Consider the following 72,089-nt stretch of genomic DNA (forward strand, 5'->3'; position numbering starts at 1 on the left):
ACCAAATCACGACCCTCATCAGTTGATTGAGAATTTATCTCTAGGGAAACTGAATTACTCCAGAGGAAAAAGAGTTATAAAACTAGTTATTGTAGGTCTATCACTATTTAACATTCTACTGAAAATATAAAAAAAGAAATTCTGTTTTTGTCTCTATCTTCCCCAATACAGTGTAAGTATTTTGAAGCTCTTACATGTGTTTGAAACAGGGTATATACCACTTAGTAGATATGCAACAACTTTTTGTTGGCATTTGAAATAATGCTCCTTCACATACAATTTCAAAGGCTCTGCTTCAATTATGAAAATAAAACAAAGATAAAACAAACCAAACATTTTGTGTGTGAATCTTCTGGTTGTGCTCTCCAGGCTGAATGTAAGCACAGGGAGGTGGGCAAGCAAATGGAATGCAGGGCTGAGGTTCTGCCAAGAAGAGCAGTAGAAGTTTAAGGCACATGAGTTTAGAATCTTGGAAAGAGTGTAATTGAAGTAATAGACATGGCATCTTAGTTGAATAGATAAGACAGTGAAGTTGGGGGAGGAAGGGCTGATAGGAAATACGTGTGGTTGGAGTGACTGAAATGAAGGGTGGAAGGAATATGAGTTTAGGGCCAGAGAGAAGGATGTTTGAGCATAAGAGTTCTAAAGTGGAGCAGTTTTGGGTGAGCATGGACCACAATGTGGCCATGGAAGGATAGGCTGAGGTCTCAGGTTGAATGTAAGTCCCACAATAATCAGCCTACACTTTTGGGTCAGAGAGACAGAACCTTCTTGTCCTGCCCAGAGACATAATAAAAAGACAGGGCAGCCTGGTATATGTATACTGACTCAGCAATGTTGAGTTACAGTGTAACTCAACAATGTAATCACGTTACAGTTAGGTAATTAGAGTGGGCCTTAATTCAATATGACTGATACTCTTAGAAAAAGGGGAAATTTGGACACAGAGACACATAGAGGGAAGACAATGTGAAGATACAGGGTAAAAGCCATGTGAATATGAAGATGGCCATCTACAAGCCAAGGAGAGTGGTCTGGAACAGATCCTTTCTTCACAGCCCTCAGCAGGAACCAACCCTGCCAATGTCTTGAATTCCAACTTCTAGCCTCTCTAACTGTAAGACAATGAATTTTGTTGTTTAAGCCAAAAAACAAAGCAAAACAAAAAAATCAAGCCAAATAATCTACTCTGGATGATTGACAACCTAGAAGATAACAGTCACGACTAAAATTATCCTTTTTTAATTGAGATTAGAAGCAAGATTAACTAACAGAGCAAGAGAATGGACTCAGATTAATCCCTTAAAGATAGATAATTAATCAGTCTGGCACACTGAAACCTCTTTGATGAGTCAATATAGGAAGTGGATTCCAGCAGTAAATATATTTTTATTTATATTTAGCATTCCAAGCTCACAGAGTTCAAGCAGACTCTTGAGACTGGGCTCCAAGTTTGCCTGGTTTTTATTTGGGGAAGTTAACATTTATTTACTGTTTTTGTTTTTATTTTTATTTTCTGGCCAAGCATTATTTTTAATATTCTTATATGCACTAAATCATGTCATCTTCAAAACAATCCTATGAGCTGTATATTATAATCACCATAATTTTTTTTTATATATATATTTTTTTTGGGGGGTGAGGAAGATTGGCCCTGAGCTAACATCTGCTGCCAATCTTCCTCTACTTTGTATATGGGACACCACGACAGCATGGCTTAATGAGGGGTGTGTAGGTCCACGGCCAGGATCCAAACCCGCGAATGCTGGGATGCTAAAGCAGAGTGTATGAACTTAATCACTATGCCACTAGGCCAGCCCCAGCCTTAATTTTTAGATTAAGAAACTAAAGCTCAGAAAAATTAAGCAAATTCCTCAAGTTCCGAGACAGTAAATAGAAGAGCCAGGGTTCAAATGCAGGCAGCTTGGGTCCAGAGTGTGCACGCATAATCACTATGCTTTGCTGTGATTGCTAGAAAAATATAATTCAAGAAAAAAGTTTTTGATATTGATATTCATTTTTCTATGATGACACTCTAATCAAGTAGAGTTTTGAAATTTATAATGTCTTACATTACATTATTTGATGGCTAACAGAAGAACAAAGCTGCAAATTTCTATCTAAACATGAAGAATTTATAGTTCGGCTGTTTTTACCCTCTGTTTAAGATTTTAAACCATTTCATAAATGTATGGAAGAAAACAATAAAATAGTGACTATGGATAGGCTCAGATATTATGATCAATTTAAGTTGTACTCATATCTTTCTTATCATTTAGCATTTCTTACCATCTATCCTTTCAACATGCCTAATATAGGCATAGAGTGCAAGTTGTTTCTCTCCATAAAAAATTTATCTGTTGACTGTGCAAGTGAATTTTCTTTAAACTATTATGTACTCAATAGATAGTGAAAAGTCAATCTATTTTCTCTTTTGCTCTGATAACATGAAAATTGCTTCAAATGGAAATGTGCCAAATGTACTGTTCAAATCTAGGATAATGCACTAATTGAATTTTGAAATATTTCATTGTTTCATGTTACATTATTATATAGGAATCCTGGTTCTGCTACAATTCATATGGTGTGCCCTTGGCCAGTTTAATTTCTTTGTTCTTATATTCTTATCTAAACAATGAAGATGGTAATTATCACCTCATATTTTTGAAAGGATTAACTGTAAGAATGTCAGTAAAGAGTAATGCCCAGTGGATCATTAATTGTGAATACGTTTTTATTTCTTACATATAGCGGTCTAACTATATCTTAATGCAATACAATTATTCCCATTTTTCCAGCTTTATTGAGGAACAATTGACAAATATAATTGTACAAATATCATTTAAAGTATACAGTGTGAACGTTTGATATAAGTAAACGTTCTGGTATGGTCAAGATGGAAAGATCAAGATAACACACCACATTGTTAACTCTTTTCTTTTTTTCTGTGGTGAGAATCATATTTACTCTCAGCCACTTTCAAGTATATGATACCATATTACTAACTATATTCACCATGCTGTACATTAAATCCTCAGAACTTACTCTTCTCATAACTGAAAGTTTGTACCCTTTGACCTACATCTGCCCATTTCCTCCTCCTCCCAACCCCTGGCAACTACTATTCTATTCTCTGTTTGTATGAAATGGGCATTTTCTAAAAAAATAGATTTTGCATATAAGTGATACCATACAGTATTTCTTTTCTCTGTCTGGCTTCTTTCACTTAGAATAATGCCTTCCAGGTTCATGTATGTTGTCACAAATAGGAGGAGTTCCTTCTTTTTTATGACTGAATAATATTCCATTTTCTTTATACATTTGTCCACTGAAGAACATTTAGGTTGTTTCCATATCTTGGCTACTGTAAATAATGCTGCAATGAATATGAGGGTGCAGATATCTCTACAAGATATACAATCATTTCTTTTTGGATGAGTATCATCATATATTGAGCCAGCTTGGAACTTCCTGTATAAGAATAGGCAACAGAACATAGTGTATTCATTCATCTCTCTGCAGGATTCACAACTAGAGTTACAAACTAATCTTTCTTGAACTCAGGATTGGGGCATGTAACCAGCGGGAAAAGCTTTTGCTAACAATATTTCTGTTCAATCTCAGTTGTTGATGGGAAATTGAGACAAAGACTCAGGTACTAACAATGTTCAAGAGATCACATCTGTTATCAAGTCTTCATTTCTTTCCTTTTGAAACTACCTTTCAGGCTGCTCATAGTGAGGACAACTATGGGGAAAAGATGTAGGAAGAGTTGGGAATATTTCTGTGATGAATAAAGTGGGGGGAAAAGCTCTATTAGTAGGCTTGTAAAGTTCCATTACTGGAAATGCAAAACCAATGGGCATCATTTTAATAAAGTTCTCAGAATTGTAAAGTAAGTAGATGGAAAACCATTGACTCCTTTTTATTGTTCTGTAATAAAATTTATTTCCATAGGCAATCTTCATGTAATTTTACATTATGTTGATAGTATACAAACAAAATAAATAGTTATACAGCCAAAAAAGGTAAATAAATACTAGATTTATCAATTGATTAAAATAGGATGGAAGGGGCTGGCCCAGTGGCATAGTGATTAAGTTTGCATGCTCCTCTTTGGGGGCCCTGGGTTCGCCAGTTCAGATCCTGGGTGCAGGATCTGAACTACGCACCACTCATCAAGCCATGCTGAGGCAGCACCCCACATAGAGCAACTAGACGGATGTACAACTATGACATACAACTATCTACTGGGGCTTTGGGGAGAAAAAAGGAATAAAAGAGGAAGACTGGCAACAGATGTTAGCTCAGGTCCAATCTTCCTCAAAAAAAAAAAAAATAGGATAGAAATTTTCACATTTAAGCTTATTGAAAGAGACTTCTTTTAGGTTTGATCACATGGCATTACAGAGTAAATTGACAATCAGAACAAAACAAAACAAAATAAAAAATGCTGAAAACTAGCTACTCCAAATACCAAAAATAAAAAGAATAAACTGAAAAGTAGTTCTTTTGAGATGTGTGACTATTCTATTTAAGACTTAGAAATTTAGACATTGAAATTGATGAATTAAGATACAGTGATACAATGTGACATTAATAAAATGTGTGGCCATTCTCCCTGGTAGTAGATTATAAAACTGAACCTACATAGGAAGATTTATGTATTAAGATCACTAAAGTATATCCTATAAATTCAATAAGGTTGGGAGTTTGATTAGAATGGTAAAGTTTCATAGAGAAAATTTTATTTTTAAATTGCTATATTTCGAGTGAAAGTTAAATTGTGATTAATTTGAGTTTGTGTTTTTAAATACATTACAATTTTGTAATACATGGATTCAAAAAAGTATCAGTACCTACAGAGTATATGCAATAAGTAAGCTTGATGTTTTTGTATTTTAAAGAGAAAAGTTGAACAGTAGTTTTTTCCAGTTGATCTGTTGATTCAGAGCAACTATTTTTATCTGTTGTGTTCTGTTTCCTCTATTTTTTTGTATTTAGCTAAAGTCTTATCAACTTTTGAAAGTTAACGTCTGACTTTAAAGTTAAATTTGGAGGTAAGGAACCATAAAGTGTGAATAAGATAAGAAAGGTAGGGATACCTAAAGTCTGAGGAAAGGTATTTTAGAAAAGAAAAGTGCAGCAGGATACAAAAGTAAAAACAGAAATGAATAGAATATTTGGCTAGTCTAATGACTTCTGTGAATTCCCAGTCCTGGAACCTGCTATATTTGTGGCCTTTCTTATTTATATTCATGGTTTGAAAAGCAACATGTGTGTCTTCTATATTTTGTAGTTATGCAGAAAGATAAGGTGATATATTCTGATTTGAAATTTCTAAATCTTCTACTAATCAGCATAGACAAAAATGCAGAGCCTTCTAAAGACATGTTGAAATGTATGCTACATTCATTAATTTTACTTTTCAAATTTCTTAGTTATAAATCACACAAGTCTCATTTTGGAATCTATTCCCAATCATCTAATTCCTCTTAGCTAGTAGTACTCCAAGTTTAGATGTCTTCAGTCAGGATTCTGTAAATTATTACTAGAGATACCTCTCTGTCATGTATATGTAAGTAAAGTTTAAATAAGCAAGGTATTATTATAACTTTGTCATTATGATTCTTAAGATATCTCTAATACTCTGTCTAGAATTAGATTCACAGTATCTAATGAAAATGAACGAAGAAATGAATTTCAGCTTTTCATTGTTATTCTGCTGAATATAGGTGGGAAAATGTTGCTACATTCTTTACACTTTTGTGCATAGGATGTGGAATCAGATCTTTCTTAAAAAATCTAGGCTCTAGGTACAACCTGTTTGTCCATGGACAATATTTTTAACTCCTTTAAGCCTCAGGTGCATTAATCATAAAATACAGATAATGCCTACATTATAGGTTGTTTATGAACACTAAAACCTGCATAGTGTTTGACACGTTGTAAAAGGTACTTGCTAGAGTGTGATGCTGCTGCCGCAGTTGATGGTGATGATTGTGATTGATTTTGCTAATCATGATAGTAACGATGATAATAAAAAATATGGAAAGACAATTCACATTGGATCATCTAATATAAAACAAGAAAAAATATCTATATACATTAACAGTAGACACTCTGGAGGGAGGGTGCCTGATTTCAAATACTAGTTTTAACACTTATTGAATGTGTGATTTTGGATGAGATACTTAATGTCTCTACATCTAATATCCTTACCAGTACAATGGGGATAACTGTACATTTTCACTGAGGACTTATAAGTTAATATTTGTAAACTTTTTAATAGAAAAGCGTCTGGCACACAATAACTGATTTGTAAGTGATAAATAGAAAGATCTACAAAATGTACAGCAAGGAGCTGGAAAAATAATTGCATTATTAGATAGATTTTGACTTGTATTTTCTTTCTTTTTTTTTTTCTTTTGTGAGGAAGATCAGCCCTGAGCTAACATCCATACTAATCCTCCTCTTTTTTTTGCTGAGGAAGACTGGCTCTGCGCTAACATCTATTGCCAATCCTCCTCCTTTTTTCCCACAAAGCCCCAATAGATAATTGTATGTCATAGTTGCGCATCCTTCTATTTGCTGTATGTGGGACGCGGCCTCAGCATGGCAGGAGAAGTGGTGCATCGGTGCAGTACCCAGGATCCGAATCCAGGCCACCAGCAGTGGAGCTGCACACTTAACCACTAAGGCACAGGGCTGGCCCCTGCATTTCATTTTATTTTTAGCTTCTTACTATTTACCTGTGGCTACTACTATGATCCTTTGCTTTTTCAGGGAACGTCATTGTTTTTTATATTAAACTGTGAATATTTTCTAACAATGTCTTATCTAGGACATGATAGACTTTACTTGGGGTTCTTGCTTAGAAAATTACTTTTTTAAATGAAAAAACAAAACATATTCATTTTAGACATATTAGAAAATAAAGCTAGGCAAAATTTTGAAATGATAGAAAAGGAAAAATTCATCCCTAATCTCAACATCTAGAGATACATACATGTAACATTCTCATCAGTTTTTTTTATGGATACACTCCCATTCTGCCCAACAGGAAACCTGGCCCAAGATTCCAGGCAGCCCCGGAGCACATCCTATGGTCCCTCATAAGATGATGGAAATGCAGCAAGCCTGTCCCAAGCCAAGCAGCAGCCCTATCCACTGCTAAGCATAGCTTACAGTCCTACTTGGCCAGAGAACTTGAGCAGCAGAGAGCCCATCCTACATCCCTGTTTGGGATGTACTAAGAATGAATTGTGAAGAAATAGAAAATCTGCACAGACCAATGGTAAGGAGATTAAATTAGAAATCAAAAATTTCCCAACAAAGAAAAGCCCAGTGCCAGAGGACTTCAGTGGAGAATTCTACCAAACATTTGAAGGAGAAATAATGCCAATCTTTTTCAAACTCATCCAAAAAAATTGAAGAAGAAGGAACACTCCCAAACTCATTCTACGAAGCCATCATTACCATGATGCCACAGCCAGAAAAGGACACTTCAAGAAAAAAAGAACTGCATGCCAGTATCCTTGGTGAGTATAGGTGCAAAAATTCTCAACAAAATATTAGCAAACCAAATTCAACAGCAAATTAAAAGGATCATACACCGTGATGAAGTGAGATTTATCCCTGGGATGCAAGAGTATTTCAACATGAAGAAATCAATAAATGTGATCAAACACACAAAAAAATGAAGGATAAAAAATACATGATCATCTGACTAGATGCAGAAAAAGCATTTGACAAATTCAATACCCTTTAATGATAAACACTCTCAACAAATTAGATATAGAAGGAATGTACCTCAACATAATGAAAACCATATATGACAAACCCTCAGCTTCATCATGTGGAAGGTGAAAGAGTGAAAGCTTTTCCTCTAAGATCAGGAATAAGACAAGAGTGTCCACTTTCACTGCTCTTATTCAACATAGTACTGGAAGGCTTAGCCAGAGCAATTAGGCAAGAAAAAGAAATAAAGGCATCAAAATTAAAAAAGGATGAAGTAAAATCATCTCTGTTTGTAAATGACAATCTTATAATAGAAAAATACTAAAAATTCTAACAAAAAACTGTTAGAATTAATAAATAAATTCAGTCAAGTTGCAGGATACAAAATCAACATACAAATAGTTATATTTCTACTTACTAACAAATAAATGGGAAGCTATCCCATGTTCAAGATTGAAATAATTAACATCGTTAAAATGTCCATATTACCCAAAGCCTCCAGATGTTCAATACAATCCCTATCAAATTTCCAATTGCATTTTTCACAGAAATAGAAATAACTACTCTAAAATTTTCATGGCATCACAAAAGACCCCAAATATTCTAAGCTATCTTAAGAAAGAAGAATAACACCAGTGGCATCACATTTCTTCATTTCAAACTATACTACAAAACAGTAGTAATTAAAACAGTATGGTACTGGCCTAAATCAGAAACATAGAATGGAACAGAATCAAGAGTTCGGAAATAAACTCATGCATATATGGTTAATTAATATTTGGTGAGGGAATCAAGAAAATTCAATGGATAAAGGATAGTTTCTTTAATTAATGGTGCTGGGAAAACTGGATAATCACACACAAAAAACTATATGACATTCTGGAAAAGGCAAAACTATGGAGAAAGTAAAAAGATCAGTGGTTGTCAGGAGTTGAGGTGGGGTGGGGAGGAGGGATGGATAGGTGAAGCACAAAGGATTTTTAGGGCAATGAAACTATTCTGTATGATGCTGTAATAGTGAATACATTTCATTATATGTTTGTCAAAACCCGTAGAATGTACAACACCAAGAGCGAACTGTAAGACTTTTGTTTTCAGGTTCAACATGTAAGGATGTTGATACTTAGACAAAACGACAATAAAAAGCTGAACAGACTGAAAAATTTACAACTCTTCTTGGATCTATAAGAGAGGGGGAGGACACAAGGCAATCCACTGCAGCAAGAATAGAGAGACAGGTGAATAGGAAATAGACAGGTCATCACAGCTTACTGGAGGAGAGACTCTAGGGTGGAAACCTTTGTAGGAACAGTGCTGGGATAAAAAAATAAAAAATCCTTTAACTATAATAGATGAATTGCTGGAGGCTTAGTTTGGACAACTCTGAGAATTAAAAACTTCAGGGGTACACAGTCATAAGGGAGGCTCCATAATATTGTGAGATTTACCCCCAGGAGCTTGACCAGATTCCCAGTTAATGTTGCAGAAAAATTCCTTCCTGCTTCTGGCAAGGGAGTGGGTGGTGGGGGAAGAACCGTTTTGAAATATGCCAGAGCAGTCTGTTCATGTTAACAGGGTCTTCCTTGAAGGAAAACTAGTTAACCAGAGCCTAACCTGCTGGGGTATTGGGCTGGGGTGAAGACCCACTGTTTGGATCCCGCCTAATGGTGGGGGGGAGAAAAACTGATATATTCTTGTGAAATTCACAGTCCAGAGGCATAGGCTTACTGAATTACTGGGACTTAATCATAGGACTATGGAAATCTTACCTTCGCTTCACAACTAACCACCACATTACTAAGGCCTATTTATAGCAGTTTCTTTTACCACATACCTCATGTCTGGCTAATAAAAAAAATTTATTAGGCATACCTAAAGACAAAAACACAATTTGAAGAAGCAAAGTAAGCATTAGAACCAGACATAGTAGAGATGTTGGAATTAGCAGACAGGAAATTTAAAACAACTATGATTACATGCCAAGTGCTCTAACAGATACAGTAGACCGCATACAAGAACAGATGGACAATGTAAGCAGAGAGATGGAAATCCTAATAATAAACCAAAAAGAAACACTAGAGATAAAAACACTGTAACAGATATGAAGAATGCCTTTGATAGGCTTATAAGTAGACTGAACATGGTTGAGAAAAGAATCTTTGAGCTAGGGGATATATCAATAATATCCTTGAAAACTGAAAAGCAAAGAGAACAAATACTGAAAAAAAGAGAACAGAACATCCAAGGACTGTGGGACAACTACAAAAGCTGTAACATACACTAAATAGAAACATACACTAAATAGGAAGAAAAAGAGAAAGAAACAGAAGAAATATTTGAAATAATAATGACTGAGAATTTCCCCAAACTAATGCCACACCTCAAATGACAGATCTGGGCAGCTCAGAGAACACCAAGCAAGATAAGTGCCCAAAACACTAGACCTAAACATATCACCTTCAAACTACATAAAATTAAAGATAAAAAGTAAACCATAGTGTAAACTATGGACTTTGGGTGATTAAGATGTGTCAATATAGGTTAGTCAATTGTAACAAATATACTGCTCTGGTGGGGAATGTTGATGAGGGAGTCCATGCATATCTGGAGGCAGTGTACATATGGGAAATCTCTGCATCTTCTTTTCAATTTTGCTGTGAACCTAAAACTGCTCTAAAATATAGAGTCTTAATAACAAAAATAAAATAAATTTAAAAAATGAAGAAATCTATGGAATTTATGGTACACCATCAAAAGGGCAAATGTATGTATTATGCGTAACCCAGGAGGAGAAGAGAGAGAGAAAGGGGCAGAAACTTATTTAAAGAAATAATATCCAAAAAGTTCCCTAATTTGAGGAGATATTTGGGCCTCCAGGTTCATAAAGCTTATAGATCCACATACAGATTCAACCCAAAGAGGACTTCACCAAGACATATTATAATAAAATAGTCAAAAATCAAATAAAAAAAGAGAATTTTTTTAAAGCAGAAAGAGAATTAAAAACACTCATCTCATATAAGGGAATCCCCATAAGTCTATCAGCGGATATCTCGGCAGAGACCTTGCAGGCCAAGAGAGAATGAAATGATATATTCAAAGTGTTGAAAGAAAAACAACAGCCAATCAAGAATACTTCCTTTGCAAAACAGTCCTTCAGAAACGAAGGGGACATAAAGAACTTATGAGATAAAAAAGGAATACACCAAGAAAGGAACTAAGCAACTACAACACAGCCAGAAAACAATTAACAAAATGGCAATAATAAGTCCTTACCAATCAATAATTATTTTCAATGTAAATGGATTAAATTTTATAAACAAAAAACATAGAGTCACTGATTGAATAAAAAACAAGACCCAACTATATGCTGCCTACAAGAGACTCACTTCAGCTTTAAGAACACACGTAGTTTGAAAGTGAAAGGATGGAAAAGATATTCCATGCAAATGGAAACCAAAAGTAAGCAGAGATACTATAGTTATACCAGACACAATAGACTTTAAGTAAAAACCTGTAACAAAGAAACAAGGAAGGTCATTATACAGCAGTAAAAGAATCCATTCATTAAGAAAATATAATAATTGTATATATATAAACACCCAACATTGGAGTGCCTAACTCTGTTAAACAAATGTTAACAGATCTGAAGGGATAAATGGATCCCAATGCAATAATAGTATGGGACTTCAATACTTCACTTTTAACAATGGGTAGATCATCTAGACAGAAAATCATTAAGCAAATATTGGTCTTGAACTACACTTTAGGCCAAATGGACCTAACAGACATATATGCAGAACATTCCATCCCAACAACAGCAGAAGACATGTTCTTCTCAAATTCACACACAACATTCTCCAGGAGAGATCATATGTTAGGTCACAAAACAAGTCTGAACAATTTTAAGTAGATTGAAATCAAACAAGTATCTTTTCTGACCACAATAGTATGAAACTAGAAATCAATGACAGGAAGAAAGATGAAAAATTCACAAATATGTGGAAATTAAACAACACACTCCTGAACCACTCATGGTTTAAAGAAGAAATCAAAAGGGAAAAGAAAATATCTTGAAACAAATGATAATGGAAGTACAATCTACCAAAACCTATGGAATGCAGCAAAACTAATTCTAAGAGGGAAGTTTATTGTGATAAATGCCTACATGCAGAAAAAATTAAAGATTTCAAATAAATAACCTAACTTTACACCTCAAGAAATTAGAAAAAGACCAGAATAAGTTCAAAGTTAGCAGAATAAATGAAATAACAAAATGAGACCAGAAAAAAAATAGAGACTAGAAAATCAATAGAAAAGGTCAATGAAATTAAAAGTTGGTTTTCTGAAAATATAAACAAAATTGACAAACTTTTAGCTAGACTAAATAAGAAAAAAGAAGAGCATTAAATAAAGAAAATCAGAAATGAAAGAGGAAATGTTACCAATGACACCACAGAAATTTAAAAAAACATAGCAGACTACTATGAACAATTATATGCCAACAAATTGCATAACTTGGAAGAAGTGGAGACATTCCTTGAAATATACAACCTACCAAGAATGAATCTTGAAGAAACGGACAACCTGAACAGAAAAGTAATGAGTGAGGGGATTGAATCAGTAATAAAAAAAAATCTAACAAAGAAAAGCTCAGGACCAGATGGTTTCACTGGTGAATTCTACTAAAAATTTAAAGACGAATTAATACCAATCCTTCTCAAAGTCTTCCAAAAAATTGTAGATGAAGGATATTTCCAAATTCATTTTATGAGACTAACATTACCTTGACACCAAAGCCAGACACGGGCACTACAAGAGGAGAAAATTACAGACCAATTTCCCTAATATAAAGAGATGCAAAAATTCTCAAAAAAAACTAACAACAACTAGCAAACTGAATTCAACAGCTCATTAAAAGGATCATACTTTGTGATCAAGTGAGATTTATTCTTGGGATGCCAGGATGGTTCAGTATGGATGAGGTAGTGTTTGTCTGGTTTTTCTACTGTATAGTTATTCATTTTTTCCCCTTTCCATACTGTACTCTTTGAAAGAAAATTACTATGTGCAGTCCACACATAAGGAGTGGGGAGTTATGCCTAACCTCATTGAGGTGGCAGTAACTAGTAGTTTATTTGGAATTCTTCTGCACAGGAGATATGTCTTATATCTATTGTTTATTTATTCAGTTGTTTTCATTCTATTATAGACTTGTGGATATTTATTTTATAGTTTGGGTTATAATACAGCACAACTTTATTTTATTGCTCAAATTGTTCCAACTTTGGCTATTCAGAACTCTTTTACTTGGCTCTCATATCCCTTTGACATATCTCTATCATTTTAAACACTTTCCTATTTTCTGGTATTAGAAAATGCTCCAGGCTTATCTTGTATATTTCCTGCCCCTGTCTTAGAATCTGCCTTTTCCCCAAGGAGCCCTGGTTTCTTTTGTTGGAGAATGAAATTAAAATCAAGATCTAATCACTAGGTGTAGTTTTTATTTTTGCCAAAAAAAGTAAAAATAATTTTGAGCGATGACAAAGTTGGAAAATATGTTACTTTAAGACTTAATAAAAAGCCTTGGTAATCAAGACATTGTGATTTGATGAAAGAAGGTAGATACTCAGATTGATGAAACAGGATAGAGAGTATAGAAATAGAATAGATTCATACATAAACGATCAATTGACTTTTTAGAAAATGCCCTGCTATTTCAACAGAAGAATAGTGTTTTCAAAAAGTGATGCTGGTATAACTATACATCCATATGCAAAAAAAAAAATAAATAAATAAAAGAAAGAAAGAAACCTTGATTGATACCTTGCATCATATAAAAAAATTAGCTTGTAATTATACATGGGGTATAGACTTCAATGGAAACAAAATTTATAGAAGAAAACATGGAGAAAGAAATTTCAAACTTAGGTTAAGTAAAGATTTCTTAGGACATAAAAATATAAATCATGAGTGACAAAATTGATTAGTTGTACTTCTTTAAATTAAAAAAATTTTGTTCTTTAAAGACACTGTTAAGAGAATGAAAGATAAAAAGGAAAGACAAGAAGGCTAATATTTACAAAACATGTTTGGTAAAGTGCTGGTATCCAGAACATAGGAATAACTCTCATAGCTTGACAACAATAAAACAAGCAATCCAATAAAAATGGGGAAATGATTTGAATAAACACTTTACCATAGAAGATATACAACTGACAAAAAGCATCATTTATTCATTAAGGAAATATAAATTAAACCAAAATTAAATTATACTACATGCTTATTAAAATGGTTTTACAAACTGACAATATTAAATGTCGGGAAGGATGCAAGCAATAGGAATTTTCATTTACCTTTGGTGGGAATGCAAAACGGTACAGCCACTTTCCAAAACAGTTTAGAAGTTTATTTACTGACAAGTAAACTAAGACTCAGAAGTTTGGACTTGTGAATACATTACTATCAGGTGTGGTGTGAGTCTCAAATTCAGGCCTGATTGGAGAGACTATTCCCTTTCCAGTATAATAGACTGGCTTTCTCCTAAAGTTAAAGAATCAAACAAATGCATAAACAATTCATACAGGTTAATGATTTTAATTACTATCGACATTCATTCCTAGCCAAAGTGTTCATGACAGTGACTGGAGTTTGCAGGATTATTTACTAAATCTATGTGAGTTGCAGAAATAGGGTATACAGACTTCTCCTTCCTAATTTGCCTCAGAAGCACTGATACTCTCTTACTCCACCACTCTGTGTTCATAACTGGTATGACTTGACAGTAGTCAGGTGAAAGGGGCAAAAGTGGAGGATCCGATGTACCTCATCCTGATGCATCCCATATTCCAGCCTCATCTCAATCAGAGGCTAGAATACCGGCACAGCCCATAAAAAAGCAAAGATACTCTGAAATAAGAGAGAAAGACACAAAACTTTCAAGGGTCTGGGTTATTATAAGAAAAAATTATTTTAGTTTGTTGTTGTTATTGTTATTGTCATTGTCATTATTAGGTAGTCAGACAAGCATTTTCTTCTCACAAATGTAGTACATGAATCTGGGACAGTCAGAAGCAGCCATTCTCGTTGCTGTTATACTTCCACAGTTTCCATTCTTTGACTCCTTCCAATCACTTAACATAAAATAAAAGCATAGAAATGATGTAAAATACACACTTACTAATACAGACATAATAAGAGGTATTGGTCCAAAGTCAAGGTGGTATAGTTTTTCTTTACTTATAGAAACTATCCCTTGGTGCCCTAGGCTTTCCTAAAGAGTACCTTATCAGAAGTATAGGCATGAGGTCAAAAAGTGTCCCTGTCTCCACGTACTCATTTTCTGAACTTAAGTCCTTCGAAGGGTGTGTGTATGTGTGAGTGTGTGTATGTGTGTGTGTACATATATATGCCTAATATATGTATGTGTGCAATTTTTTGCTGTATGCTTTTAGGACTGTAAACCAGAATCTCTGATTATGGAACTTATTAGTTAGTATCTATTCTAGAGACTTACATTTTGAGCAAAGGTGGTGAGTTATCTCCCCATGTCCAAGAACTGCTTGTTCCTTTACGGGACAATCCAATCCAAGAGAAATAGGGTAGCTGACTTTGAATGAAATTCTGTAGTAAAAGGAATATATTCTGTGAGTAAAAATCTTTCTATGTTTTTGAAATGAAGTAATAATCTTAAGATTATTTTTATTATTGTGAATAACAAAAAGTATAAAGATTAACTTCATCCTGACTCTATTCTAATTATAAAATAAGGAATCATAGCTATTGATATTTTATTAAATGTGGAGGTGTAAATGAGATAAAATAACACTCTCTTATCAGCTACTTAGACTTAGGACTGAAATCTCTTAATTTCCTTTCAAAACTTATGTCTGCACCTCAAAGATGAGTTCTGAGCAAAGGCTGATTTCTACTTTGGGGTCTAGGTCTGATAGCTATGAGATTTCTACCAATGTTGCTTTATATTTTTGTTCCACAAGTACCACTTATTTCTTGTGAAATGGGCATCCTGAAAAGATAGTCTTTCTCCCATTAGATGAAGTGTTTACATAGCTAGCTGGATAATTGCAAGTATTTATGCAAGTATAAAAGTTATTGATCTAGCACTTTAGTTTTACAAAGCTTATGCGCATGTTATCTCACTTGATCTTCCTAAATGCACTGGCAAGAAAATGTAGCCGCTTTTATTACCCACTCCCCACCTTTTGCAAATGAGGAAACTGATGCTCTAGTTGATTGAGTCACACAAATAATGTGTGACAAAGGAGTTTAATTGAGGCTTTCTGACTGTAACTTCTATTTTTGGCTGTTCTCCTTTTTATTTTCAACTCTAGTTTTTATTTTCTTTTTGCTTCTGATTCCTTTGAGAAAACAATGAAAGCTTAGACCTCCTCACCCAGAAAAAGCAAATGCACATATATATCTAGACATAAAATTTGGCAGTCAATTTCAGGGTTTTCGCAGATGGCATTATTTCTCAATGAAGATATCCTTTGAGAAAGATTAGAACTTCTAGACTCTGAAACTCATTTTTAGACCTTTTGTATATCCATGGACTCTAAGTTAAAATCTCTCATGTCAAAGGATACATTGTGGATAAATCAATAAGAGTATTATCGAATATATGGCTTTTTACAATGTTCTTCTGAAATTCTCTAAGTCTATAAAGAGGATGAAAGTACACAAACTAAGTTAAGGTACACATACACCCATGAAAAGCCAAAGGTTCCATGAGCTAACACCCCTCACCTCTTTTCTAATATTTTTGTAATAATTCTGGATGGTATGACTATACTTACATAAAATGCATTCCTGAAAATCCTGTCAACATCCATGTAAATCCTATAGTTCTTATCTAAGAAGACCATAAGAGACTTTCTCACTAAAATGTGATGATTAATTTATGTTGAATAGATCAGATTTCACATTCAAAGTCCTACCTGGCTACTTTTCAATATATTAGATTATATTTCCATATAAACTCTTTAGTTTGTTTTGTAAGCAAAGTAGGATACTTTTCTTTATTTATGTCATCAATAACAACTGTAACTCTCCAGCGGAGTAAAAACATGCTTAATTCAGGGCCGGCCCCGTGGCTTAGTGGTTAGGTACGCACGCTCCGCTGCTGGCGGCCCGGGTTCGGATCCTGGGCACACACCGACGCACCGCTTCTCTGGCCATGCTGGGGCTGCGTCCCACATACAGCAACTAGAAGGATGTGCAACTATGACATACAACTATCTACTGGGGCTTGGGGGAAAAATAAATAAATAAATAAAAATTTAAAAAAAATGCTTAATTCAGACTTTACAAATGTTTTCTTGCTGGATTCAAATTTTGTTTTCTTTTCTTGATGGTTTTCAAGTTCATATTTTTTATAGCCATTTCTGAGGGTTCTAGGTATTTTTGCTGCAAACATCTTTGCCAGAGACATGTGTAAGCATTTCCTCTGCAAACATTTTTGCCACATAAGTAATTGGTAGTAAGGCAATTTTGCCGTAAAAGATAAAATAACTGGTTGACAGTTTGGTTTCATTTATCCATTGACACAGTATACTCCCATTTTTATGTTATATAAATCTTAGCTCCACATTTCCCCCAGAACTTTGGAACATCTATCAATGGACATGTAACAATGTGCCAAGAACAAACAACAGTGTAGAAGGCTTTTCACAACCACAGTACAAAGCTCACTTACAAATATTCATCCTAGTGTGTGAAAACTAAGACCTCTCTTAATGAAGGAAAGAATTTTAGTAAAAAAGAAAAAGTGCAGTGGATGCTGAACCAGGAGATAAATCAACAAGCAAAAAAAAAAAAACGTATAATATTATGAATGAAAGACTTCAAAGACAAGTGCTTAGGTACAACCCATAAAATAAAATCAGTTATTTACTCAGTATTGTCATGAATCTACACACAGTTTAAATGTATTCAAATATTTTATATTTTGCAATAAAGTCTTTTTAGTTTTGTTATTCATTTTCCATATTTCATTATGTCCTTTTTAATGTCCCACCTTTATTTTTTGTTATTTTCTCTTTTACAGCAAAATTGCCTTACAGCTGATTAGTTACGTGATGAAAATGTTTAAGGTGAAAATGATGGCAGCAAAGACATCTACAGGAAAGATGCTTACGGTGACAACACCAGGCACTATTTCTGAGTTGTTGAAAGCCAAGTATATGGATAATTGAACTAGTACAGAGAACTGAGTGATTCCTAGTGTCTATCTTGGTGAGGATGTTAAAAGATTACCCTTAACCTGGAAGGTTAGGATATGTTCATTCTTTTGCAGGAATAATGGTAAATTATTTCTGTATTCCAAAACAAGACATAATGATAAGGTTTATGAAATATGTAGTTTGGTTTTCATTGGCAATATTTAATTTGGTTTTAATTGAGTTACAATTTAGTGTGAATTAGAATTAATTGATCTACAATTTTAAATTCATCCAGCATTATTCCTTGTACCTCATGCTTAGTGGTCATGCTGTATTGTCTTGATTTTCTTAGAGGATTAATGACTTTATTTAGAGATGCTGAAGCTAAATTTCTATGAAATTATCAATATGAGATATACAATTTTCTTGACAAAACATGATATATTTTAAGGATAAATTTTTCTAATTACATCATGTTTGAATTTACATGTGTTATACTGTGGAAATCCTAATTGCGGATGAATTTCATAAATTAGTGAAATTCTTATATCACGTCTATTTGTATCTGAATGACATAAGTACTGTCTGGATCTGAGTCAACATACAGTTGTAAACCGTACTAAGACATTCAAGCATTGTTAAGCATTAAGAATTAGCCAACAACTAGACAAATATGGTGTGAGATGGAAAACAGAAAATATACATCACCAGTTCTTCTTCATCTTCTATCTTAATTAGTGTGGAGTCCATTTTCTTGCAGCTTTTCTTACTCTCTTCAAAGTTCTTCAAATCACGTGAAAAATAATAACATTTCTTTCCACAACATGACCATTTAGTTTTACATGTGCTGCTCTCACTTCCTTGAAAACAAAAGAAATTCCCCAGAGACCATTCAGTGTGTATCCTGAGAGCAACGCCCTGGGGCTGAGAAATTGAGAATCCTTCCCAGTCCTTCTAAAAGCATTTTATTTTACAGGATTGATGGGCTTATTTCTGCTCCTTGGAAAGAGCCTAGCTCTGGGAAGTCACATTAATTTTACTCCTCCAAGTCTATTCACAATATTATTAAAATTTCCTAGGAAAAAATTTCTAAAAAGATTGATATTCCCTTGCAATCTCTACTGGGAGGACTTCACAATGGGAAGCACATTCTTTGTTCTTAGGCTAAGATCTATAGGTATAAAGCAGATCTTAACTTAGGACCTGATCTCTAAACCCATATTAAATGATATAATAATCATTAGAGAATATGATAAGGAAATTCTAGATATTTTGTAGGAAAAGTATTATTTTTGAGATCCAATAATGTAAAGGAATATAATATCGTTCGCACAGAAAAATCTAACCTCTGGGAATAACTGATTTTTTTTTCAATTAAATAAGAATGAAAGTTGTACCCCACACTTAGTTTAGTCAGTAAGAAAATCCAATTTGAACAGGATATCTGGAGGTTGAGAAAAACAGAGAAGAGAATTATTGGTGTCAGTTTTGAATCCATGTCTGCATACCTGTGTTGAATGGTTCCTTGAATGCCATATTTTTAAATGTGGAAATGTCTTCTTGCATTATGTCTTCCAACTGAAGCTCCTATGGTTGACCTGCCCGATGACCCTGGAAAGCTTTTCTCTACATTGTTAGCTCAAGGAAAACACAACATGGGGCTGAATAAAAGGCACAGTTTTAATGTCACTCAGTGTTCAGGAATATGGAATATTTTTATTCCTGTGCTTTTTAGGCATCTCCTCTGCATATGATTTTCACACATACCTCATTTATTGAAAATATATTAATTTATGACAAGATATATAACTAGACCTTGATGATAGAATGATGAAAAATACACAACTTCTGTTCTCAAGGAACTCACTCATTGTAATGGGGAGAGTATACATTTTGAGTACTGTATGAGTGACATCACAAAGGTAATCACGAGTTGCTATTAGTACTCAGAAGAGAGTAGACTGATTAAATGTAGGTTCTGAATAGTGTGACAGGTCAGGAAGATTTCACACAGTAGTTTTGATCTTAAGTTTGCTTTTAGTCTATGGATAGGAAAGAGGAAAGTAAAAAGGATAGGCAATAAAATTGTAGCTTGCTGCAACATAACTTTCAAAGTAGAGAAATGGAAAGAACATGACATATTAGGGTAGTCCAAAGTTAGCACATCCAGAAGATAGGTTGCGTATAAGAGATTTTAGGGAGATAAGGCTGTAAAGGGTAACAAAAATTATAAAAAAATCCTTATATGGATGCTTAGGTATTTGGATTTCAACATAAGGCCTGCCATTTCAACATTTTAAATTTCCACATGAATACACTTGAGAAATATCAGTAACGTTCAATGTTCTGCTAGTGATTCTAATGCCCCTAAGCATTATAATTTTGCAGCACTACACTAGACCCTTTCATTTCTTGAGAATCACTGATATGGAGGTTGTTTGGCTTTTGCAAGCTACTCAACAGTAAAGCCAAATGATCGGATTTTAAAATCACTTGACTGCTAAGCAAAAGATGAATGGCAGTGCAAAGTTACTGGAATCATAAAGAATAACTCAGAGGCACAATTCCTGTCCTGACATCTTGTCTATGCTGCAATCCTAGAGCCATAACATTTTAGTGGCAATATCCACTTGACTGTTAGTAGTCACTTCAAACTCAAAAGATCTTAAATAGCTCAATTCTTTTTTGCAAAATAGTATAATACTCAATGAATTTTTCTACTTCTTTTCATTTTAGCCACCATTATCTATGAAGAGACTCAAAATCTGGAGAACCCTTGATTTATTCTTCTTTATCTTCTACAACTAATCAGGCAAACAATTCAGTCTGAGTATTTATTCTTCTGTAAATGTATACATATTTTCCCATAAATTCATTTACAATTCTTCTAGAGCAAAATAGTACTCTTTCTTTTTCTAACATAAACACCTGAACATTTCTTTCCTGAACCTATGTATAGTCCTTGCTATTCTTCTGTAGAATTCTATGACGATAACTTTCCTAAATGGTTCAAGAGTTTAGCTCTTATTGTTATTACACCATTGATCATAAAATGATAAAAGCAATATTTGAGTGTTTACACTGTGATACTAATTGTTCTTAATGTGTTTAATATATGAATTCTTTTTTTTTTTTAAGAAAGTTTGGCCCTGCAATATCTGTTGCCAATCTTACTCTTTTTCTTTTTTTATCCCCAAAGCCCCAGTACACAGTTGTATATCATAGTTGTAGAATTGCAGCTCTTCTATGTGGGACACCACTTCAGCATGGCTTGATGAGCGGTGAGTAGGTCCCCACCCAGGATCCAAACTGGTGAACCCTGGGGTGCCAAAGTGGAACATGCAAACTTAACCGCTACACCACTGGGCCGTCCCCACTGAATTCTTAATTTAATAATTGTTACAACATAGGATATTGGTCTTATATACATGATAAAAATATCTTAATATTATTATGTTCAAGGGAAATTTTCTGTTGTTAGTCATATTTCTCCCACTTTCCAAAGTACAAAAATGCAATTGGCTATTAGAATTTTTAAAAATGATGATGAGTGCTTATATTTTTAAAATTAGTATCACATTTATCAGTCCGTATCCTTTAAAGAGAATAGTTGAATGGCTTAGATGTAATATATTACTTATTTTTGAGCAAAAAATAAATATTAATATATTTCAATGAGCAATATAGACTATTTTTTAAAAATAATGTCCCCTTTAAAGCTGAAACTCTTATTAGGAATGTTTTTTAAACTTCAATTATTTGTGTATCATGTCATAAATTTTCAAGTTGACTTGAAGCTAATCCTTTTAGGAGCCTGAGGAGGAAAAAAAAATTATCCCTTAGAAAATTCTTCTAAGTATGCATTAATTAATTGGGTATAGTAGGCTAGAATTACCACATTACCTTGAGGTACTCTGCTTGTATAACTTGAATCATACTGAGGCTGTTTCCACTTTCATCTTTCCCTGAGGTAAGATCCAAATAAATCTCACAAAAAAATTCCGAATTGCTTGTCTCATTGGTACTGTAAGATATTAGATGAAAGACTGAGAGATATATGAAAATATATTTCAACCCAGAAAATAAATAAGCATCCATTACGTGTAAGAAATCATGAAAGGTGCCGTCACTAGGGAATACAGAAGGTTTAACTTCTAAAGAGTATATCAAAAATATACAGGCAGTGGTGTCACTTCCAGAATGGCAGCATGATAAGCTCAGTGGAACTGCTTTCAGCAAAACAATCATTAACTGTAGAAAACTATTTAAAAAAACAACAGTTTAAAATTTGTGGTACTTCACCAAAGGTAACATAGCAAAGGAAGAGGTACTTATTCAAGAAAATCCATGAAATATTGGTAAGAAGAGTAAATCTGCAGCACTTGAGCCATGATGTACTCCCCCTCCCCACTCCAGATCAGCATCATTGAGCTTCATTAAGAGTGAGTGTGGCCAAGACAAGGCTCTTTTTCTCCCCAACTCCCAATCAAAGACTATGGTATCTCCCCAGGATGGGCAGGCCACCCGCATTTCTAATCTCTCTCAGATCTGTGTTGAAGAGGCTAAATTCCAGACAGTGTGGCCAAGAGGTTTGAGCTCCCTCTTCCACCCTAGGTCTCATTTATAGAGTGAGGCACTATCTTGTCTGGAGCAGATCAAGAATACTGGAGTCTCAGTTGCTCTTTTTCCAGCTTACTAGTGGGGAGAAGGTCTATTTCAGGAGAAGCAATTTGAGAAGACCAGAAGTTACTATTCCCTCCCCACCAGAGCTGTCCTTCTCAAGCAGGGGTGTTAAACTCTGAGAGAGTGAGCCACTGTCCCTGTCACTCTGGAGCAGTAGATCAGAGAATTTTGTGTCCAGGGAAAGGAATCCATAAGAACACAGCTCCAAATCTCTCCCCAAAGGAGCTGACTTTATTTGGAATAGAGCGTGGGGAAGTTCAAGCTTAATGATACTCTTGAAAACAATGGAGATTTGGGGGGTAAGTTATTAAGAGGTGGTTGTAGGTCCGTGAAAGAAACTGTCTTAAATTTAAGGCAGCAAGTTTACCATAAAGACTCAGGAAAAGAGGTAGCTAAGAAAAGCCTTCCTGGGGTCAAAATAAACCTCAAAGTTTGGCCCCAAAAACTATCCCTGAAAAGGATCCCAGATTTAATTGTATCAGACTGTAGAGCAGTTTATTCCTCAGGACATTGTCAAAAACCATAGAACAATCAGCTGCCAATTAGTGGAGCCTATCAGCTGCGTATGATAGCAACAGAGGCAGATATTTTAAAAGTGATCAGGGAAATAGACAGTCAAGAAAACTCTGCTAAAATCATTGTCATCCCTAGGAGATTATGCACATGCCCAAGGCTGCTTTCTGATAAAAAATGAATGCTTTCCCTCTTAGGTTAAGAATAAGATGAAGATGTACATTCTCATCACTTCTATTCAACATTGCACGGGAGGTTCTAGTGAGGGAAATTATTCAAGTATATGACATAAAAGGTATCCATATGGAAAGAAAGAGATAAAACTGTCTTTATTTATTAATGACATGACATCATAATAGAAAAATCCAAAGGAATCCAAGGAAAACTCATTAGAACTACTAAATTTTGTGAGATTTCATGGTACATTCTTAACACAAAAATCAACTGTAATTCTATACACTTGCAATGAACAATCTGAAAATAAAATTAAGAAAACAATTTCACCTACAAAACCATCAAAAAAATAAAATATTCAGAAATAGTGTTAATGAAAGAAGGTAAACCATATACTCTGAAAACTAAGCATTGTGAAAATAAATTTTAAAAGACGTAAGTAAATGAAAAGACATCCCCTATTTGCCTCTGTTGGGGGAAGAGGGAGAATCTCCCTCTGCCCTTTCCCTTAAGGTTCTTATGGCTGGCCAAATAATCAACAAGACAGGTTAGCAGGAGAAAATAATACCAAGTTTAATAACATGTACACATGGGAGAAACTCAGAAATGAGCAGCTTGTCCCTCTGTCTAAGCTGCTTGCTTAAGTATTGTAGCTAAAAGCTAAAAGCTAAAGGTGTTGGGGGTGGGTAGTGGTCTGGGATTTCAGAGGGGGAGCAGACAATTCACATGGAGATAGAAATGCAAATGTTTGTCTGACAATTCTTTTCAGGGCCATCTATAGAGAATGTAGCTCTATTTTACATTATCATTACAGCCATCATGATAATAACTCCTTCCTGAGACAGATCTTTTGTTTTAAATTCTTTAGGCAGTTTGGGAGGGGAAACTCAAATATTCTTCCTGAGTTTTCTGAATCTTTGTCTTCAGCTCAAAATAATCCGCATACCAGAGTGGTGCTTCCTGGGGTAACTTGCCCTGAGCACCATCACTTCACATATACAAAAGTTAACTCATAGTGGATCTAAGACATTTAGCAAATGTAAGAGCTGAATTCTTAGAAGACGACAAAGTATAAAACTTTGTGATCTTGGCTTAGGCAATGGTTTCTACATACGACACGAAAAGCACAAACAACCAAAAAAAAAAGATAAATTGAACTTTGTCAAAATTAGAAACTTTTGAGCTTCAAAGGACACTATCATGAAGGTAAAAAGACAACCCAAATAATGGGAGAAAACATTTGCAAAAAACATATCTGATTATGGACTTGTATCAGGAATATATAAAGAACTCTTATGTGTTAATAATAAAAAGACAAATAACCCAATTAAAAACGTGCAAAGAATGTTTACCCAAAGAAGATAGACAAATTGTCGATAGGTACATGAGAAGATGCTCAACATCATTAGTCACCAGGGAAAAGCAAATCAAATCGAAACCACAATGACATACCATTTCATACAACCTAAACTGGCAAAAACAGAAAAGACAGATAATAACAGGTGTTGGCAAGGATGTGGAGAAATTAGAACACTCATAGACTTCTGGTGGGAACTGAAAATGGTGTAGCCACCTTCAAATATTGTCTGTTAGTTTCTCAAAAAGATTAAACATAGAGTTACTGTATAACTTATCAATTCCACTTCTAGGAATAAACTCAAGAGAAATGACAACATATGCCCACAGAAAAACATGTACACATGTACATAAATGTTCATAGAAGTATATTTATAATAGCCAAAAAGTGGAAAAAAACCGTAAATGTCCATCAACTGATGAAAGGATAATTGCAATGTGTATATCCATACAATGAGATATTTTTGGCAATACAAAGGATATTTGTGGCATGACATACTGAGATATGCCACAACATGGATGAACCTTGAAAATATGCTAAGTGAAAACACCGGTTACAAAAGACCATATGTTATATAAATCCATTTTAAGAAATGTCCATAATAGGAAAATCTATAGACATAGAAAATAGAATAGTAATTGTTTAGGCCTGCCCAGGTTGGAGGGAAATGGGGAGCAACTGCTAATAGGTATGGGAATTTTTGGGGGGGTGATGAAAATGTTCTAATACTGATTGTGGTTATGGTTGCACAACTCTGTAAATATACTAAAAGCCATTGAATTTTACATTTTAAAAAGGAATTGCATGGTAAAGAAATATATCTCAATAAAGCTGATATACACATATATGTATACACACATGAGCATATGCATCTGTGTAAAATCAAATATACATATAATTAATATATGAATAACTTATACACACACACACAATTCAAAGGGCTTGGTCTGCAAACCAGAAAGCTTGTGGCCTAGGTTCCGCTACATCATTAAACAGAATGGTGTTCTTAAAAATATATATGCAAAGAACTACAAACATTCAACATTCATCCTTCCTTCAGTGAAGGATTTGTTACTTACTAATCTGTATTTGAATCGCCTGTGGTATTTGACATGAAAGAAAAATGACTTAGCGCAGTGGTCCTCAACCAGGGGCATTTACCCTCCAGGGAATGTTGTCAGTGTCTGGAGATATTTTTTTTAATTATTTATTTGGAAGATCAGCCCTGAACTAACATCCGTGGCCAATCTTCCTCTTTTTTGCTGAGGAAGATTAGCCCTGAGCTAACATACGTGCCCATCTTCCTCTCTTTTGTATGTGGGACATCACCACAGCATGGCTTGAGGAGCAGTGTGCAGGTCCGCGCCCGGGATCCTAACCTGCAAACCCTGGGCCACTGAAGTGGAAGTGCAAACCTAGCCATTACGCCACCAAGCCATCCCAATGTCTGGAGATATTTTGTATGTAACTACTATCACCTAGTGGATAGAGGCCAGGAATGCTGCCAAACATCCTATAAAGCACAGGAAAGCCTCTCCAACAAAGAATTATCAGGCCAAATGTCAATAGTGCTAATGCTGAGAAACTTTGTTTTAGAGGAAAAATATTGCATGTTGAAAATAATAAAAGGTCACAAAATGAGTTTTGGAGATGAATGACATTGGATTAGGGAATTAGAAAAATAACCATGGAGGAATTAGGAAAGTCACCAATGTTCTGTTAGATGGGTCTTGAGGGATGGGTATGATTTCCACAGGTAGAGATATAGGCATGAGAAAGAGTGTCCAGATGAAGGGAACAGCATAAACAAATGTGTTAGGACAGAGAAACTTAGAGAACATGCAGGGAACAGCAAGTGATCTAGAATTATTTGAAGCCAGTTTAGATGTATAGAGTAAAGCTTATAATTATTTGGTTGAAATAAGATTATAATTCATGAACTCAAATATAAGTAGAGGAATTTGAACATAATTTAGTAAAGAATGAAAAAACATTAATGATTTCTGGGCCTTTGGATGACATGATCATACATATATTTGAAGAAGTTAATTTGACTGTTTCAATAGAATTCTAAAAGTCTATTGACTGTAGGATAAATTAGGAGGTGATTGTAACAGTCCAGGAGACAAGTAGCGATGGCTCATATTAGGTGATTATGAGAATAGAAAAATAAATAAATAAATTTGAGCTTCAGATTGGAGATATTGAGGTAAAACCAATGGGACTAAGTTTATTGAAAAATGTCAGAGAGGAGAGAGAAAATTAGCATGCGGCATTATCTACCATCAATAAAACCTCAAATATAGCCTTTCCAGGAAAAAGCCTGAATATGATCCAGGCTTTATAACACAGGAGACCTCAAGCCTTAGTGCAACTTTGTAAAGGGACAAGTGATTTCACTAATGGTGAAGGTAGAAGGGCTGCCTGAGCAGAACTGGGGATCGTGGCTATGGGACTAGTAGGAGAGCGGGACTAGTAAAAATAATAATTTCTCAGGAAAGAGATGTTTGTTCAGGCCACAGAACTAATTTAACTTACCCACGAAGCCCGTGATTCTAACTGTTAAAAGGAGAAGGAAACACAAGATTCCAAGAATCGCTACAATGTGACACCAGGGAAATGAGACCTGACACCCTGCCCAGAAAGAAAAAGAAAGACGGAAGATTTCAGCAGGGTTTTCCATGAAACATAGGAATACAAAGAGGAATATTAGGTGTATGGACTTGCTTTTCTAAAATATATCTCTATAAATCACTTGTATTAACCTAATTCAAAAGATATTTATTGTTTTATGAACATGACATGCTTGTATATGTATATACATCCACAGTCTTCTCATTGGAAGCTCGCTGCTGTTCATCATCAGAACAGCCACAGCTATTGCACAGAAGAGATTATAATCACAAACACGTGTTAGATATTGTTAGTAAAATACTGTTTCTTGAAATTTCATAGAATGAGTCTATACTGAAATTAGGAGATTCACAATTGTTTCTAAAAAGTTGGAAAAAAATCATTTTCCTGCTTGCCCAGGAAATTACATCACCCAAGTTACATCAATTGTCTGGAATGTACTAAAATTGCATATTTGGTTTTTAACATTTCTTTTTCAGTGAGATTTTCAGATATGCTTTAAACAACCTCATGAAACTAGGTGAGCTAATTCTGTTATTTGAAACAGTGGTTTTTGTCTTAAGTTACTTGAATCACATGCACACAGACTGAGAAATTAGAGGACAGGTGAAGCTATATAACTTTTATCTTTTTCTTTAGATGAGTCAGTTCTCATTATTTTGTCTGATTGGAGTTTCAAGTATATGTTTCACTTCTGAGTAAATTAACTGCTTTTTTTAATCTCTGGAAATTAAAACAGAGATGTGGAAATCACTTCATATTCACATTATTTCTCAGAAAGCATGTAGGTTATTAATATGTGTGAAGAGAGTTAACAGATAGGATTCTTTCCAAATAAAGGAGATCTATGCAATTGCTTTCTTCTTACTATATAAAGTCTATCATGTAAATCTTCTTTATGACCAATCTTGGAAATAAGACATAACTTGTTATATACTAAATTATAATGAAATAGTTTAGGAAAATTATTTAACAAGGAACAGAAAATAGTATCAGGATTCAGTAGGTATTGGAAAAAAACTTACCGTTCTTTGGAATCTGCTTCTCAGAAGGAAGGTGTTTCACCTCTGTGCATGTTGTATATATTTCACTCATCTCTGAAAAATATTGAAAAACAACTCTAAAAGACATAAATAGATTTCTAAGTTTTCAGGTATTTTCCTTTTTTGGTTCTCTGTATATCACTAAATCACTATTTTATGCCATTTAACTACTTGCATCTGCAATTTTACTTCTGTATTTTCCTTCAAGGAAAGATTTTTTCTCAGATTATTTTTTCTATTTCTGAAATTATCATATCAATATCTCTCTGTCAGTTCTTGGGTATTGCAACTTCAGCTACTATTTGAAGTTCTCCAGGTAGTAAGGTGTGTTAACTTTAATTTAAAAAGAGTACAAATGCTATTTACAAAATATTTATATGACTTCGAAAATTTTTCTCTATCCAGTGAATACCAAGAAAATATTTATGAGCCGCTTGTATTGTAAAGGTAGATAGTATTTCATAACTGATTATTCTAAAAGTTTCTCCTTCGTGATCTCTCCTGATATTTTTTCTATGTATCTTCAGGCTTATTATTATTTACAACTCAAAGACAGTTTGCTTCCCGTAAGTTCCTAAAAGGTTGTTGCCACCTTTTCTAACATGGTATTATAGATGAATGTCCTATACTTAGGACTTAAATCGGTTTAGTTGTACTCCTGTGAGGTGCGTTGTGTTATGCTTATAACATTTGAAGGGATAGACTTTTACAAGCAACCAATTCTTGAAATATTAATTTTACTTGCAAATTTTTTGGAAAGTTAATTTGCTTCAAGCATTTAAAATATTATTTAATAATCAAACAAATAAATTTACATGATAGAATTCTGAACACACAGAAATTTCTTTAAAATTCTCATGTTCACTGGTTTGCCAGTACAATATTAAATTACATGCATTTTACGTATTTGTATTTGCTCAAGGAATTATTCCCTATTGCTGTCTTTTGCAATATGTTTAAAAAATATTCAGGCCTCTGTGTATGCATTCATATTCACTTAGTAACATTTAATAATTTTCCATGAGATAACTTCCCACAAGAATACATGATTGAACAGAAATATATTATAATGCCTTTAAGAATTTTTTACCAAATCTGGAAAATCTCAGGAATGTGGAAACTATATCACCTAAATAAGCAAAATCTAGATGTGGATTTGAAATAGAGAAATGTATTATTATATAGTCAAGAAAAATCATTGTTTGAATAATTAATTAATTACTCAAATTTAGCTCTCATTGCTGTGATCACTTGCTCTATTAACTCATTTGGTCAATCCAAGAGATATATTGAAATATTTGATAACATATATTTTTGCTAACAAAACTATCAATTACATTGAATGATAAATCATGAAAAATTTATAGGAGGTAATTTAATTGTAAACTAATTTTTAAATCTGAATTGGTTAGCTCTTTTGCCTGCAAGATTAAGTTTACTGGATTGTTTTTAAAAATCTCTATTCTTTGTGCTATGTATACACAATCAAGCGGCACTAGGAACAATGAGATGTGCTGAGAGCGGTAGCTGTAGATATAGCAGGTGATGCCCGTGTCAGGGCAGCAGAGTTTCTGCTGGAAGTGGAGTCTGGTCCAAATAGAAGTAAGCCCCAGGGAGCAGATGGAATAGATGTGTGTGAGCTGGAGCACAAGGTGATTATTCTGGGCTCTATCTCATCTGCTCTTGTTACCCAAGAGGCTTGTCAGCTACTCGTGAAGGTGTGAGACAGCAGTTCATATTTTAGCTTCAGGCTTCATCATTCGCATCTTTTATTACTGAGCAATGTGCAGTTTTTTAACAGAAGAGATGAATGGGCAAGATAATTTAAAGGGTCTTGCCCATTTTGCACAGGATCCAAACACTGCACATTAAAAAACAAAACAAAACAAAAAACCCACTATCACCACCACTCTCAAATACTAAGATTCTAAATATTTTACCTAAAACAGACATTAACATTTTTGGATCTAAATAGAAAATGGACTTAATGAGATATTTCAATCTGTTCTTTAGAAAAGTACTATAGTATTGGCTAAGTAAAAAGTGCATGAGAACTAATAGGTGGTCATTCCTTTCATTTGTCAGAAGGGTATTTTGAAAATAAGATTTTAAGATTTATTAAATTGAGAGCCACTCCATCTTGGCTCCTTTGAAATGCATCTAAATTCAATTGCTTTATTCTCTGAAACATTTTTTTCCATAACATGATCATTTTATAGTCTGTATTTTAGTTCATTCCAGCATGAAATATAAAATATACTTAATCAAAACCTCAGGCTTTGATGATTTTTGTTTCCCTTCCTCTCCAGTCTGTACTCAAATTTATAAAGAACAGACACGTTAGGTTTCTCTTCAGTAGTCTGAGATGTGTCCCATGATGTAATGGGTAAATAATGATAATGCAGTTGAAATATGTGGATTTCAACTCACTAAACAAAGGCTGAAATAGCTTTCTCTTTTTACCCTTCAATAATTTAAAGAAACACAGTTAGTAAATTAATATATTTCAGTCGTAAAGTTTCATTTATACATAAGAACGTTTGGGATCAGTATGTTTGCACAGATTTTCTGTTGTGCTCTAGATTGGAGAAAGACTGACTAAAGGAAAACCTATTTTGATGTTAAAATAAGTTTTCACACAGAATAAATGGAATCAAAGGACAACCTTAGGTAGTATGTAAAAGAGGACATGCTTATTTATATTCTGGCTCTTTTTTTGGCTTTAAAATAGTCATTTCTCAATTTGTCCTGCTCTCTCCACACCTATAGTCTTCATCCAAAACAGGCACCTGGCAAGTTCAGCACCATTGTGATTGGAATATTAGAGCCTAAAATCTACGCTTAAGCCTCAGCTTCTTACATTTGCGAGTCCATCAAAGGTTTCCATTTCTTCCTAGACACTGCTATCTCCACTTAATCAAAAAGTCAATTCTGTGACCCACTTCTTGATCATTTTTTAATACTATTATACCTTTTTAGAGAACTTTATCTTTTTTTAACCAATGATATACTGTAATAATTATTTTCATCGTGAAACACATGTCCCTCATCATTTCTAAATATTTCACTAATTCTTTATTCTTTCATGTTCAACATAGTTCTCTAAGTCTTCATTATGATTATGCTTCACCTTACAAATCCCCTTCTCCAATTATTAAATATTAGTTCACCCGGATTATTGAACACTTTACAAGATGTCAACACCATGCTAAGCACTTTGCAGGTATTATCTCAATCTTCAAATAAGTTGAAATTTATAAAAAAATAAATATCACATTTGTTGTCATTGGGTGACATGCATGGTCTTTCATTTCTGTCTTAATTTTGTAAATACATGCATGAACATAAACACAAAGTTATACAAAACTCACAGTACACTGAAGGGACTGTTATTTCATGTAAGCCTCAGTTAGCCAGTAGTTAGCATCAAGAGCAAAAGAAGCTCAAAATTCAAAATGTGGAAAAGAGGAAGCTGAGAAAATGTTAGCATTGGGAATAAAATGTTTATCATGTATGAAGTACACCTCTTCTCTAAAAATAATTTTGGTGATAACGACATTTTCCAAAATATTCTTTATGCTCTATTTCTCTAATTACAAAAATTATAAATCGGTTTATATTTTCTGACTTTCCTTATGTACTAAACCTAATCCTAGTTTATTTTACTTTCTGTCCCACTTAGGGTTTTAATAACTTGTGCTAATAGGCCGTAACTATTAATAGTCAATATTTTGCTTTTTGATGAAAGAAATGTTTTTACTGTATAAGTCTCTGCCCCATCATTAGAATCAGTAATTTCTCCAAGGAGCTCTGGTGAATTTACTGGTGAATGGTGTTTGGAAACCAAGGCCTGGGTTGGTTCGAGTATGTTCGATGCTTCTGGAGTTTCACCACTTCTAGGTTCTCTACGAGGACAGAGCTAGGTGATACACTAACCCATGTACACACACACATCTGTAATTGTGTATGTATCTATATGTCCATTAAGCTAAACATAAGTTCACACAGTTGTCTCTGACTCCGCTCATCTGTAACTTGCTTCTCTGAAAGTGTGAAACTTCTCTCCCACCAACCATAATTGATTTATATATTTGTTCGAACCTAGTATACATGTAAATCAGTTTCAGAATTTTTAACCCATACAACTATGAGAAGCAAATTGACCAACTAGAGTAATATTTACGTTCCTTTTATCTTTAACTTTAAAATTTCCTGTCAAAACAACATTTTACACGGTTGCTTAGGTCAACACCTATCTTCCCCATCTCCTTCAGCGAGTTGCATTATACATTTGTAATACAGTTGGATTAATTTGTCACAGTCTGCATTCTATCCTAGGATCTCCCAACATCTTGATGGACAGTTTTTTGTTTGTTCACTTTTAGTCATAATTAAAATTCACTATTGGTGAGGCACAGTTATATGGACTTGGACATATGCATAGAGTCAGGTATCCACCACCCAGTACAATACTGAATAGTTCTTTCAACACAAATGTTGCCCTGTCCCTTCCCATTGTAATCACTTTTCCCTCTGGAAGCCCTGGCAACCAACGATCTGTTTTCTGTCGCTGTAGTTTTGCCTTTGGTAGGACATCATATGAATGGAATCATATAATGTGTGTTTTCTTTTTAAATTGCTAATTGTGGTAAATACACCTAATATAAAATTTACTGTCAACTATTTTTAAGTGTGCAGTTCAGTAGTGTTCAATATATTCACATTGTTGTGTAATTCAATATGTAATCTTTCATTTTGTAAAATGTATTTAAGATGTAGTCATGGCGTTGTATAAATCAATAGTTCATTCCTTAAAAAATATTTTTTATTATGGAAAAATATACATAACATAAAATTTACCATTTTAACCATTTTTAGTGTATAGTTTAGTGGCATTAAATACGATAACAATGTGGTGCAACAATTCCAACTATTCAATTCTAGAATTTTCCATCATCCCAAACAGCAACTCTGTACATATTAAACTTTAACTCCTCATTCCCTCTTTCCCCAGTCAATGGTAAAATCTATTGTACTTTCTGTCTCTATGATTTTGCCTATTCTAGATATCTCATATAACTGGAATCACAAATATTTGTCCTTTTGTGCCTGGTTTATTTCACTTAGCATAGTGTTTTTAAGGCTCACCATGTTGGAACATATATCAGAATGTCATTCCTTTTTGTGGTTGAATAATATTCCATTGTATGTATACATGCAATATTGATGGACACTTAGGTTGTTTCCACCTTTTGCCTGTTATGAATGATGCTGCTATAAACATTGTTGTACAACTATCTGTTTCAATTTCTAATTCCAATTTTCTGAGTATATAGCTAGGAGTGGACTTGCTAAATCATATGGTAATTATATGTTTAATTTTTAAGGAGCTGTCAAACTGTTTTCCAAAGATGCACCATTTAACATTCCCAACAGCAATGCAGAGAGTTCCAGTTTCTATATATTCTCACCAACATTTATTTTCTGAGTATTTCTGAATGTCAAGTGGTATCTCATTGTGTAATTTTTATTTTTACTGCAGTAACATTGGTGTATACATTATATAAATTTCAGGTATATGTCATTATACTTCTATATCTGCATAGATTACATCATGTTCACCACCCAAAGACTAATTACAATCAATCACCACACACATGTGCCTAATCATCCCTTTCATCCCCCTCTCTCCCACCTTCCCCTCTGGTAACCACCAATCCAATCTCTATCTCTGTGTATTTGTTGGTTGTTGTTTTTATCTTCTATTTATGAGTGACATCATATGGTATTTGACCTTCTCCCTCTGACGTATTTTGCTTAGCATAATATCCTCAGTGTCCATCCATGTTGTCACAAATGGCTGGATTTTATCATTTCTTATGGCTGAGTAGTATTCCACTGTGTACATATACCACATCTTCTTTATCCATTCACCCTTGATGGGCACTTAGGTTGCTTCCAAATCTTGGCAATTGTGAATAAGGCTGCAATGAACGTAGTTCACTAGTTCTGTTGCCTGCTCATAACTGTTGTTGAATCCCTCTGTTGAATTTTATTTTTTTGTGAGGAAGATCAGCCCTGAGCTAACATCCATGTCAATCCTCCTCTTTTTGCTGAGGAAGACTGGCCCTGGGCTAACATCTGTGCCCATCTTCCTCCACTTTATATGGGATGCCACCACAGCATGGCCTGACAAGCAGTTCGTTGGTGTGTGCCCAGGATCTGAACCCAGGCTGCCAGCAGTGGAGCACGTGCACTTAACCACTATGCCATGGGGCCGGCCCCCCACTGTTGAATTTTTTATTCCAGTTATTGTACTTTCAGACCAGAATTTTTACATTGTTCCTTTTTATGATTTCTATCTCTTTATTGATATATTTATTTTGTTCATACATTGTTTTCCTAATTTCTTTTAGTTTTTTGTCTCTGTTTTTCTTTGGCTTTTGAGCATATTTAAGAGTTTTATAAATTAGGAACTCTCGGGATCAGATTCTCTCTGTTTTGCATGGTTTCCTGTCTTATTATTATTAAAGGCTATAGTAGTTCATTTATTTAGTGACTTTTTCAAAAGAATATTCCTTGTCATGTGAGGTCACAGAAGTCTCTGTTCCTTTAACTTGTCTTCAGCTAATGTTTTAACAGAGATTTCCTTCACTACCAAGAGCTAAACAAACAAACAAGCCCACAAAATAAAATAAAAAGGTGAGAAACTGATAAACGATTAAATAAAAACAACCATCTGTCTCAGTCTTTGCAGGTTGGCTCAGTGCTGGGGCACAGTTCCATAACTTAGCTAGTTTTCCTATGAGCTTAGAGATCAGCTCCAGTTGAAAACATAAGGTGTTTTTATGTCTTTTCTGAGAACATATCTTTTGCTGCGCATGCATGTGGCTTTCTAAATTTCTCCATATACATGAATACTTTTGAATATCCTAATTTCCCAAAGAAATTGTCCCAGCTTCTTCTCTGGACCTTAGGCATTCCATTGTGTGTCTGTATCTGTAATCTCTTGCATCAGATATCTGTGGTTCTTAATTCACATTGCAGCTTTTATGAGCAGTGACCACTACTTTTCCTCCTAAGTTCTGAGTTAGAGGAAACAGAGATGAATGTCTTGCCTCAGTTACTCAGGTATTTCTAATATTTCTAATAGTCAGGTATTTCAGGTGTTCTAGTTTAGCTAGAACACATGTCTGTTTCTTCATGATTCAATCTTTGAAGATTGTATATTTCTAGGACTTTATCCATTTCTTCTAGGTTGTCCAATTTGTTGATATATAATTGTTCATAGTAGTCCTTTATGATCCTTTGTATTTCTGTGGTATCAGTTGTAACTTCTCTTTCATTTCTGATTTTATTTATTTGGGCTTTTTCTCTTTTTTTCTTGATGAGTCTAGCTAAACCTTTATCAATTTTCTCTATCTTTTCAAAGAACCAGCTCTTAGTTTCATTGATCTTTTCTATTGTTTTTAGTCTCTATTTCATTTATTTCCTTCTGATCTTTATTATTGTTCTTCTTTTTCTAGTTTCTTTAGGTGTAAAGTTAGATTGTTTATTTGAAATTTTTCTTGTTTCTTGAGGTAGGCCTGTATTGCTATGAACTTCTCTCTTAGAACTGCTTTTGCTGTGTCCTGTTGATCTTGGAATGTTGTGTTTTCCTTTTGATTTGTCTTAAGGTATTTTTTGATGTCGTCTTTGATTTTTTTGTTGATCCATTGGTTGTTTAATAGCATGTTGTTTAGTCTTTATGTGTTTGTGTTTGTTCCAGTTTTCTTTTTTTTCATTGATTTCTAATTTCATATCATGATTGGAAAAGATGCTTGATATAATTTCAATTATCTTAAATTTATTGAGACTTGTTTTGTGGCCTAATATGGGGTCTATACTGGAGAATGTTCTAAGCGCCCTTGAAAAAAATGTGTATTCTGCTGTTTGGGGGTGGAATTTTCTGTGTATATTAAGTCTATCTGGTCTAATGTATTGTTTAAGGCTGATATTTCCTCACTTATTTTCTATCTGGTGATCTATCCATTGCTGTAAGTTGGGTTTTGAAGTCCCCTACCGTTATTGTATTGCTTTCAATTTCTTCCTTTACATCTATTATTTGTTTTATATGTTTTGGTGCTTCTATATTGAGTGCATATATATATGTAAATTTTATATCTTCTTGCTGAATTAACCCCTTTATCATTATGTAATGGCCTTATTTGTCTTTTATTACAGTCTTTGTTTTAAGTCTTTGCCTATTTTGTCTCATATATGAGTATAGCTATACCAGCTTTCTTTTTGTTTCCATTTGTATGGAGTATCTTCTTCCATCCCTTCACCTTCTGTCTGTGTGTGTCCCAATTTCTAAAGTGAGTCTCTTATAGGCAGCATATAGATGAGTCTTGTTTTTTAATCCATTCAGCTACTTTGTATCTTTTGATTGGAGAATTTAGTCCATTTACATTTAAAGTAATTACTGATAGATATGTATTCATGCCATTTTGTTGACTTTTTTCTAGCTATTTTTGTAGTTCCTCTCTGTTCCTTTCTCCTTCTCTTTCCCTCTTCCTTTGTGATTTGATGGCTTTCTTTTGTGTTATATTTAGATTCCTTTCTCATTTTCTTTTGTGCATTTACTATAAGTTTTCTCTTTGTGGTTACTGTAAGGTTCACGTATAATATCCTATGTGTATAAAAGTTGATGGCAACTTAAATTTGATCCCATTCCAAAGCTTAACATTTTTACTCCCCCCTCACATTTTATATTTTTGATGACACGTTTTACATCTTTTTATTTTATGCATTCTTTCACTAATTATTGTAATTTTAGTTAATTTCACTACTTTTGTCTTTTGACTTTCATACTTGCTTTATAAGTGATTGATCCACTATCTTTACTGTGTTTACCTTTTCAAGTGAGATTATTACTTTAGTATGTTTTCTTATTATTGATTAGTGTCTATTATTTTTGGTTTAAATAAGTCCCTCTAACATTTCTTATAAGGGTGGTTTATTGTTGATGAAATCCTTTAGCTTTTGCTCATCTGGGAAACTCTTAATCTCTCCTTCAATTCTGAATGATAACCTTTCTGGGTAGAGAATTCTTGTTTGGAAATTTTTTCTTTTCATTACTTTGAATATGTCATTCCACTCCCTTGTGGCCTATTGCCTTTTGGGGTTTCCCTTGTATGAAATAAATTGTTTTACTCTAGCTGCTTTTAAGATTCTCTGTTTATCCTTAAATTTTATCATTTTAATCATAATGTGTCTTGGTGGGGTTCTCGTTGAATTCATCCTATTTGCAACTCTCGATTTCCTAGACCTGGGTGTCTGTTTCCTTTCCCAGATTAAGGAAGTTTTTAGCCAGTATTTCTCCAAATATTTTTTTCTGGCCTTTTCTTTCTTCTCCTTCTGAGACTCCTATAATGCAAACGTTCTTCCACTTGACGTTGCCCCAGAGGTTCCTTAAAGTATCATCACTTTTTAATTTTTTTTTCCATTTTGCTACTCTATCTGGATGAGATCCATTGCTTTGTCTTCCAGCTTGCTGATTTGTGCTTTTATTTCATCCATTCTGCTGTTGAACCCCTCTAGAGTATTTTTCAGTTAGGTTATAACATTCATTTGTAACATTTATATTTTTGTATAAGTGTTTGTAACATATTCATTTATAACATTCACTTTCTTATATATTCTATCTCTTTGTTAAAGTTCTCACTGTGTTCATCCATTCATCTCCCAAGGACAGTGACCATCTTTATGACTATTATTTTGAAATATTTATCATGTAGGTTGCTTATCTCCCTTTCATTAAGGTCTTTCTGGGGATTTGTCTTGTTCTTTGGCTTGGAATATATTCCTTTGTTTCCTCATTTTACCTGACTCTGTGTGTTTTTCTCTGTGTTTTAGGCAAAACAGCTACCTCTTCCAGTCTTGAAGGAGTGGTCTTGTGTAGGAGATGATCCATGGGGCCCAGAAGTCAATCTCCACTGGCGTCCAGAGCCAGGTACTCAAGAAGCATCCCTCATGTGGACTGAAGGATGGACTGCATACTCCTGCCAGCTGTGGCAGGGCCATGGCTGCTGTTCAGTGAGGGCAGGGTATGATGTGCTTGCCTGACATGGTTGTGGCACGGCTGCTGCATGAGGAGGGTCAGGTGCAGAGAGCTTGCCTAGCTGTAGTGTGACTGTTGTGCGAGTAGGGTGGGGCACAGGGCACTCACCCAGCCTGGTTTTCACACAGTTGTGCATGGTGGGCTGGGCTTGAGGGGCTTGCTCACCCACTTGCGGCCTGGCTGCTGCGTGGAAAGGATGAGGCACAGGGTGCTTGCCCAGCCTGATTGTGGTGTGATTACTGTGAGGAGTGGGCAGGGCCCAGAGTTCTTGGCCAATCTGGTTGCAGTGTGGTGAGGGCAGAGTGAAGAGCATGCCTATAGATGCTAGCAGGCTAGAGGAAGTGTGTCAAAAATGGCACCCACCAGCTCCATCACCCATAGGTTAAAATGAGATTGCAAAAATGGAGCCTACCTGCATTTCTGTTCCTGGAGAACGTCACTGCAGGTTCTTGCCTGTCTAGCAGCCACTTCAGGATTAGTAAGTGGGTCTCCCTCACTTATTGTTTAGGTGTTTTCAAACTGTTGCTTTTGTGCTGGATTTTGGATGAGCGGTTCTGCTTGCAGGCTTTTTAAGACTGTGTTCTCAGCTACTGTGTAGGGTGGACTGGGTGCGGAGCATGCCCATTGCTGCTAGCAGGCTAGAAGGAGTGCACCAAAAATGGTGCTCGCCAGCTCCATCACTGGCAAGTTAGAATGAGATTGCAAAAATGGTGCAAAAATCCAGATGTTTTGGAGGCTTGCCTTTCTGGTGCTGGATCCAAGGGTCAGGTGCCTGATGTGTGGCACAGTCCTTTCATTCCTTGAGGACAAGTTTTATATTTTGGGGGTCGCTTCTCAGTTGTGGGATTCCACACCTGGGATGGGATCTCTGACGAGACCAGGTCTCTGCAGATCTGCAGACACAATCTGCAAATTATGGGAGTCCCAGAAGGAGAAAAGAGGGACAAGGGGGTAGAAAGTTTGTTTAAATAACTAACGGCTGAGAATTTCCCAAATCTAGAAGAGATTTGGACATCCAAGTTCATAAAGCTCATAGGTCTCCAAACAAATTCAACTCAAAACATCTTCTCCAAGACACATTATAATAAACCTGTCAAAAATCAAAGACAAAGTGAGAATTTTAAAAGCAGCAAGAGAAGAGAAGCTTGTCAATTATGAGGGAACCCCCATAATGCTATCTGCAGATTTCACAGGAGACCCCTTATAGGTCATGAGAGAATGTTATGATATATTCAAAGTACTAAAAGAAAGAAACTTCCAATCAAGAATACTGTATCTGGAAAAGCTGTCCTTCAGAAATGAAGGAAATATGAAGACTTCTGTAGACAAACAGAAGCTTAGGCAGTTCATCGCTAATGACTCTACCTTAGAAAAAATGCCTAAAGGAGTTTTTCAAGGTGAAATGAAAGGATGCTAATTGAAAACCTATGAAAATATACAACACAATGGTAAAGGTAAGTATATAGCCAAATTCAGAAAATTTTAATACTATAATATGGTGCTGTGTTAACCACTTAACTCAAGCATAAAAGTTAAAGCACAAATATCTATAATAACTTTTAATGAATAAGTCACATAAAAAGAAGTAAATTGAGACATTAAAAACATAAAGGGGGGAGTAAAACAGTAGAGATTTTTTAAGCAATTGAAGTTAAGTAGTTATCAACGTAAGATAGACTGTTATATCTAAAAGATATTTTATGTAAGCCTTATGGTAACCACAAAGTAAAAACTACTGTATTCAAAAGATAAAGAGAAGGGAATCAAAACATACCATGACAGAAAAACCATCAATTCACAAGTGAAAACAGCAAGAGAGGGAGAAAGGAACAAGGGAACTAAAAACAACCAGAAATCAGTTAATAAGATGGCATTAGTAAGTCATTACCTATTGATAATTACTGTAATTAATTAATGAAATTCTCCAATAAAAAGGCATACAGTAGGTAAACAGATACAAAAAAAGACCTGACTATATTCTGCCTACAACAGACTCACTTCATCTTCAAGGGCACACATAGGCTCAGGGTGAAGGAATAGAAAAAGATATTCTATACAAGTAGAAACCAAAAGAAAGCAAGGATAGCTACAATTATATCAGACAAAATAGACTTTAACTCAAAAGCTGTAACAAGAGACAAAGTAGGTCATTATACAATGACAAAGTGGATAATTCATCAAAAAGATTTAACAGTCATAAATATATATGCAGCCAACATCATCATTAGCACCTAAATATATTAAGTAAATATTAACCGATCTGAAGGGAGAAATAGACAATACAATAATAGTAAGGGACTTCAATACTCGAATATCAACAATGGATAGATATCCAGACATAAAATCAATAAAGAAATGTTGGACTTGATCTATACTTTAGACCAAGTGGATATAACAGATATATACAAAACATTGCACCCAACAATGCCAGAATGCACATTCTTTTCAAGTGCACGTGGAATATTCTCAAGTTCACATGGAACAGTCTCAAAAATAGATGATATGTTAGGTGAAAAACAAGTCTTAGCAAATCTGAGAAGATTGAAATCATACCACAATTGAAATTATACTGACCACATGGTATGAAACTAAACATCAGTAGCAGGAAGGAAACTGGAAAATTTACAAATATGTGAAAATTAAACAACACATTCTTGAATAGCCAATAAGTAAAAGGTGAAATCAAGCAGGGAAACAAAAAAATATCTTGGAATAAACAAATATGGAAGCACAACATATCGAAACTTATGGGATCCTGCAAAAGCAGTTCTAAGAGGGACATTTATGGTGATAAATGCCTACATTAAGAAAAAAGAAAGATCGCAAAAAATACAACCTAACTTTACACCTTGAAGAACTAGAAAAAGAAGAATAAACTAAGTCCAAAGTTAGCAGAAGGAGATAACAAAAATCAGAGCAGAAATAAATAAAATAGAGACCAGAAAAACAATAGAAAAGATCAACAAAACTAAAAGCTGTTTTTTAAAAACGTTATACAAAATTGGCAAACTTTTAGCTAGACAGACTAAAGAAAAAGAGAGAAGACTCAAATAATTACAAGTATAAATGAAGGAGGGGACATTACAATGGATGCCATGGAAATACAAAGGATCATAAGACACTACCATGAATAATTATACACAAACAAGCTGGATAACATATAAAAAATAAATAAATTTTTAGAAACATACAACCTACTAAGACTGAAACATGAGGAAATAGAAAATATGAGCACACAAGTAGTGAGCAAGGAGATTGAATCAGTCATCTAAAACCTTACAAAAGCAAAAGCCAAGACCAGATGGTTTCACGGGTAAATTCTACCATTATACATTTAAAGAAGAATTAATGTCAATTGAAGTTTCAAAAAAATTGAAGAGGAGGTAACACTCCTAAATTTATTTTGTGAGGTTAGCACTACCCTGATAGCAAAGACTGATAAGGATAATACAAAAAGAGAAAACTACAGGCCAATACACTGATGAATGTAGATGAAAAAATTCTTAAGAAAATATTAGCAAATCAAATCCAACAGCACACTAAAAGGATCACACATGATCAAATGGGATTTATTCCTTGGATGCAAGGATGGTACACTGCATTAATAGAATGAAGGATAAAATTTACATAATCATCCCAATAGATGCAGGATGAGCATTTGACAATATACAATATACTTTCATGATAAAAACTCTCAACGAATTGGGTCTAGAAGGAAAATACCTCAACATAATTAAGGCCATATATGACATGCCCACAGCTATGTTATTCAACATAGTACTGAAAATCTTAGAGAAATTCAGCAAGAAAAAGAAATAAAAGGCATCCAAATTGGAAAGGAAGACGTCAAGTTCTATTTGCAGGTGATATGATATTATATATAGAAGATCCTAAAGATTCCACTAAAATTCTGTAAGAACTAATCAACAAATTCAAGTTGCAGAATGCAAAATCAACACATGGAAATCAGTGTATTTCTTTGCACTAACAAAGAAATATCTGAAAAATATATAAAGAAAATAAACCCATTTACGATAGCACTAAAGACAATAAAATACTTAGGAACGAATTTAACCAAGGAGACAAAAGATCTCTACACTGAAAGCTACAAGATTTTGATGAAAGAAATTGAGGAAAACAAATAAAAGGAAAGATATCCCATGCCCATGGATTGGAAGAATTAATATTGTTAAAATATCCATACCACCCAAAGTGATCTACAGATTCAGTGCAATCCCTGTCAAAATTCTAATGGCATTTTTCACAAAAATAGAAAAAATAATCCTAAAATTTGTATGGAACCACAAAAGACCCCAGAGAGCTAAAACAATTTGGAGAAATCAAAACTGAAGGCAACACACTTCCTGACTTCAAACTATATTGCAAAGCTATAGTCATCAAAACAGTATGTTACTGCATAAAAACAGACACATAGTTCAATGAAACAGATAGAGAGCCCAGAAATAAACTCTCACATATATGGTCAACTAACGTTTGACAAGAGTCTTGAATATACAATGGGGAAAGTATAATCTCTTCAATAAATGGTGCTGAGAAAACTGAACAGACCCGTGCAGAAGAATGAAACAGGACTCCTATCTTACACCATATGCAAAAATCAACTCAAAATGGATTAAAGACAAATGTAAGAGCTGGTATTATAAAACTTCTGGAAGAAAACATAGAAGGTTAGCTCCTTGACATCAATCTTGGAAATGAAATTTTGGATTTGACACAAAAACCAAAGAAAACAAAAGCAAAAATCAACAAATGGGACTACATCAAACTAAAAACCTTCTGCAGTGCAAAGCTAACCATCAACAAAATGAAAAGGCAACCTATGGAATAGGAGAAATTATTTACAAATCACTGATAAGGGGGTAATAGCCAAACTATATAAAGAACTCACACAATTCAATAGTAAAAAATCCACACCAAACAATCTGATTAAAAAATAGGAGGAGAGGGGGCCGGCCCCATGGCGCAGTGGTTAAGCGCACGCGCTCCACTGCTGGCTACCTGGGTTTGGATCCTTGGGGCGCACCCAGGCACCGCTTGTCAAGCCATGCTGTGGTGGCGTCCCATATAAAGTGGAGGAAGATAGGCACAGATGTTAGCCCAGGGCCAGTCTTCCTCAGCAAAAAGAGGAGGATTGGCATGGATGTTAGCTCAGGGCTGATCTTCCTCACAGAAAAAAAAAAAATAGGAGGAGGAACTGAATTGACATTTTTCCAAAGATGTTGTGCAAATGGCCAATAGGTGCCTGAAAATGTGCACAACATCACTAATCATCGGGGAAATGCAAATCAAGTGCTCTAAGTTTGCTAATTTCCATAAGCTTATATTTTAGGTTATTACCCATTTAATAATTTAAAATGCTTTAAAGTGACATGTAGAGGGCATACAAATTAATAGTGCATGTGTAATTTATGAAAATAGATCTGCAATGGAGTATTACCTTGAAATGCATTCTTAAAATTTTAAATGGCTGAAGGAGATTAAGTTGAATTGCCTTAACATCATATAAAGGTGATTATTTTAGCTGATTGTCTGAATCATTCTCTCTAGTAACTCCTTTTCCACTTTGAAAACTTGTTTTGTTTTGCATGGGAGCTAGCAACAATTTGAATGTAGTTCAATTTATATATAATGGTGGAGCTGAGAATCTGGGTGCCGTGATCTCATTTCTTCTTTCCTTTCTCCATATCCAACTCTGTGAAACTTGATTTTCCTTCTCCAAGGATATGTTTTATGAATTGGCTATAATCCTTACCCTCAATTTATTTTTGGCTAATGAACAGCTGGAGAAATCTATATGCCAATTAACTAATTTACAAAACAGAATCCATTTTACATGTCACAATCAAGATCTATACGGCAATCTAAGATACCCTCTGGTTGTTTATAACAGAGTGTTAATATAGAACCAAGCTTAATTATAGTAACATTTCTAAGAACAATTTTGAAGCTATTTCCCTTTTATCTATTTTGCAAAGTGGTGAAGGCCGTAGAACTGTATCGTGTTAGATTTTAAGTAAACTATAAAATTACCTGAAAAATTTGTTTATAAAGCTAGCATTATCATAGTAATAGTTGATTACAAGAATAAAAAGTATATTTGTCCTATATATCCATGAAGAAAAATGCCATTACTTTGATAAATATTTATTAGTAATTTCTTTCAGAATTTCGGATATACTATCCTCAGATATTAACCCTCCTACTTTTTTTTTTAACTTCCCTGATGTATTAATAGGAGAATTTGACCAGCTTCTGGGTAACTTCATGGGCAAAAAATGGAAAATTGCATCCTTATTTTTCGCAATAATGACATTAAATAAAGCCTAATGGTCAAATATCATTTTGTTATTGTCAATATGTAAAGTACTTCTAATAAAGTGTGCTGTGAAACATGAGTATGCTTTTTCCTTATTTCCATGTATCTTTTTTTCTTGGATGCAAAACTTTCTCTTTGAGAATTAATGCTGATTCTATTTCTCAGACCCAGGTCCTCTGTGGCAAAACATGTATAAATGAATAAAAGGAGACGGTCAGGTAGAACAACAACAACAAAACAATGGCATTGGCATTGCCCCCAGGAAGGGAGCATGACCGTGGGCGAGGTGGTTCTCCTCCGAGGAGGCCATTTCCAGATAGGGCTGACATCTACTTGGATCTACCTATTGGATTACCTTCCCTGCCCCTGAGGGAACAACTTCTTCAGTCCTGAGAAAGAGGACCAGATAATGCAGTACAAAATCTAAGGCAAGCATCAAGCATATTTTTTCTGTTACCATTTAATGAACACTTGGTACACAGACTTTGTGCTAAGATTTATGAATAAAAGTTCAAAAAAGTGGCTTTTCCCAAGGACCTGAAAGTAATAGGAAAAACCAATTAGGAAACAGATAATTACATGTAATGTGGTGAGCTACTATATCTATCTATCCATCTAGCTAGCTAGCTAGCTATCTATTATCTATCCATCGTCCATATATCTATCTGTATTTAGCCATATATTGTATAGATATATTACTCTCACATAAGGATTATATTATTTTAATGTGGTCTAAACTTCCTTCAGGATTTCACCTTTATATAGATTATTATCACTAGATTGTGTTGTCCAATAGTTGGAGGTTCCTATACTTGGCATTCTTATTAACCCAAGTCTGAAAAAATAGGCACAGAATCTTCCCTGGATTTCTGACTCAGATAAAGAAGTAACTGATGGTATGTAAGGGTGGAGATTGGAAGGTGAGCAAGAGAAACTCCTCAATATTTATTCCAAAATGACATCTTTTGTAAAACATAAAAACTGGTGTAATTTTAGGTGTTCAGGAGCAACAGACTTTATCAAAGAAAGCATCTCAAAATTTCTTTTGTGTCTACTTCTTCATCTTTTGTGTTTTCAATCTACTCCTAGTCATTTAGGAATCTAGTTGGAAACTATCCATAAAGCATCTGCTATAGTTTATTAAGCATAAAAAGAAAGGAAATGTAAATCGGAAGAAATCTATCTAATTATAGATTTTCTGACCCCTTAGAATTTTAGAAATCAGTAATGGATAATATGCTGGTTTTTATATTTATCTCAAATTTAAAAGTATTTTTTTTTTTCATCTCATAGGGGATTTTCACATCAACTCAAGGATGCTTAAGATATGGGCACACATTTAAACACATTGACGCAGATTTCAGGTAAGAGTGATAGTATATTTCATTTTAAAGTAAGAATAAGGCTGTTAATTCTTCCCATTTTTTATTTGTCTGTGCTGTAATTTCCCATTATTCAAAGTCTAAGCTATTGCAGAACCCTGGTAAATAAGTTTTGCATGATGAGAGGACACAACTTATTAAAAACAAGCAGCCGCAATTTCGATCCCTTTGTTCCATTTTTATCAGCGTTAAATAATACCCTTTAAATTTGTTCTGTTTTTTTTAAATTTTTTGTTTATTGCAGTAACATTGGTTTATAACATTGTATAAATTTCAGGTGTACATCATTGTACTTCTATTTCTGCATAGATTACATCATGTTCACCACCCAAATACTAGTTACAACCCATCACCACACACATGCCAAATTATCCCTTTTGCAATAAACAAAAAATTAAAAAAAAAAAGAACAAATCTAAAAAAATAAATAAATAATACCCTTTAAACATTCCATTGGGGTTGGAGTAGAGATGCCAGACAAAATACAGGATGCCCAGTTAAGTTTGTATTTCATATAAACAACAAATAATTTTTGTTTGTGTTAGTGTTTCTATGAAAATTACTTGTTTATCTGAAGTTCAAATTTAGTTAGGTGTCCTGTATTATTATTTGCTAAATTTGACAACCCTATACAGATGCTATGCTGGTCTTTATAGAGATTAATGTGAAATGTTACAGTCTTTGCAATCAGAAGTTGTATTATACAAAATAGTCATATATGATAAGGATCATATAGAGATATGTGGAAAATTATCATCTTTGTCCTCATGTCGTTTATAATTCAAAATATTTACTGATGAAAACGAACTTTAAAATATTATATGTAGAAAATTCCATTATCTAGTAAATGTTGAAATAAAACCAAAGGAATGTTACCTTAATTGTACATTATTATGTTTTGTTTTGTAAAAAAATAATGAAATGATGTAATTAAAATGTCGAGACTAGTTCTGTTGAACGAGGTTGTCTTGATGATTAAAGTTAGCCAAGAAATGCATCACAAGAATAAAGTGAGATTTCTAATCATCTTGGAAAGTTTTAAGATAAATAATTCATAATTACTCAAATTTAGCGTTCGTTGTAGGTCTGGCTGGAAAAAAAATTAATTTACTTAAAGTTGAGTTACTACAGAAGGACCACATATGCTTAGGTTCATGAGTATATATTACATCCTTTAGTTCTATTTTGTCATATTCTTTTTGTTTGTTTGTTTATTGCGGTAACATTGGTTTATTACATTGTATAAATTTCAGGTGAACATCATTATACTTCTGTTTCTGCATGGATTACATCATGTTCTCGTGTTCCGTCACCCAAATACTAATTACAATTCATCACCACACACATGTGCCTAATTATCTCTTTCGCCCTCCTCCCTCCCCACTTCCCCTCTGGTAACCACCAATCCAATCTCTGTCTCTATTTGTTTGTTGTCGTTATTATCTACTACTTAATGAGTGAGATCATACTGGGAGGCTTGGCAAAAGGCAATTGACTTACAAAAACTGATCTATCAAAACAACAAAGCTTGGATGAGAATCCAAATTTGTTGACTCCAAGTATATTGACTCCAACACAGGTTTTCTGAAACTATCCAGTGCTTTTTTCATTATATTATACATTCTTCAATTCAGTTTAGTCAGGAAAGCCTTATATTTTCAATCAGAAAGTGAAGGAATTCTACTGTAGGTTGTAAGATTGTGTATAATTAGAAAAAATGAGTTTATAGAGATGACATTCTTAACTGAATATAGTCAGCAATTATTAAATATAAGAAGGTAAACGGGGAACAAGAACAAATTTGTTATGCAGCTATGATTTCTAAATGAAAAGGGCAAAATTTATTAACAAAAGAAAAATTGGAAAATAATGCCTATACTGATGTGAAAAATGAAAGATGATGAAGAAATAATATGCTGATTTTCTATTTTGTTTAACAGTTTTAAGTATTATTTGTTGTTTTATGTTCTTATAAATGTAGAGTGCTCCTTATAAAAAATTTTTAAAAATACATTAGAGCTCGAAGAAGAACATAAGCGACAGCCATGATATACTGCTTAATAGCATCTACTGGCAACATTTTAAAGTATACACATCCATTTCCTTTCTATCCTTGTATGATTTTAAGTTATACATTTCTTTTTTCTTCAGCTTTATTGAAATATAATTGACATATAAAATTGTAAGATATTTAAAGTGTACATTGTGATGATTTAATATACATATACATTGTGAAAGGATACTTCACATCTAGTAGTTAACACACCCATCACACCACATGTATATATGTATGTATATTATATATATATACAAACATATAACATTTTGAGTGGTGAGAACATTTAAGTTCTACTCTCTTAGCAAATTTCAATTATAAAATACAGTGTTATCGACTATAGTCACCATATTATATATTAAATCCTCTGATCTTATTCATCTTATAGCTGAAAGTTTGTATCCTTTTACCTACCTCTCCCACCCCCACCCCTTGGCAAGGAATTTTCTACTCTCTGTTTCTATGAGTTTGACTTTTATTCAAGATTCTACATAAGTGATACCATTCAGTATTTGTCTTTCTCTGTCTGACTTATTCCACTTAGCACAATGCCCTCAAGGTCCATTAATGTTGCAAATGGAAAGATTTCCTTCTATTCCATTGTGCGTGTGTGTGTGTATGTGTGTATATATATATATCACATCTTATTTTCTTAATCTATTCATCAGTTGATGCACACTTAGTTTTTTTCTATATCTTGGTTATTACAAATAATGTTGTAATGAACATGAGAGTGCAAATATCTGTTCAAAATCCTGTTTTCATTTCCTTTGGACATATACCCAGAAGTAGGATTGCTGTATCATATGGTAGTTCTATTTTTAATTTTTTGAGTAAATTTCATTCTGTTTTACAGAGTGCCTCATCAATTTATATTTCCATTAACACTGTAAAACAGTTCCCTTTTCTCCACAACCTGGCCAAACTTATTATCTTTTGTCTTTTTGATGATAGCCATTCTAACAGGGGTGAGGTGCTATTTCATTGTGGTTTTGATTTGCATTTCCTTGGTGATTAGTTATATTGAGCACTTTTTTATGTACCTGTTGGCCATTTGTATATCTTCTTCATAAAAATGACTATTCAGTTCCTCTGCCCATTTTTTAATCAGATTGGGTTTTTTTGTTTGTTTTTTGTGTTTTTTTTGCTATAGAGTTCTATGAGTTCTTTATATATTTTAGATATTAACCCCTTATCACATATACTTTTTGGAAATATATTCTCCCATTCCATAGGTTGCCTTTTCATTTTGCCCTGCTGTGCCATAGCTTTTTAGTTTGAAATAGTCTTTTTATTCAATTTATCTACATGAACATATGACTATGCTGTAAAGTAGATTTTAATAAAGTGAGTATATTGAATGTATAGTATTTCATTATATTAATAGCAAATTAACCAATCCCTCATTTATGGACATACATTGTTTCTAATATTTCTGGTCCTTGGATATAATACAGCTATGAGCATTCTCTAAGATAAAATTTGCCCATGATGTGAATTTTTTTTATGCTGAATCATTCTTTGCTTTTACTTCCCTATCTCTATTAGAATTTCTTTGAAAACATGAGAAATGTAATACATGTGTAAAATGACGCCTAATAATGAAGCAAATATGAAAAATTTTTTCCTTTCCCCTATAGTCGCACTTGCCTATGATCACCAATGTAAATAATTTCCTATGCTTATATGAATTAAATAAACATATTTGCATATACAGTGGTCCCTCGGTATCCGCAGGGCATAGTTCTAGGACCCCCACAGATACCAAAATCCTGGATGCTCAAGTCTCTTAGTCAGCAGTCCGTATTCGTGGGTTCCGCATCCGTGGATAGGAGGGCCAACTGTTTTTTCTTCTAGCTGTTTTTCTTCTTCTTCCCTTCCTCTTGTTCCTCCTCATTTCTCTTCCTCTTTTCCCTTCTTCTATGCAATTATGCATGCCTATTACTATGCAGCTTAGTTTTTGCTCCTAAATAAAGAGCATATAGACCCTTCCTTCTAGTTTGTTCTTTAAAAGGTTCTCTCTTTAAGATACATGGATATATGACTACCTAAGTGGAGAGGTGATTAATCATATCACAAGGCTACAGTACAATAAGTTTATTTTACTCTAATAGAATGGATGCACCCATGAATGGGATACTGTATATGTCTACATAATATTTTTCATATTTGCTTATTATAAGTGATATTCAAACTTTTTCCTTCTTCCCACTTATACTTATCTGAATTTTGACCCAAGGCAATGCAATCAGATTTTTAAATTTAGAGTCAAAAAGTAAATAAAATAAAAATGAATTACAATATGGGCAGAAAATCGATGTAGGATTTTTTTGATTAAGCCTCTGCTCTCTCCATCCCTGACTTTAGTGAGATCTTTGAGTGAACAGTGACAGTTACAATATCCTTTTTAGTCAATAAATCTTGCATTACATATATTAAAAGATAAAATGTGATATGCGTTTAGGATTACTTGTAAGACTATTTGATCTGAACTGGACATAGAAGGATGGAAAATTTATGACAACTGCCTGTATCTGAGGTATCTTGTGTGGTTTCAACCAAGCTCGTTCAAATATATATTAGTTTCTATGAGGTTATAACCCCAATGAGAAAGAATCTTATGTCTATTTTTGTTTATGTACAGTATCTATTTCTACCGACTACAAATATTGAGCTTCTTTTGTGTGAGACCATGAAACAGCCAAAAGTAGATTGTTGGTGGCTACCCAATCATACTTCTGTGAATAGAACTTTTTACTTGAAAAAAAGTTGGGGGGGGTGAAAAACTGTAAGCAAAACTGTCAATATCTGGATATAGATTTTATTACATGGTTTCTATCTTCAAATGTTATTTCATATAGACTGCCATTTAAATCCACTTTTGGTTAACAAATATCTGTTATTGCCAGTATTATTCGTTTTCTTATTCCTCTGGCTGTCTAGTCTCTTAATTTCCATATACCTATATCTTCCTTCACTACATACTCAATCTCTTGAGAATTTTCACTCTAGACTACTCGATTATAATTTTTTTGGATGACAGTGGCTTTTCCTAATTTATTTCGTGAGTGATAGAGTATTACCTATACAAACCAGATACTATTAAAAGTCTTGTTGTACATAATTTAATTAAACAGGGGCAATTTTAAGTTTTGCAAACCTGTTAGAAATATATCCAGTTATTGATTCATGTTTCCTCTGTGGTTTTTACTGAAGTAAATTAGTATCATACAGCTGTAAGTAGCTGTCCCACCTTAGGCTAATCTGGACTTCTCATCAACTCTAGGAGGATAGTGGTAGAAATATCTCTTCATTCACCTACCAACATCTTTGTAGGCTCTCCTTCACCATTGGGACAAGAAATCATCCAGAAGGCTCCATAATGTCAAATGCTTCAGACTGTGAACAACCTCCAGGTATTTTTTTTTTTTTTAATCTAAATGTCTTATGCCATTTTAATGAAAATAAAATTTTAGTTATTTTTATCTGTCAACACTGATGGTTATGATTATAGCAGTGGCATAAATGTCTTATATTTTCTGGAATATTTCCCAGATATACCTAAAAGAGTGCTTTTAAATATGATTAACAGAAATAATTATCTACTTCCTGGCTACATCCAAAGTGTAACCAATCAATTTAAATATTTTTAGAAGAACTGGATGGACCATTGGGTAGAAATATGATTTGAGTGTCTTTGATCTTGCTACTACTGTGTTTATATTTCTTACAATCTTTGAAAATAATAAACTTCTAATCTCATTTGCTTTACAAGGTTATAAATTAATTATATATTTTCTATGCTAAAAGAAACCACAGAGCAGAGAGAGACAATCCCTATTGTGGATTTGGAACCAACCCTGCCCTTCCTCCTCCTCCTCTTCCAGAGGATGAAGGGGGCCCAATTCCTGAGTGAACCAACATGGATGGTCAAGTACACATACTAGATTTTATTCGTTTACGTTCTTTTTTTGTTATCTTAAGGAACATTTTCCCCTTATTTTACTACTCTCTAGTTGTTACTATTTGGAAATTTTTCGATTTAGACAAAATATAGAGATTAAAATATTTTCAAAATATATATAGAAGTAAAAAAAAGAGTATTTGTTCACTTTGAAATTCTCATGTATTAAGGAACATGTTTAAAGACAAAAAAGAAGCTGTTTGTCCAAATTTAGTCTTGTTTCCTCATATCAAACTTGTTTCCTGAGACACTTAAACAATATGATCAAAGTCTAAAATTCAGGAGATATGTAAAAAGACAAAAAGTAGAACACTAGTACACGATTGCCTCCTTTTGATCGTAATTAAACTTAACATCATTTAGTTAGAGCAGGGATTCTCGACTCCAGCGTTGCTGACACACTGGGGCGGACAGCTCTTTGCTTTAGGGAGTGTAGGATTGTTGGATGTTTAAGAACATCCCTGGCTTCTACCCACTAGATGCCAGTATCACCAACTCCACAGTTAGGTCACCAAAAATGTCTCGAGATATTTACAAATGAGCCCTGGGGGCAAAATTGCCCCTGGTTGATAGCTACAGAGTTATATTTTTCAGAAAATTAAAGAAAGTTTTGGACATAGATTCTAAATATAACCATTCTTTTTGATGCAGTTTTTTACCCTGTTTCAAAAGTGTAATTTTTCTATAATATAAGGAAATATGTATTTTTTACACTGGAGCATATAAATTTATTTTTGTGGGAAATACATTTACCAATTAAAAGATTCTAAGCAGTGATTTCTGAAAATTTAGCTTCTAGAATGTGGAGATATAACATATTTTTGTGAAATTTAATAAAATTATAGATGTTTTGGGCCTAAAGCAAATATCATCTGGTTTAAACATTCCTTAAGACTTACAACAATTCTTTATGAGGGGAATATGCTACTAGTCATCAAGTTCAAATAAATTCCATCTTAATAATAAAATAGATTTAAAATAATTAAACATTTCTGTATTTGATCATATTAATGGGGATAGTGTAATTTGAACTGAAATTTTATGCCTATTATTTAAAGATATTTAATAATATCTTGTATGTAAAATTTTCATCTGTGCTAGAGGTCCCTAAGACCACTCTCAGGTTTGATGATTTACTAGGACAACTCACAGGACTCTGTATATGGTTGTACTTAGAACTCACATTTATGACAGTGAAAGGAGAGCAAACATGATCAGCAAAGGGAAAGGCACATGGAGTGAAGTGTGGGGGAGACCAGGCTCAAGCTTCCAAGGGTCCTCTCCCAGGAAAGTCACACAGGTTACGTGAATTCCACTAGCAACAAGTTGTGACAATGTGTCAAATGTTGCCCACCAAGGAAACTCATTAGAGAATCAGTGTTCAGGGTCTTTATTGGGGGTTGATCACATAAGCAGCCCCTGTGGCATGTAACAAAATTCCAGACTTCCAGAAGGAAAGCAGATGTTCAACATAAACTATATTGTTTGCACAAACAGTTTAGGCATAGTGAGCCAGTCTTATCAGTTAATAGTGGTAGGAACCCTCCTGAAATCTAAATTTCCAGACAGCAGCCAAGGCCAACATTCTAAGTAGGCCTTTGAGGATAGCAGTCAGGTCTGCTATGTTAACTCTTTTCTGCACATTCTGTTAAATAAGATTTTTTTCCTCATTCAGCCTAATAGTTCATAGTAATTCACACATTGGATATTATCTTTCAGAAAATTTAGGACAGTTTAAGGACAAAAATAAATGGAAAATAATGATATTATTCTTTCAAATTACTGAAACTCACATTATGTCTGATTATCACTCATTCTGTTTCTTAGCTTCTCCTTTTCCCTTTCGTCTATATGGAATAATTCCTGTGATCCTGGGAATCTTCAGCCTGCTGCTCTTGATGTTATGTGGATTCTTTGTTTATCATTGTAAGTCTGATTAGTTAGGCGAAAGAAAGAATAGACTGTTTGCCGGATTATATTTCTTTAAACATATTTCAGATAATACTTTTTGACAAATGTTTTATTGCCAATTTGAACAGGAAAAAATGACATGAAAGTATCACAACAGTTTACTATAGGGATGAATTTGACCTGTGAGTGCTCAATAACTACATATTTTTTTCAAAGGAGGCTGCATAGTTACAATATCTGCAGAAGATATTAATGATTGATTCATACTATTATTTTGAAAAGTACAACTTACTAAGAAACTTAGCTTGATGAATTTGCAACTGTCTTTACTTTGAAAATATGAAGTAACTTCTTTTACAATTTATTCAGTGTCCATGCCTCCAGCAGCCTAAATTGGATCAAAAGAATGTTTTCGTTATTATTAAAATTATTTGCAACTGGTTATTTAAAAATTGTAGTTTCTCGTTGATAACAATAGTTTGAAACTCAAAATTCTGTAATTTTGATTAGGAAGTGAAATTCTGTATATTACATCAACCAGTCATTTGATATGATTTTTGTTGTTGTTGTCTGTTTTAATTGAATTGAACCATTGTTCTACCAATATAAACACATTCAATCCTGTAAGGCATTGAGATATCTTAGCTTTAGGCATAGACTTTAGAAATAGTAGTGGATAAATGAAAACATACTTAGCCAAATATCTTTTTATAATTTGAAAACACTTATGGAGCACTTTATTAAGGGAAAAATTATAAAAATTAAACTTCACAATCTAATGCAACACTGTTTCATAATTGAGCATGTGTTTTAAACGTCTTGAATTCTTGTTCTTAGACTTTCAAAGTGTTCAGTCATCAGAGAGCAAGCTGAAAAGCCTTAACCACTGGATTGAGTCTTTCCAAAACAAAAAAGAAACGTTTCTCCAGGTCCAAACAGTTCTTGATGAAAACAAAGGTAATATTAGAGATAGACTAAACTATCTTTACAGAATGCTGTATTGTTTTTCTTGTGTTAGCCCCAAGATGGTTAGTTGCATAGTGCAATAGGGAACTCTCTAATACAGCAGCATGGCAGTTTCTATGGCCTCTTGCCTCTTTTAGTTCTTCGTGTCATCTTCTGAAACTGAGTGAATTTCACATTTATCAAGCATAGCCTCCTATATTAATTAATTTGTTTGTTCAAATTTATTCAATATACTCTGCATACTGGCCACTAGGTTAGTGATTGACAATAAATACGATATGAACCCTGCTCTTGGCGGGCTTAGAGAAAAACATATAAACCAAAAATAAACCCAAGTGTTATGGTGTGCAGGAGAGGTATATATAAGATGTTCAGGGAGCATGGAAATGGAAGAACTTAAACATGTGAAAAGTAATGATGTTTTCATAGTTTCTAAATGTCTCCTAAGGAGAGGAGTTCAAAATACTAGAATAATCATAAAGCTTCATTTTTGCTAATTAAATTGTAATGTAAAAAAAGTCTATGTTTATGATCAATAAATATTTCACAAAGACCTTGCATTAAAATATTAACTTTTTCTTGTGAGATATCGAGTCTATGCTGAAGAATTAAATCAACCATGTGAGAGTCCGTTAGTGATTGGTTTTGTTAAAAGGCTGGTTTCTTTTTTCTATTGAGATCCAGTTGACAATTGACATTGGCTAAGTTTGAGGTGCACAAAGTGTTGGTTTGATACATTTACGTATTACAATATGATTACTACAATAGCTTTAGCTCACACCTTTATCATGTCACATAATAATCATTTCTTTTTTGTGTTGAAAACAATTAAGATCCAGTCTTTAAGCAACTTTGAATTTATGATACAGTATTGTTGGCTGTCATCACTATACTGTGCATTTTTGAAGGCTGCTTTTTAGGCAGTCGATTATCTCAGCCAGAGATGAAACTAATTCAGTAGGGAAGGAGAGTGGACTAAAATTATTTGTATATTTTGCCACTTGATCATTATCATTATTATGACTCTTGAAATAGCACAAAAATCAGATGTAATATGTATTCTCATCTAATGCTAAGTCTCGTTGTCCCATATAGAAACCCTGGAGTGGCTCCGAAACCAGAATGAGTGTCTCATTGAGGCTTTACAGGAACTAAAGGCCAAACAACGTAGTCTGGAAGTGAGAAAATTCTGAGTTGATAATAATTCTTAATAACAGCCTCAATCACTTAAGAGAGAAAACTTATGAAGCCATAAGGCCTTGTTTGTGAGGTTCTGTGAACTCTGAGGTGTAAATATTTTCTTTCCTAGGAGACAGGTGTGGACCTCTTCTGACTCACTGGGTACAATACAGAGACCACTGCTACCACCAAACCACGGAAATGGTCTCTTGGTTAAATTGTTCTGATCTTTGTGTCTCTTTGAATGCTACATTTTTAAAGACAGAAAGGAGTAGATTGATGGTGAGATTGTATATCATTCTTAACTTCTGGGATATGAACATATTGTAGGTACCAGTCAAAGGAAGGGCTCACCTGTAGCTCTAAGACTGGGGAAAGGGACACTCTCTTGCTTTAATTTTTATTCATCTTTCCCAGGTGTGCTCCACTTCAGCACACTTTTCTTTTACCAACACACCAGTCATGCTTTCACTGTAGAAACAATGCATTCGCTGTTCTCTGTGCATGCAATGTTCTCTCAGATATAGCCACGGCTAACTACTTCACCTCCTTCAAGTATTGATTCAGTTGTCTCCTTAATGACACTTGTCTTGATATCCCTATTTAAAATCAACTGCATATAAGTGTCCCCCCAGCCGCCCTCTGTAGTCTTAGTTCTTCTTACCCACTCTGAATTTTTTATGGCACTCGTCGCCTTCTTACATGCCATATCATTTACATGTATGTTGTTAATTTCTATATGGCCCAAATCCCCCCAAGGCAGACATTTTTGTTCAATGATATATATCAAGCTCAAAAAACAGGCACAGGGGCTGGCCCATGGCATAGTGGTTAAGTTCAGCACACTCTGCTTTGGCCTGGGTTCACAGGTTCGAATCCCGGGAGCGGATCTATATCACTTGTCAGCCAGGCTGTGGCAGCGACCCACATACAAAATGAGGGAAGATTGGCACGAGTGTTAGCTCAGGGTTAATCTTCCTCAAGCAAAAAAAATAATAATAATAAAAAAGTCACAAAATTGGATAAATGATAAAATGAGTTAAGAAAAGTAATTCACATTTTGATGTGGTGGCCTCTTGAATATAAAACTTTCTGTTAGCTACCTTTTTTTTCTTCTTTGTATTTAATTCCTGCTTCAAGAAAAGTACAGACACTGCAGTACTGGAATATTTTTTTGATGTTTCATTTATCAGTGGGCATATATAGAGTGCATTGTTTTTATTTTTATGATGCTTTTCTTTTCATTTGATGCAAGTTCCATATTTTTCATCTCTAATATGATTTTAGTCTTAATATCTCGGTGTATTTTGGTTCCATGAAGAGTATCATGAAGTTACTTGCAGCAAGTCCTACTTGGCTTGGCCTGTCTTATAAGGAAGAGAACAATGAATGGAAGTGGGTGGATGGCTCCCTTCCTTCTCCTGGCCTGTAAGTTTCTAGAATAGAATCCAAGTTTTATTCCTTTTACAATATCTTTTGCTTAAAGAGCTGGAGGAAATAGAGAAGATTACTGGGGACAGAATTTAGATCTTTTTAATTCTTTTGTTCTTGTTATTTCATACTATACTGTCAATAATTATATAAAACATAAAGTCATTTAGATATTTCATAATTTGTGTAAGTATGTCTCTAGTATTAGAAGATCTGTCTGATTACAATTTCAGATAATAAATATAATGTGGGGAAGAACATCCTGATATATGAATTTTGGAAGACCTCTGGTATTTATAATGAGAAGAAGTATTTAATTGTCATTCTTCTGCCAAAGAATTTGGGCCTTTTTATGGTTTTAAACACATACTGCTAAATTGCCATCTAGAAACATTGCATTAGACAGCTGTGGCAAAAATAAATATATTAGCAAGCTGTTTCATCACTCTGTACCAATCTTAATTAATATTTCAAATTTTTGATAATTTTGATAGCTGATTATTTTATTTTGTTCTTTTAGGTTATGTTCTTCTGCTGTTTAGTGAGGCTGTTTTTCCTATAACCTATATCAATAATGTTTCCCATTATATCATATTTATGTTTTATTTCTTGGTACAATTTCTTATATATTAAGTTTGTAACCTCTCTTTCAGATATGTCTTGCCATTTTTTCCCTTTGGTAATTTGCCTTTTGAGTTTATTTGCTTTTATTATGTGAACAAATGGTTAACATTTAAGTATACTGACATTGTCTTTATTCATTTGAAATTTATTTTGGGATGAAAGCTAAACATGTACGCGTGTGTGCACATATAGATACAATTACATCTGTCTCTCTATGTATATATTTCAATTAGGTAATTAGTTGTCAAAGTACTGTTAAGTGATTCATTATTCTTCCATCGTTGATTTTAATGTCGTATTTATCATATACTAAAAATTTAATATTTAAATAATTTAATATATCATTTAAATAATTCACAATTTGTGTAAATATTTTGTGTGTAAACATAGTTGAGTACTTTCCTGCACTTGCCCATACTATTGCATCAAATTGTGAGTCTATTCCTACTTTCATGGTTGATCATTTTAATTATTAGAATTCTGTGACTTGAAAGTTTTCCTTTACTTTAAACCTTGTACAATGTTTGGTACATAGAGCACTCAATAGGTAAGTTGAGTTAATGAATGGAGGAATATATAAAAAAATTTTGGCAATTTATTTTTCCTTACACAGTTCTAAATTCTTTTTTTGCTAATTCCTTTCACATTTTGAAGAGGAATGTATTAGGCATTTGATAAATGAGTAGATAAACTTTACCCTTTTCCAGACTATACTACCTGACCATTTTGCTCTAGAGTTAATGAAGCGTAGTTTTGTTGATATTGACCTAAAATGTTCTTTATAATCTAGATCTCTAGTCAAAGACTAAATTTAACCAGAGTATTTTATAGCATCTGCCCTATGGCATTTATCTCAGTGGTTATTTTGAAAATTGAAGTGCACAATAGAACAAAGGGAAGTGTAGTGACATATTACATATGTATTATACACACACACATATACATGTATATAATATTCAAAATTTCATTACTAACTTTGGCTGATATGAATGTATTTACATTGATGCAATGCATTTACAAGTAAAATATTCTTCCTCTAGTTGCAGCTGTACATGCATAGTTGAATGGTTTCTAGCATGCCAATCTCTATGTAAACATAATTTTATATCCCAGGTTATGTGTCCCATTTTTTGTGCTATTGCCATAATTTTCCAGTCAGGTCATTCTCTTCCTATCTATACAGGTGTATTTTTTCCCACTTATAATTAATTATCACATTTTGTGAAGCTTATTTGTTATTTGTATACCTATCTCATTTTTTGCTTGTGTGAGGAAGGTTGGCCCTGAGCTAAAATCTGGCCCATCTTCCTCTATTTTACATGTGGGATGCTGCCACAGCATGGCATGATGAGTGGTGCGTAGGTCCACGCCTGGGATCCAAAGTCACAAACCCCGGGCCACCGAAGCAGAGCATGCAAATTTAACCACTATGTCACCAGACTGGCCCCTATTTCATTTTGTTGCTAAATGTATAAGTTCTTTGAAAAGAGAGAGAGAACCTTGAGTTCCCCACAGTACCTGGTATAATGAATTTCACATAGTAAGTTCTTAAGTAACGCTATTTAATCTGAATACAATGAGTATAGCCAGTGACTTGTGTTTTCTAAATTTCTCAGGCATTTACCAGAGCCAAGTCTGGATTTCCAGGGGAAATGTGTGTACGTAAATGCACACACCGTTGGTACTGATAACTACACCAGATCCTCTTCATGCATGTGTGAGAAGGGTGTCCACTAAAAAATCAGAAGAAAATTAAAAGAAATGCTATGAGGTTCACATCGCCATAGTATTCCTGATTCAAGATCTGCCTGCCTTTATTCTGTTGTTATTTCATGTTGTTTGTAACTCTTTTTTTCGTGGCAGAAACTGATAAATGAGTTTCTGATAGAAGGAGGTGGGGTATAAGATTATAGGAAAAATATCAGGGTATCCTGGGAAACTTAGAAATTTCAGAACCTCTTTGATTTTGTGAGAATTATTTAAGTGAAATAATAAACATAGCATTTGTCATGAATACTTAACCTTTTGGCTCTTTTTTATATTTTAAAATTTATTCATTTAGAATTGTGACCTCATGGAAAAAAGCCTTCAGGACAAATACAATGAGAAATATAGGTGATAAATGATTTAACATATAACATACAAAAAACGGCAGACATGCAAAGAAATATCAATAGGAACGTAAAGTAAAATAAAATAAAATTTCATTACAACAAGTCTCTGAAGTCATCTATTTTCCAAGTTGCTTGCAGAGATCTTCCTTCCTAATAGATTTTAAATATGTCAATTTCACTTACGTTAATTCCTTGCTTCTTGTCCTACTGAAAAACATATATTTCCTGTCAGAGGCTACTTTTGAGTAGACTCTGGATCCATTTCCCTCTACCTCCACACTGTTTCAAGTTTTTATTTCATTAATTAACCTCCTCACATATCTGCAACCACTTCCTTTAAAAATGCATTACTTTCAGTCCGGCCCTGTGGCTTAGCGGTTAAGTGCGCGCGCTCTGCTGCTGGTGGCCCGGGTTCGGAACCCGGGCTCGCACCACTTCTCCGGCCATGCTGAGGCCGCGACCCACATACAGCAACTAGAAAGATGTGCAGCTATGACATACAACTATCTACTGGGGCTTTGGGGGGAAAAAATAAATAAATAAAATCTTTAAAAAAAAAATGCATTACTTTCAAAACATAAACATAGCCATATATCTCTACCATCCCGTTAAATTCATGTCCTCTTCTATCCCCCCTTCTGTAAGTTTCTCTTCAAAGTAAATGTACTTGAGTGAAAAATCTTTATGGATTATGTACTTTCTCACTTTCCAATCATTATTCAGAACACTGTTATCTGTCTTCTTTTCTCCTTTTTATTAAGACTACTTTTAAGACACTAAGGATCTATTTGTCATTCATTCATTCATTTATTTTGAATCTCTTTATGTATCTGTTTCTGTTTTATGCAGTAAGTTTAATTCATGAATCCAATTTATTTCAATGCCTATATTATTTGTTCTATCAACAGCGTTTTACTGGCTTACTTATTTCATTCTTCTTGATTTACTGTTATTATTATCTTTGGACACAGGATTATTCTCCTTTCAACAGCTGTGTCTTTCTTGGTTTTCTTCCTACCACTCTGGTCCTGTAGTCTTAGTCTCCTTTATGGATTTTTTTCTAATTGCACCGCAATGATTTTTAGCTTGACAGTTTCACTAGGGAACTTTTGTTTCCTTTAGGATGACATTTGATTTGTTAACACAGGTGTGATAGAGAGACTTTTGGTGTAAGAGGTAAGAGACCAGGGCTGGACTCAAGTATCTTCTATTACGCTTCTTATATATTTGACATCCTGCAAGTTAGTCTACATCTATGAGTTCAGTTTCCTAATTCATAAGATTGAGTTGATAATAGCTGTAACTCATAGTTGTCTGAAGATTAAATAGGATCATAAATGAAGTATTTAGAATAAGACCACAGTAAGTGTTCAATAGATGTTATCTATTGTTTTAGATGAGAAGAAAAATTTTAAGCTCCCTGTAAACTATGAAGCACTATATGATTTAAAAGTATTCTTATAATAAATGATGATGGTACAATGTAGAAATTTTGGTGAGTGAAATGCATGCTATTCATACATATCATATTAACCTCTTTAATTTCCATCCCTTTTTATGTCTTGCACTTCTTCCTGTTTCCATATTTTTCATTCGATTATCTACACTCTTATCTACTATCTTCCTTTCCTTTTACCTGTTGTACAAATCAGACTTTACTAACGACATGTGACAGAAACAGGATTCAACCCAGCTTGGGAAAAATGTGAAAACTTTTGGAAATATACTTGGTTATTACATATAATTGAAGAAAACTTTGAATAAACACATCATAAGAAAGGTAGTGATACAGCTTAGCCACAGGGAAAACAGGAGCTAGGGGCTTGAATTCTACCAGCATTCTCTGCTGCTTTTCTCTGCCTATCTCTTTCAGTGTAAGTTTTATTGTTTTTTCATGAGGATAGATTTCTTTCATATCATAGGAAACATGGACAATAAGTACTCTCAGGCCTCCTAGCTTATAGCTTCTATTATAAGAGAGATTCATCTCATTTAATTTCACTAGAAAAAATAATAAATAATACTACGCTAAGGGAGGGCTAAGCCCTAAAAAATATGGCCACTATAGCCATATGTATTGTAGTGTGGAGCGTTCTCAGGAGAAAGGGTGTATGCTGGCTGACAATAGCATAGAAGACCCCTACAATTATGCGCTAATTTTTCTTGTACAACCAAAAGGTACCACAAATCAAATATATTCCTCAAGAAAGCCTAGACAATTTAAGAAAAAGTGAATGAAATAATAGCAAGCTATACGTAAAATTTACTTAGTGCCAAGTGCTGTTACAAGTGATTTACATGTATTAACAAATTTGATTCTCAAGATATTTAATAGAAGAGAGAAGTAGTTAACTTTTCTAAGGTTGTTAAACTTGTTAGTAGCAGAGCTAGAATTTGACATTAGACATTTTAATTCAAAGCCCATGCCCTGAAACACATTACCGTATATATCTTCTCATATACCCACTCAAAGAAGCATCTAGCATAAGCATAATATGACATTTAATGGCAAGTAAGATTATACTGGAAGCCTTATAAAATAGTGAATACAAATTTCTAATGATTCTATATTCAATTCAAAATAGCATGGAATTCAGAAGACTATACAGGCTTTTGCAGTTTTTCTGTAGAACTAGAGTGACAGTTAAAGAACATGTTCTTTCGGGAGTATGTGTAAGAGACACAACTCAGATGTAAGGGTGAATCAGAAGAGGAATTCTAGTAAATTTTGTGTCTAGAAATATATCTTGATATACAGCAGAAGTCTCAATATATTTTTGAATATGTTGCAAGTCAGTTTCCTAGGGAAATTGTATCCGAAACAAAGATTTTGTATGAAAAGTGCTCTTGGGATCAACACTTTGTGGGAAAGAAGGAAATTATTGGACAGAATGAGCTGTGATGAACTCAGAGCTGAGCTTCAGTCAACTTCATGGGGATTTCTGAGGCTAAGAAGGTCCTTCAGAATAATCCCGAATTGGGCCTTCACACCTCTTGTATCACACAGACGTGGGATGCAGGTAACTCATAGGAAGAGTAATGATCTTGAGTGAGGCAGATGTCTTAAACTCCGGGCATGTCTGGGTTTAGAGCTAAGAGCTGTCATCTGGCAGCATCTATGGAAATTAGCACTGCAGTCCTGAAGGGAAATCAGGGTACAGCACAGCCTTCATGACAGAAAAAATAACCAGACCTGAAGGATTTGGTTGGAATTAGGCAGGAGAAGTCGAAGTTATGCATAAGAAATTTTCTGTAGAGAAAACAGCATATATAAACAACCACAAGGAAGAGATTGAATCCATTTCAGCTGAAATAGAATGTAAAGAAAGACTGAAAAACATTTAAGAACCACTCATGGCTGCGTGCTGTTAAGGAGTTTAGATTTTACTTGGTGGGAATCTACTCAAGTGTTCTAAACACAAGAATATTTAATCAAATTTGTGTTGCAGAAAGATCTCAATTGCTGTGACATGGGCAATGAATGAACTGAGACTGATGTTGGAGTCAATGAGACTAGTAAAGAATGTATTACAGAGATCAAAAAGAGAGATGCTGTACAGCCGATTGGCTGATGGCTCCATTAAAGGGGAACACAGGAGAAAGGAAAGGTTTCTGGAAGTCCAAAATGGTAAGTTTTAGGTATAATATAATAGGTTTTACATTTTGGAAAGAAGGAGTAAAAGGTAATCATGTGCTAATCAATTGGAGACAAAAAGAAAGACACTCTGACTACAATATATCTCTTTCGCTTCGCTATGACAAGATGTCAAGATCACATCCGGATATCAGTTTTTGCACTACACAGGTAACAGTTTTGCTGGTGTGGTGTAAAACTATAATACAATTTATGTACAATTTTAATATAAATACAAAATCAGCAAAATATGGCTGACAATTTTCCTTTATTAGTAAAGATTAGTAGAGTATCTGGCTGGAGAAGGAGATCTAGCACCAAATCTGAGCAGCAGCAACATTGAAATCGTGTATATAGGTAAATGGTGACATAGGAGGATGTATTGTTATATAGCCCTACAAAAGAAAAGAATGAGAAAAATTGCTGGCTTGGAAACCAAGGGAATACAATATTTCAAGCATGATGGTTAATGCTAAAGAATGTCCATTAGATGTAGCTGTAAGGATATTATTTGTGATCTCAGTTTTAGCAGTTTTAATGGTGGTTAAAAACAAAAGTTAGATTGCAATGGCTTGTGAAGTAAGTAGGCAGTGAGAAAATGGAGAAAGGCAGTTTATTATTTCTTTCAGATGTTTAGCTGCAAGGAGAGATTCAGCAATAGCTTGATAAAGAGATGGGGTGGAGGAAGGGTTGATCTATTGCTCACCCAACATCCCTCCTAGTCAGTGGACTTTTAAACCAATATGGTCACAATGTCTTTATTTTTATACTGTGTAGGTAGTTCAAGACTTAAATAGTTTTAACGCTTTGGCAAGGAGATAATATCATTGAGGTTGTAAAGTATGTGAACAAAAATTGCTATTTGAGGGCCAGCCCAGTGGCGTAGTGGTTAGGTTCACATGCTCCACATCGGCAGCCCTGGGGTCACAGGTTTGGATCCTGGGCGCAGACCTGGACACCACTTATCAAAGCCATGCTGTGGTGGCATCCCATATAAAGTAGAGGAAGATGGGCATGGATGTTAGCCCAGGGCCAATCTTTCTCAGCACAAAAGAGGAGGATTTGCAACAGATGTTAGCTCAGGGCTAATCTCCCTCAAAAAAAAAAAAAAAATGGCTGTTTTAACTGAACATAGTAGTTTTCAGGCTAAAATAAGAGAGTAAATATTTCAATTCAAAAAACATTTGCAACAACACTTAGTAGTTTATTTCCCCTTAGGAATTTAGAGAAAAAAATAGCTGTCACAGAATAGTTACATTAGGCAAGAATTCTAGTCTTCTGCTTGCTTTTGTTTAATTGAAAAAATATTAAAGGAATGTATTTGGACACCTTGGTTTAACTCTATACCTTTAATGGTATCCTATAGATGAGTCAAACTGTCTTATTTACTCCCATGTCATTAAGCCATATATACAGCTCCATTTCTGCTTCTCATTTTTCTCTTATAGCAAGGGCCAAAGCTGCAACTCACACAGTAAATTTCTTGACTGGTATATGGAAGAGGGAAGGCAAAATTTTCTTTTTAAATGCATAAATGACATGAAATTATGATACAGTCAAATTGTCCAAGAATTTTTCATGTAGGGCCAATTAATAGATTATAGCAAGAATTTTATAACCTATATTATATACTTAGCCTCTGCTTTTAAGCATCTAAGAATATATCTAAGTGAATAATAGTCTCCTCTTCTCTATATATTTCAGTTATGTGGAAGGTAAACTCATGGAAACTAGAAAAAATTTAATTTCAAAAAAAGAGCCCGAGTCAGTGAGTAGATCCTCTCAGCGTCCACACTGTTTACTTTTGTTTCACAAAAACATATGGAAGATGTGACGAGAGACTGAGGCTGTCAGACTGGACAAGCTGATTGTGACTCAACAAGAAAGCTTCAAGGATCTTCTCAGTCACTTTCACAAAACTACTGGTTGAGGGCTTTCAGTCAGGAAGAAAGGAATGGAAAAAATCTTAGTGCTATGAGGAGTAGACACACACTTGAAATTAAAAAAAAATTAATGCACATAGGACAAACAAAATTCTCCAAAAACAGCCAACCTCAGGGTGAAATTAAAGTTAAAATAGTACCAAGCAGGCTGTGTGGAACAGTTGCAGTCTCAATATTTCAGTATATGATTTGCCAGGGAAAGTCCATACTATTGAATCTGTCTATGTATCTACCTATCTATCCGTCTGTCTATCTATCTATGCATCAGGTATCTATCATTATTGTCATCTAAGAGCTTGGAACAGGTCTGGCGTTAAATGCTGAGTAAATGGTGGTTAAAATTAAATTTTTTATCTCATATATTATTATGCTTTCCTCCTCACTGTATTCCTTATACTTAATACTTATTGTAAGTGTGAGTATAACAGAAATACTTAATAATTACACCCCATATGGTGACAAAAGAGAGTGTTTGCACCTAGGTAATTTCGTCTTTGTTTTGAACAAATTGAAGATGTCTTAATGACACTAAATTTTTTACATTTCTTTTATTATCTTCTATTTATTTTTCTAAGTCCCAGAACATTCATCATGTTTGTTCTAAGAGAGAAAAAATGTGAAAACTTGTGGTTCTGGAGATATCACAGATTGAATACTTAAAATCATCCCACTACAAATAAATGTCTAAGATGTAAGAAATATTTTTTAAAATTCACATTTGAGCTTTAAATTAAGGAAGGGATATAAAGAGGGAACCAAAAACCAAAACTAGGGAGCCAGTGCTCTAGGTGTTTATTGGTGGATTAACACTCATGTGGAGGCTATGAAGTTGTTGTAACAGGTTTTGGATTAATGAGGTCTGGGGATATTTACCTTAATCCTAACTTTTAATGCACTGCATCAAACTGATTGAAATATTTCTTATCATTCAAGACGTTTTCTGACTGTTGCTATGTATAGCCATAGCATGGGGTATCATAAAAAAAAATGCACTGAAAAGTGTGATTTTACATCCATTTAGTCTCTTGGTGATTCAGCTAACCCATCTTGATTATTTTGTTAGAGAGCCCTTATAAGATTTCATTCATCATATTAATCAAAAGTTTAGGAAAAGGTAGGGATTTTATGTGGCTAAACCACAATACTTGACTTTCATGTCTTAAATATAAACTTACTTATAAATTAATTAGGAGTTTTCCTGAGAGTCCGTTTGGATGAATGTGAGGAAAGTAAAAAAATTTTTGAATCAATAATAATGAGTGGAACTTTGTGTTAAGACTTTTTATCGTTAGATTTCAAAATGAAACATGAATCTATAAAAATATAAATATGGTGATTTTCACTCTAATGATATTTCAAATAATGTAGTAAAGAATCATTTATTTCAGGAAAATTGGTTGTGTAATTTGGCAAATTATAAAATTAGACATTCCTCTCATACTATATACCAATTATATTCAAAAGCATGAAAATTAAATGAGAAATATAAACTGAAAAAATCTTGATGAAAATATACTAACTGAATTCAGGATGTAAAAGTCTTTTTAAAGCAAAAATTATAGTGAAAGTTGTTAGGAAATTTGTGGTGGTTTAAAATAAGAAATATAACTCTGGAAAAAATCATTAAGTTTTAAAAAGAAAGACAAGGATAAACTGAAAAATAAATTTGCAAACTACTTGAGAGACAATGAGTTAATATGCTTAATATTAAAATATGTCTAATACATCAGCAAAAAAAAAAAAAATAGTGTCTTCAAAGAGGCACATACACTGTCCAGGGCCCTGGGGAAATATTGTGAAAAACAGGCAAGGCATAGAGTGATATTCTAACAATGATAAGAATCTCAATAAGAATCTCACAATAGCACAGTATTTAATCTTTCTTTAAATATTTAACAGGACTATATAAAAACAGATATAGAGAAATAATGGAGGACTAAATGGATAGGATACCTACTGCTAGAATGCCAGTTTCTGGTCAACACTGAAGAAATAAAAGAAAAGAAGGAGATCAATGTGTAGGCTTAAGTAAAGCCCTCCCCCAGGTAATATCGGAGAGTGTTTCTGTTACTCTCCAACTAAAATAATAAATGTTCGACAGAGACCAAACTCTCCTTAGACTTTTTCCCTCCACTTGGCAACAGTGCAGGGATAATATCTGTTTCAATCAGGGCATTTGAATTCAGATCAGATATGATTTCAGCAAAAGCATAAATAAAAGGGATTCTTTACCGCTTTCGAGATTCTATGCCTGCTGTAATGTCCTGGAAAATAAACTAAAGTTGAACATAAAAGCATTGGCCTTGCATTCTTGCTTGAGTAAAGAAAGAAACTATCAATGGTTATTGGTAATGGAAATGCATTTAGTAATTCGAGTTAGCTTAGTCAAAATTTTTATCTGAACTGAACAAAGGTTAAACATAAATTTGAAGCAAACACCCTTGTCTAATATTTCCAGTATTTTAAGGAATACTCATAGTGAGAAAGGACTACACAATCTTTTTTTAAATTTAAGTTAATTGGCATACAATATTATGTTAGTTTCAGGTGTACAACATAGTGATTCCACATTTATGTACCTCATGAAGTGATCACCACAATAAGTCTAGTAACCCCCTGTCACCATACAAAGTTATTACAATATTGTTGACAATATTCGCTATGCTGTATATTACATCCTCGTGACTTATTTATTTTATAGTTGGAAGTTTGCACCTCTTAATCTCCTTCACATATTTTGGCCAACCCCATACCCTCCTCCCCTCTGGTAAGCTCCAGTTCGTTCTCTGTATCTATGAGTCTGTTTCCGTTTGTTTTGTTTTGTTCATTTGTTTTGTTTTTTTAGATTTCACGTATAAGTGAAATCATAGGGTATTTGGCTTTCTCTATCTGACTTATTTCACTTAGCATAATACCCTCAGGTCCATCCAGGTTGTCACAAATGGCAAGATTTCATTCTTTTCTGAATGAAATCAGAAAATTTCTGAATTTATATTCCATTGTATATAACCACATTTTCATTATCCATTCAACAGTCGATGGACACTTAGATTGCTCTCATATCTTCACTATTGTAAATAATTCTGCAATTGACATAAGGGTTCATATATCTTTTCAAATTAGTGTTTTTGTTTCCTTCAGGTAAATACCCAGAAGTGGAATTTCTGGATCGTATGGTAGTTCTATTTTTAATTTTTTGAGGCATCTCTCTACTGTTTTCCATAGTGATTGCACCAATTTACATTCCCACCAATAGTTCATGAGGGTTCCCTTTTCTCCACATCCTCACCAGTATTTGTTATTTCTTGTCTTTTTGATAATAACGATTCTAACAGGTGTCAAGTGATATCTCACTGTAGTTTTGATTTGCATTTCCCTGATAATTAGTGATAATGAGCATAGAGACTACAAAATCTTTATCAATATGAATTTATTTTTCAAAGAGAACAGTGTGCTGAGATACTTATTCATAAAATAGAATAGAATGTCTACTGTTGCTTTTCTTAATTCCAAGAAATAATAGTGAGAAAATGACTTATTAACAGGTGGATCCACACTGTTATTATGCTTAAAACAAATAAGAAACAATATGAAAGGTGAACAAAATGTTAAAACCCAAATAAAATAGAATATTTAATACTCAGTTGGCTGTTTTGTTTTAGCTAAAATAATTAGAACATATTATTAAATTATATAAATGTAATTGGAAAGTATAGAGATTATGCTAAATTTACAAGTGAAGTAAGTATTGACATTTGCTGAGATTCAAAAGTTTGATATTCTTCAGTTCTTAAAATCACACCATTATATTTTTATTTTAATATAAACTTCATTAATTGCCTATGGATGCTTTGACAAAATTAATTTATATAGAGTACTGTGTATTCTTTGATTCTTCTATTAGTTTAGAAAAGGAAAAAATGGTGTTGACGTGAATGGTTATTAGCAATATCTGCCTCAATTGTTTTATTGATAATATCTTTTCTTCCAAGTTTAGAGGGGTTTTTTGTTTTGGTAAACATACATTCAAGCACAATGTTTTTTGATAAGCTAAGTGAGGATTAATAAGTTATTTGTATTCTTTATGAGTAGAATTATCTATGACAATCCAGTAATTTTTTAATTTGCTGAAAATGGTAATTAGCATTTGTCATAAAGATACAAAACAATTATTTCAATTTTGCTATGCCCCTGAGAGATAGGCAATGGAATATCTTAAGATTTTGAATATGAAGACGTCTGCTGATAAGACAATGCTGATGCTGGTTTGAACAAGCATATGAAAGAAGAAAAAGAAGGGCAATATGTTATCCTTCTCATACTTGAAAAGTCATTTTTTGGTATAGACATATTATCTAGTTATCTAACTCTTCATTTTACAGACCAAGAAACTAAGTCTCAATGAGAATGCACAACACATACAGAGTCACACAATTCCATTATCTTCTTTTTATTTGGTAAATACTTTATGAAAAATATGAATTAAGAAAAAAGTTAAATGATATTAACTTTAGTTTATTAGGAAAATACATTTATTTACATTTAGCAGCCCATGTTTATTTATCTGTTTAACTTGCCTCACTTCTTAGGATTACTTATTTTTTCATCTATTTCTTTAATTTCTGTCCTATATTTCTATCTAAGAAATTCCTATATCTTAACTAAGATTACGGTAGTAATTGTATTAATTGCTGCTGGAAATAATTGTGAAACTCATGGCTAATTTATCCTTCCTCAGTTTCACAGCTAACCTTTCCAGTTATAGAATATGCTAGCTGAATTTCAAAAGGGAATATTCCAAGTGGTGAGAGTAAAGATTCAAGTGTCTTGTAATCTAGACTCAGAAATCATGCAGATTCAATTAAGCCATATTTCACTGGTTCACACAAATCATAAGACCAGTCCAAGCAGAAGGGAAATAGACTACACATTTTGATGAAGCAAAAACAGTAAAACATAGCAGAGAGCATATGAGAAGGGACATATTTTTGTGGCTGACTTTGGAAACACAATGTTCAACAGTCCACCCAAGGGACACAGTTCACATTCTCCCCACATTCAAAATGCACTCACCTTGAAGTCCAGGATCTCATCAGTTAAATCAAGTCAAGATGTGAATGAGGATCCTTGAGAAGTTCAGTGGGATGAGACGCTCGGGTGCAGCCCCTCTAAACCCAGTAGTCTATGAATCTAAAGGCAAGTTTTCTGTTCCCCAACATTCAAGAAAGAACAGGGAGAGAAAGATGATAAATACTGTATTAAATATTAACTCACATAAGTATTAGATATTTTAAAGGAGGTGAGCCTTAACCTGCCCATTCTCAGTTGTTTTAACAGATGCATTTTTTTTTTATTTTTAACAAGTTTTTCAAGAATTTGTGTACATATATGTACATGTAACTTTTTATACTTAAATCCTGTATGAAGGATTTTTTTCTATGAGTCTGTTGATTCATAACTTTGAAAAACACAAAAATTTTAATTTACTCTCCACTCACAGAAGAAAAATTTTGATTATCCAGATTTATTCCCTTAAACCATTAAAGGAAAATATTCTCAACAGTATATATGGGAATTATGTTTAGATCACCATTAGTATTCAGGGATGTATAGTCACAATACTATCTTCAGGACTGGTAAAAAGTTTGAATTATTTATTCCAAGAACATCAGAGAAATATTTTTTTTCCAATTGACTGCAGACAAATATGGTTAATGAAGTCTATATACAGTCTATAGACAAGAAAATAAATCTTATATAAAAAGCCTGCTACTATACTTCTAAGAAGTCAACACAATGAAAAATTTTGCCCTAAAGATTTTTCTTACTTTAAATTAGAAGATGAATATCTATATAGCTAATTAGATAAATATCTAATACTAGTAATATCTTGATTTTTTTGTTCAAAATAGATAGCTATGTTATGGTTTTTATCCTAATTTTTATTTCTTGAAATTCTCTTTAAGTGCTGAACAAGTTTTGTTTTAAAGAAGAAATGGCAGATAATTTCTAAAGACATACAGGAAAGAAGCAAGATTTATTTCTTTCTGTGGTACCACAGAAAGAAATGTTTTAAGAAAGTTCAAGCTGCATATGCTTTCTGAAATTGACTTTAACTTGA

The 72,089-nt window shown here is 33.9% G+C and overlaps 2 protein-coding genes across 2 annotated transcripts; one reads left to right on the forward strand and one right to left on the reverse strand.

Annotated features, from left to right (window-relative positions):
- Nucleotides 1-14,624: 14,624 nt before the first annotated feature.
- Nucleotides 14,625-28,377, reverse strand: LOC147914809 (C-type lectin domain family 9 member A-like). Its single transcript, XM_087441918.1, has 7 exons — nucleotides 28,308-28,377; nucleotides 27,187-27,207; nucleotides 21,825-21,886; nucleotides 19,430-19,508; nucleotides 18,630-18,781; nucleotides 15,257-15,363; nucleotides 14,625-14,873 (listed from the first exon to the last, which is right to left on the reverse strand). The coding sequence occupies exons 1-7, from the start codon at nucleotides 28,375-28,377 to the stop codon at nucleotides 14,759-14,761; spliced, it is 606 nt and encodes a 201-aa protein (XP_087298044.1). The 3' UTR covers nucleotides 14,625-14,758.
- A 23,207-nt stretch (nucleotides 28,378-51,584) lies between these two features.
- On the forward strand, nucleotides 51,585-60,014 carry LOC101390210 (killer cell lectin-like receptor 2). The gene is given in 9 exon segments (XM_087441919.1): nucleotides 51,585-51,618; nucleotides 52,013-52,071; nucleotides 52,074-52,101; nucleotides 53,994-54,092; nucleotides 54,915-55,034; nucleotides 56,121-56,210; nucleotides 56,353-56,504; nucleotides 57,544-57,650; nucleotides 59,894-60,014. Coding segments are annotated over 9 exon segments (810 nt in total).
- The last annotated feature ends 12,075 nt before the right edge of the window (nucleotides 60,015-72,089 follow it).

This window comes from Ceratotherium simum, chromosome 17 (genome assembly GCF_057802395.1).
Source record: "Ceratotherium simum simum isolate JZ-2026a chromosome 17, ASM5780239v1, whole genome shotgun sequence".
In the NCBI taxonomy this organism is placed as follows: domain Eukaryota; kingdom Metazoa; phylum Chordata; class Mammalia; order Perissodactyla; family Rhinocerotidae; genus Ceratotherium; species Ceratotherium simum.

Excerpts from the sequence above, each read along its gene's own strand:
- LOC147914809 (XM_087441918.1), bottom strand. The coding sequence starts at position 28,377 with ATGAGTGAAATATATACAACATGCACAGAGGTGAAACACCTTCCTTCT. Across the intron at positions 19,509-21,824 it reads TACAAGCAGAGTACCTCAAG|GAGCTTCAGTTGGAAGACAT; the intron begins GTAATGTGGTAA and ends GGTCAACCATAG. Across the intron at positions 15,364-18,629 it reads TAGAAGATGAAGAAGAACTG|AATTTCATTCAAAGTCAGCT; the intron begins GTGATGTATATT and ends CTTTTACTACAG.